General features: G+C 37.5%; 4 protein-coding genes and 1 long non-coding RNA gene across 21 annotated transcripts in view; 2 read left to right on the plus strand and 3 right to left on the minus strand.

Moving 5' to 3' along the window:
• The window catches only part of LOC128025737 (tumor necrosis factor receptor superfamily member 13B-like), a 3,954-nt gene extending 510 nt beyond the window's left edge, over positions 1 to 3,444 (plus strand). The window contains exons 2-5 of the mRNA XM_052612275.1: positions 1,274 to 1,408; positions 1,484 to 1,600; positions 2,197 to 2,448; positions 3,003 to 3,444. Of these exons, the coding sequence (XP_052468235.1) occupies positions 1,294 to 1,408; positions 1,484 to 1,600; positions 2,197 to 2,448; positions 3,003 to 3,232 (714 nt within the window). The 5' untranslated portion in view covers positions 1,274 to 1,293 and the 3' untranslated portion in view covers positions 3,233 to 3,444. The remainder of the gene's footprint in view (positions 1 to 1,273; positions 1,409 to 1,483; positions 1,601 to 2,196; positions 2,449 to 3,002) is intronic.
• Positions 3,445 to 4,494: 1,050 nt separating this feature from the next.
• Positions 4,495 to 25,880, minus strand: LOC128025719 (ubiquitin carboxyl-terminal hydrolase 22). Of its 2 annotated transcripts, none has more exons than XM_052612243.1 (12): positions 25,429 to 25,880; positions 20,831 to 20,963; positions 16,189 to 16,302; positions 15,805 to 15,906; positions 11,797 to 11,963; positions 11,566 to 11,713; positions 9,662 to 9,767; positions 8,592 to 8,877; positions 7,502 to 7,593; positions 7,359 to 7,421; positions 7,129 to 7,278; positions 4,495 to 5,935 (listed from the first exon to the last, which is right to left on the minus strand). In XM_052612243.1, the coding sequence occupies exons 1-12, from the start codon at positions 25,546 to 25,548 to the stop codon at positions 5,893 to 5,895; spliced, it is 1,524 nt and encodes a 507-aa protein (XP_052468203.1). In that variant the 5' UTR covers positions 25,549 to 25,880; the 3' UTR covers positions 4,495 to 5,892. The 2 variants fall into 2 exon arrangements, with proteins under 2 accessions (XP_052468203.1, XP_052468204.1); XM_052612244.1 differs by having other exon boundaries at positions 9,662 to 9,764; positions 25,429 to 25,878.
• A 590-nt stretch (positions 25,881 to 26,470) lies between these two features.
• Positions 26,471 to 33,055, minus strand: LOC128025724 (COP9 signalosome complex subunit 3). Its single transcript, XM_052612257.1, has 12 exons — positions 32,858 to 33,055; positions 32,287 to 32,416; positions 32,103 to 32,215; positions 31,975 to 32,024; positions 31,813 to 31,905; positions 30,869 to 31,048; positions 30,096 to 30,236; positions 29,841 to 30,014; positions 28,680 to 28,766; positions 28,468 to 28,581; positions 26,877 to 26,957; positions 26,471 to 26,792 (listed from the first exon to the last, which is right to left on the minus strand). The coding sequence occupies exons 1-12, from the start codon at positions 32,910 to 32,912 to the stop codon at positions 26,739 to 26,741; spliced, it is 1,272 nt and encodes a 423-aa protein (XP_052468217.1). The 5' UTR covers positions 32,913 to 33,055; the 3' UTR covers positions 26,471 to 26,738.
• Positions 33,056 to 59,205: 26,150 nt separating this feature from the next.
• The window catches only part of LOC128025704 (uncharacterized), a 27,904-nt gene continuing 15,020 nt past the window's right edge, over positions 59,206 to 72,089 (minus strand). For all 16 annotated transcript variants that reach the window (XM_052612212.1, XM_052612209.1, XM_052612211.1 and 13 more), the window contains 5 exons: positions 69,774 to 72,089; positions 69,541 to 69,582; positions 69,344 to 69,451; positions 66,410 to 66,523; positions 59,206 to 61,001 (listed from right to left, as the gene is read on the minus strand). The exon at positions 69,774 to 72,089 is cut by the window's right edge and continues 145 nt beyond it. In XM_052612212.1, the coding sequence (XP_052468172.1) occupies positions 60,787 to 61,001; positions 66,410 to 66,523; positions 69,344 to 69,451; positions 69,541 to 69,582; positions 69,774 to 72,089 (2,795 nt within the window). In that variant the 3' untranslated portion in view covers positions 59,206 to 60,786. The remainder of the gene's footprint in view (positions 61,002 to 66,409; positions 66,524 to 69,343; positions 69,452 to 69,540; positions 69,583 to 69,773) is intronic.
• Positions 64,851 to 66,397, plus strand: LOC128025745 (uncharacterized). The gene is made up of 3 exons (XR_008186211.1): positions 64,851 to 65,049; positions 65,184 to 65,296; positions 65,426 to 66,397. It is a non-coding gene; the product is annotated as an uncharacterized LOC128025745 (long non-coding RNA).

Here is a 72,089-nt window from a genome sequence, read left to right on the forward strand (position 1 = left end):
AAGTAGTTTTTATATGCAATATGAATATATGAAAATATAATAATAAATTTTATATATATATATATATATATATATATATATATATATAGAGAGAGAGAGAGAGAGAGAGAGAGAGAGAGATTTATATTATTTATTATATTGTGTTTATAAAAATAAACATAATTTGTCACTCCTTTTATATGCAATACTGATATGTAAAATAATATATATATATATATATATATATATATATAGCAACCAAATGACATGAAAATAATATTTTAAATATAATACAAATAAGTATAATCCATTTAATATAAAATTATTTATACTCCAAAAACAGATTTATAAACTTTAGCTTTAGCTGTAAATGTCAATCTTAATCTACATCTAACCAACTTCTGTAAATACTGTGAATGAGTCATTTTAAAATCATCTTATTTGTGTAATATCTGATCAGTCGTGAACATGAGAGATTACAAGACAAAGACGAGAAAAACTAATTACTAACTCTTTTGATGGTAGCATTAAAGAACTTTTTCTAATTGTGTTTCTCCAGTGTTTCAGTTCAATGAACAGTTAAATCAGGGATATAATGCTGAAACATTAAACTAGCCTTTAAAGGGGTCACACGATGTTGCTAAAAAGAACATTATTTTGTGTATTTGGTGTAATGCAATGTGTTTATGCATTATTATGTTTTATTATGTTTTATTATAGTTGCTCCTCTATATGCTCCACCTTTAGAAACTCATTGATTTTTACAAAGCTCATCGTTCTGAAAAGCGAGGTGTGCTCTGATTGGCCAGCTATCCAGTGAGTCGTGATTGGCTGAATGCCTCAAGCGTGTGACAGAAATGTTACGCCCCTCACCAGACTGCGATGCCCTGTTTTTAAAGATATCTCTTTGGATTTGAGACTTGTCAGATCTTCTTTATGCACCAAGAGCTCGTAACACTCCAAACAGAGAGGAAAAATTAAAATCACATCATATGACCTCTTTAAAAACTGGCCTCATTCTCTTCATTTTCAATTTGTTCAGCTTTATCCCAGTTTGCCTGTTAGTGACCCATGACACATTTATAACCAGGAACATGTTTACTATAACAATTTAAAACAACCAATGTGCTTTATTACAAATAAAACCACAGACAACAAAATAAAAACAATATTTAAAACTGTAGCAGAGTGCCATAAAAGCAGAGTGAAAAACTTAATGCAACATTTGATGACTTGATGAAGCCAGTCTAATCTAAATGTGTAACTACCCTCTGTGTGTGTGTGGTGTGTGCAGGTATTTTCGGGGTCTGAGCGATGGCACAGAGCTGTGTGGAGGGTCAGTACATGGACAGGCTCCTGCGAGAGTGTGTGTCCTGCAGCTTGATCTGTCACGACTCCAGCATCCTGAAGCGCTGCTCTGAGTTCTGTGGTGAGTTACGCGTCAGTCTCAGGTCACACGTGTGAAGAGCAGGGTCTGATGCAGGACTGTGGTGTTGTGTGGCAGTGGCCTGGAGATGTAAAGCCGTGTCCGGTCAGTTCTACGACACGCTGCTGAAGAAGTGTCTGAAGTGCTCGGAGCTGTGCGGCAGTCACCCGGCGGTCTGCGCAGATGCATGCAGGAGTGAGTCCGAGTCACCCACTGAATCACACTATAAGAGCTGTGCAAGCTGGTTTCTGCCTGAATTTTCTTTTTCAGAATTGCGAATTTAGGCTATATCTCTTAATTGCAAGTTGTAGGCTTAAATTCACAATTCTGAGTTCATGTCTTTCAATTCTGACTTTTATTTTCAGAGTTCTGAGTTTACGTCTCCCAATACCATTTTTCTTCATAATTTTAATTCATAAGTAAAAGTCAGAATTGTGGGATAAAAAGTTACTTTTTTAATAGTCTGTGGCGTAAACTAGCTTCGATTAAATACTAGCTGCAGTCTAATGAGTTTATAGCCTACCCCTGAACAAAATTAACCATCATTTTATTATAGTAAAAGTGGTGTATTCATTTGGTGTATTAATTAACATTTTGTATATCCACAGTTTAACTATAAATACCATGGTTCAACTGTAAGAGTAGCAAAACCATGGTTAATTTAAAGTTACTATGGTTTTATTTTTAGTAAAAATTTAATTAATTTTCATTAAAGATGGAAAATAACCTTCAAAATGTGTCTATTGTACAAATAAATCTGACTTTCTTGTCAATAAACTTGATGGCCGCAGGTGTGGTGTCCGTGACGCAGAGGCCTGATGTCGGCGGGTCTGCATTGCAGCTGGTGACCGGCAGAGGGCGCTCGGTGTCCGGATCAGCGCTGTACTCGGAGGCGCTGCTCTATTCGCTAATAGGCCTCTGCATCACTGCTCTGATGTTCACGCTGACCGCTGCTTTCCTGCTGCTGCTCAAGAGAGCCAAACACCAGCAGCAGCTGGACACCAAGAAACAGCAGCCCAACAAACACGGACAGTCATCCAAAGGTCAATAACAACACTATTTAGCTAAACTATCTGTGGGGCACCTCAATACACATCTATCTATCTATCTATCTATCTATCTATCTATCTATCTATCTATCTATCTATCTATCTATCTATCTATCTATCTATCTATCTATCTATCTATCTATCTATCTATCTATCTATCTATCTATCTATCTATCTATCAGTCTGTCTGTCTGTCTGCTTTTGCTTTTGACAAAATGAAGAATTATAATTATAATAATACAGAATTATAATTTAATGTCATTGTTAGGCTATATTTCTTCATTTGTAATATATTTTTTTTTTTACAAACAAGCATTTATCTCAAAACATTACTTACAATATAATTGTACTGTCATAATAAATGTGATTATCACATTCATTCATGTGTGCCACCACAACATATATATATAGGTTTTTGTTTTTATATATAATAAAAATATTTATGGATTGTTCTCTATGCCACACTATTTAGAACGACGTTTAACCCTTGTATCAAGATGTCACGTGTTATGCATAGACGTGCATTAGTGCTTGTTTGTGTATTTCAGACTCTCTGATGGCTCGCTCGGATGAAGTGTCTCAGGAGGGCAGTGTGACTCAGGAGCGACCGAGGGCCACAGAGACCTGCGTCTACTGCTTCACCGAGCACGAGCACGAGCATGCGCGCGCCACCAAGCATCACCATGACAACGGCGCGCTCCGCCCCCCGCTGCAGACGCACACCGACAGGACCGCGCCGTTCAGGATCATATGCTCACCGACACAAACAAGCATATGATGATGATAATGACGTCATTCCGCAAGCAGTCGTATGCAAATATAACTCCACTTTAGTTTGAATCTGGTTTGAATGACATGAAGTGAATGCTGTTTTCAGAAGAGCACAACACACTTTCAAGGCCTCATGATTCTGAGAGTAGCTTCCCCTTCCCTTACTTTGGAAATGCAATAATAGGTTAATAAATTAATCTTAAAAAAAAAAAAAAAAAACTTTTAAACCCAAATAGGAAATAAAACAGTTATCGAATAAGCATGTGTCCTATTAAACTCCTGAAAAAAAAAAAAAAAAAGTGGCGTCTCATATTTTAAAGCGGTCTGTGTAATTTGGTAAATAAATCAAATAAATTGTGTAAAATATTTACCAACATTTTATTTTAAGGTATCTTTGTTACACACGTTATATGACTTTACTATTATAATAACTAATAGCTAATTATGCATAATTACTTGCAAGTAACCCTAATCCTAACCCTAACCGTATAGTAAGTGCACATAGTTAATTAATATTACTCCTTAATTAAATGTATAACTACGCTGTAACAAGGACACCTTAAAATAAAGTGTAGCCTGATATGAGCAGTTTCGCGCTTTCTGGTTTCCACGGTAACGGTGACACCTCTGATTGGTGGAGAGCACCTGAGTATTAGAGTCATATACACTCCTGTATTATATATATATATATATATATATATATATATATATATATATATATATATATATATATATATATATATATACATATACACACACACACACACACACAGTGCTGGGGGGAAGTCAATTACATGTAATCTGTATTACATAATCAGCATTTCAGATTTTTTTCCCCCCGTCAAACCCTTAAATATTTAATTGAAGTCCCTCCGAGATTACGTTTTTTCATCATGCAATTTGCAAGTATCCTCCCCAGCACTGTTTTAATAAAGTGTTTTAATAGAAGTTCAGCTACTGAACATGAGTTTGAGGTTTTCATTGAACATCATCAGAGTTGTGTGCATCGTGAAAGGTTCATAATTAACTTTTCATTATAGAAGAAATGAAGATTTTATCTTCTGGAACCTTCTGTTTAAGGCAAGACACTACAACTGAATGATAATTACCTAAAGTATATCACCAATATATCTCCCAGCTGATTAATTACAGCGCATTAAGATATATATATGCACAAATGAAGCATTACCTACTTAAATATGCACAAAGTTGCAAACATTTCCAGACCAGAAATATAAATATTAGATCAATCCAGACTCACACTTCTGGTTTGATTTTGTTGATATATTAATTTTTATTTCTTTATTTTTCTTTTTTCGCGCCATAAATCAGAAAATACTGTCACCAGACGAACAGAAACACATTTTCACCATGTTCTTATGAATGAAATGTTGCATAAAACCAGGTGACTTTTATATAAACAAAACCCTCAGCAAATCTTAATGTGTGAAAGATAAAGATATGGACTGAAGTCTACAGCCTAAACCGATCCAACAAACACTTAAATGTGTGTTTTCCCCTCGATTCTCCATGAACTGGGCTTAAGGAAACAAAACCGATCACGATCTGCGTGAAAATCAATGGTTTAGTCTGTAGTGTCCTGCCTTTAAACAGGGGTCCAGCGGATTGACTTCCAAATAAAGATGACTTTAAAACAGAACTGAAGAGGCGCTGAGTGCAAAAACCAGAACAAAGGGTTCAGAGAATCATGAAGAGAGAGAGAAATCAATAATAAAGAGAAAAACGCACAGATAACAAAACCATCCGCACACATCTGAACGAGAGCCAATCACACGACACAGCGCTTGTTTCTTCATTGATTTGTTTTACATACATACATACTATACATAGATACATAATTAACATTTATAAAATCCTCCCCAAAGTCTTTTAGCATCCAGTTTAAACGGCATGCTAAGTTTGAGTACTGATTCAGTACACACACACACACACACACACACAGTTAACAACACAAACACACAGGTGCACACATACCTGCATGCGCGCTCACACACACACCCACACACACGGCTGAGGATAACACTGCAGAATCAAGCCATGGTGGAGACATGAAACATGACGAGCCTTCGCGAACAAACCAGCGACCGAAAGATTCACGACGTTCACATCGAAGCGCGTGAAGAGGGCGAACAGATGAGGGACACGTAAACTGAAACGATGACTTTATAAAAATAGATTTATAGATATTTGCGTGGGTGGCATTTCCAGGCCGAAGGAGAAGACGACAGGAATCAAAAGTGCTGGACGAGGACAGTATTTCCAAACTCAAAGCACAATAGAAGTCTAGAACATCTTTCCTTTGCATTCAGTACATCAATAATGCATATGTAGAAATAAAAAAGGAATATTTTCTCCCTCGTATACTTCTGGGATAATGCCAGTGAATGTGTTGTTGAAGAAAAGGTGAAAGCGATGCTGAGATGTCAGTCTGTCTGTAGTGAGAACTCTTTCTGTCAAGTATGCTCCGGTTGCTCAGTGCAGATTGGTTTAGCGCTGTCTTTTTTTCTGGGTGTTTTTTTTTTAATTGGCTGTTGTTCTTTTGCTTTTCTTCAGTGAAAAAGGCTCTGTTTGTGTAGATGGCAGCTCTCGTGAGGCTGGATATGATCCTCTCTTCACAGCTTGGACTCGGACGCTCCTGCATCGCCATTATTCATATTCAAGGAACTGTTTATGATAAAACAACAAGTACCTGCAAAAAGGAAAAAAAAAAAAACAATTTTTTTTTAGAAACCACAGATTTTTATTTTATTTTATAAATAATATTTATTATTATTAATAATATTTTAGAACTAATTTTTACATATGTTTTTTTTTTATATTTAATTTTAGTTACTATATGGTTATATATAGTCAATTTAGATTTAAAAAAAGATTCCAGTTTTAGTTTGAGTTATACAATTTCTTCAAATTAGAAATGTTGCATTGGTAAATTAAATAAAATAAGTTTACCATTTTTAAATAACTGACATTTTATTATTTTTAATTATTATTTTTTTGAAAGAACAGTAAAAAATAAATAAATAAAATTCATAATATTACAGCAGTTATTTTTACGTTTTTAGGTAATTTTATAGTTACTATTAATATTTGGAATACGTTTTTACTTTTATATTTTTTGTTTTTAATTTAATATTATTTTTAGTTACTATTTAGTTTATATATATATATATATATATATATATATATATATATATATATAGTCAATTTAGATTTAAAAAAATTTCATTCCATTCATTTTAGTTTGAGTTATTTTATGTAATTCAAATAAAATATAAATGAAAATGTTGCATTGGTAACTAGCTAAAATAAAATAAGTAAAAATAAATAAATAAATAATTGTATTATTATTTTTATTAATTTTTAAATAAAACAATAGTGAATAAATTTCGCAATTTTACAGAGCAGTTATTTTAATGTTTTTAGGTAATTTTATAGTCATTACTAATATTTGGAATAAATTTTCACTTATAATTTAGTTTTTTAATGTAATTAAATTTTAGCTTTTATATGGTTAAATATAGTCAATTTAGATTTACATTATTTTTATCCAGTTTTAGTTTTGAGTTATTTTATTTCTTCAAGTTAAAAAATAAAATAAGTTTAAATTGTATAAATTATTTATTTCAATTATTCTTTTTTTAAATGTACACACACACACACACACACACACACACTACATTTATTTGGACCCTTAAGTCAGTAAAGTAAACTTTTATAAAATTATATCGTAATTACGGAGTGCAATTTTGTTTATACATAGAACTAAGTATTATAATAATATAATAATTAATAATAAACTTTTTTTTTTTTTGTGCATGTGTCTCTGATTTGATCTTTTGCGTGTAATAACAATGCATTGAAACTCAAGAGTGTGCGACAGACCCCTCGCTGTCCAGGACATCTTTGATGCTGGCTTTAGTGATGATGGCATCATCACACTTAAACCACTGGTCCTTGTGCTGGCGGATGAACGTGGTGTAGTGACCGCTCTCCAGCGTGCCCTGATGATTGACCACCGCGAACAGAGAATACCTGCAGCAGCGCACACAGACGCACACGTCACGGGACACATGTTCGCTCACACATATTACATGCAGCGGTCATCCACTTACTTGTTGTCATTGTTTAGAGAGTCTACGGGCTGCAGGTACTGTCCGTTCATCCGGCTCTCTTTACTGAGAGAGAAACACAACAGACGTCAGGACACGCACTCACGGTCTTTACTGGAAGCTGACTGAACGCTGCTCGCTCGTACCTGGAGGCCATGAAGGGCGTCATGTCCAGCTCCAGAGGGAAGGACACATAGGTGGTGATCTTCCGCCGGAGCTTCGCCGAATGCTCGAACCGCTGCATGATCAAACACACAACTGTGAGAGAATGTCCTTCTGATCGACACGCAATCAGACGATCAACAGCTTTGACAACTATTCAGTGTTCGACAGATCCTGCTCAGAGATGCACCAATAAAAACACCGTCTAGACGGCAGAGAATCATGAGCCGATAGTCATAACCTGTACATGCATAATATATATTAAAAAACACTATAATTCAATGAGGTGTACTGAAATCGTTACATTTTACACTTGTCTGGATAAAACTGAATAATATGTTACTACAGTAGCGGAGATGATCAAAATAGTAACAATGTAAAGGAAACGTGTTAAAATTCAATTCTGGATTCAAAATGTATTACTATGTGCAATTTTGTTTGAAATACTAGACAGTAGTTTAGAATTGTAATATTTCTATACACTTCCCATTTTGGGTTATATTTAATAACAATATAAAAATACATTTTTTTTTCTTTGCAAATTTATATTATATGGTAATTAAATAATGTATCCAAATATTACAATTCTATATGTCCAAAAAAAAAGAGAAAAGAATATAATCATTCAAATGTTTTTCGTAACATTTAATAATTAAATATTAAAAAGTATCTAGCAACAATTAAATGATCAATAATACAGAATTATCACGTATCCCTACTTTAAAGTGGATCAGTGCACTCAGATATACAACACTGACCCCAGTCCATGCACACACACACACACACACACACACACACACACACACACACACACACACACACACCCACACACACTTATAGACAAACACACACGTGCTCACACACACAAATGCACGCTCTCCAATCCACTCTCACACACATGCTCACACACACAAATGCACGCTCCCATGCACTCACACACAAACACACAAATGCACGTTCTCACACACACACTCTCAAACACAAATGCACGCTCCCATGCACTCACACACAAACACACACACACACACACACAAATGCACGCTCTCTCACACACACGCATGCTCTCAGACTCACTTTGAGGTGGAAACACGCCACGATAGGAAGTCTCTTCATTGTCAGCTGCTTGGTGGACTCCTGGTAACTATGGCACCCGCTGCATTTGATCTTGGCGCTGCTTCCTAAGTGTTCGGGTCGAGTGAACCTGCGTAAGCAGTCTGTGAGCGTGGTGGCTCCGCTCGGGTGACCGTCCCCGTTCACCACACTGCCGTCGCTGCCCGGGCTGAGCGGCCAGAACGGGGTGGAGGACCCCGGCAGATCCAGGCTGATGTCCCAGAACGGGTCTATTGTGGTGGAAACCCCACTGCAGACAAGAAAACACCACAAATAATGTACAAAGAGCAGCGTTTCTATCTGTTTGTCAATTCTAGCACTGCACAGCCCCAAAAGAACACTTGATCTGAAAAAACCTTGAATGGGCGGAGTGCAGTACCTCTGTTAAACACAAGGGGGCGCTGATGAATGATCTGTGCATTTCAAACACTTGAGGTTGTTCAATAGCATTCTAACTGGGTTACATAGTTTTTTTGGCAAACTTTTTCAATACTCTGATTGGTGGTTATTTTTTCCCATATGAAGAAAACGAATAGGATATTTCTTCAGGAACCGACTTTTGCACATTGTACAGGAATAAAAGAGCCAAGCATCTCTCGACTTTTTTTTTTTTTTTTTTTTACAGTGTGCAAAATTAATACAACCCATTGCGATCAGATTTTATTTCTGACTTGAATTATGTTATTGAAATTGCACAAAAAAATTGAATTAATCAAATTATATATCAAATAAATTATTTCTATTTAATAAAAAGTATCAACATTTGAATCTCACTATTTGTACTGTTAAATAAAACTACTGTATTATTTTTTTAAAATATGCTAATTTTACAGTGTGATATTGCAATAGTAATATATATATATATTTTTTATAATTTTAATAAACAAAAATAATATATAATTTTTACATTTATCTATGGTCACTTATTACATAAATATAAAATTTAAGTAATATAACAGTATTTTTTCACATTTTTAATTTAGTAATAATAATAACAACAACATTATTCATGAAAATGACTGAGTGGCTCTTACTGGCAGACTTGGCAGGTGACGTCAGACTGCAGTCCTCCAGTGAAGATTTGGTCAATGATGCAGCTGCAGTGGTTTGGATTGTTGGCTTTTTTCCCATTGTCATCTCCTTAGTGGACATTGAAGCAACATATGAACACACACACACACACAGAGGGAGAGAAGGTCTGATTAGAAAGCAGATACAGCCCTCTCAGCTTCACACTGCAGGAGGAAGAGTGAGCTCCGTCTGATTCTCACACACCGTCTCTGACCCGGAGTCCAGTGAGCACAGCGCGGTCAGACGCTCTCACAATCAGAGGAGTCTACGACTGAACCGCTCTGATGTGGAAACCGCTGACAGACTGTCACCTCCCTACACTCTGACAGATGTTACTGAAAGAGTTTGTGGAAGTAGTCCGGAAACGTTTGAAATCATTTACAGCAGACTGAAATCAGGGCTGCAGATTCATCGAAATCAAACCGAAATTACGATACTGCTTAGTAAAATTATACATTCATGAAGGCTGTGGTGTTTTAATTAAACAAATTTAATTTGTAATGTCGATTTATAAACCAGATGAGCAAGATAAGCGTTAAGGATATATATATATATATATATATATATATATATATAGTAAATAAAAAAAAATAATTTTAGTTCTACTGTAAAATAAAATTACTATATACTTTTTCCTAAATTAAGTTTGTATTAGCATTAAATATATAAATAGCTATTTTTTTTGTTTTATCATATATTTGTATACTGTTAACAAAAACAGAGCATTTAAGAAATAATTTAATTTTACAGTGAAATATTACACAGATTTTTATATTTTAATTTACTACTATTAATGTTAAAATTTATTGTTTTTATTACTGGCAATACTGCTACATAAAAACTAAGTATTTAAGAAATATGCTAATTTTATTTAGCAGCGATTTACACATTTAATAATAATAATAATAATAATAATAATAATAATAATATTTATTGCTATTATTTGTCGTACCGCTACACACACAAAAAAAAAGGAGTATTAAATATACAAATTTTATTTTCCAAATATTTTAGTTAAATATTTTTATTTAGTAATAATTATAAGCATATTCAAAATAATAATAATAATAATAATATCTATTATTATCATTATTTTATGGTCATATTACTACATAAATCACAATTTGGGGCACATTTTAAAATCAAAATTTTCTTTGCAATTTTTAATCAGATATTTTTTGCCAAATCGTGCTGCCCCATGTTAAGGTAAATGTATCATTTTGTTGATGTTAAAATACTTTTACTATCAAAATAATGCTAGATCAGCCCTGCTGGCTCCACTAATAGCATGGTTTGGGGGCGGGGTTATCATCATTTGTGTCTGAAGAGTAATAAATCAGATGTTGATCATTATATTGGATTGGTGCATTGAAGCAACCAAATTTTCCAAAATGTAAATGTTAATGCATCAAAAACTAGAAAATCATTAATTGATATTGGATGATTTTTTTTTCTTTCATTCTATATTTAATGACAACTAAGAAAGTTTTTTACATATGACTCTTACATTTCTGCATCTGATGAACCCGAATCCTGCTCTTCTGTGCTATTGTTTATTGTGAAATTTAACTGGTCTCTACACTTTTGCCACCATAAGCTTCTTTGTTAAAATACAAAGTAACAAATGTCTATATACGAAAACAGTCACAGTTGCACTTTTTTGTGTCCTGGTCAGCTCAAGAACACGTGTGATGATCTGGCTCTTTTGCCTCAAGGCTGCCCATACTGGTTTACCAAGCCGACATCAAAGTTTGTTCACAAACTTTAGCCTCTAGTTGTTATTATTATTATTCACACCATGAAATGAGAAATATGCAGTTGGGTTGCTACTTGTACATGCATCGCAGCATCTGATTGGCTGCAGTACCTTTGCAGTGTCTGTGCAGCACATCAAGAGCAGCGATGAGGAACTCGTGAGCGTCCTGCTGCTCGTAGCCGGCGAGATGTCGTGCGTGAGTCCAGACCAGGTGCAGCAGCCGGAAGGGAATGTGAGGAGAGCGGTGACCCGAGTAGAACTACAGGACAGACGAATAGAGAGAAGGATGACATGCGTGACAGGAGGTGTGTGTGTGTGTGTGTGTGTGTGTTGAGCTCTCACCTCCTGAAAGAGCTGAGACATTTCACACACCAGGCAGGAGTTGGACTGCATCTCACACTTGTGTCTGTCGGACAGGAAGAAGTCCCTCAGCAGTGGAGTGTGTGTGAGAGCCTGAACGATGCAGTTCATAAAGCACGTGTTCCCAAGGTTTATCAAACCCCTCAGTCCTGGAAGAGACCAAACAGAAAGCACAAAATCAGGATAGACAGGAGTATTCACAAATGCTACTACTAATAAAATACTATAAAGAAAAAAAAAAACCAAGTAAAGGGTAAATTAATTAAAAAAAAAACTTATACACACAATTGCTGTCTGTATTATTTTTATTAATAAATTGATAAAATACTAAAAAGTACAAACTATAAAAAATGTATATATATATATATATATATATATATATATATATATATATATATATGCGTGTGTGTGTGTGTGTGAAAATACAACTTATTGTTAGCATCATAATCATGGCAATTAAGAAAAACTATAATGTGCATTATTATTAAATTTAAGTTATTTTTAGCTGTTATTTATAAATTACTCCTAATAATAAATATTTTGTTAATGTATATATTTATGTACATATTTAATAATCAACATTTTATTCGTGATTCAATGTTATAAATAATTTAACTCATGTACTTTGTATCGTTTAGTGTCATAACATTTTTATTCCAAATTTATTATTTATAAAGCATTATTATTCCGAACAATATTTTAATTTACTTTGTATTTATTGTTTGTCGATTTTAATTAGTATTTACACGGCATAAACATTGCATATTTGTTAATTATAATGTTTTAACAATAAAAAAAATATTAATTTACTTTGTATTCGTTTTTTATTAGCAATTTATTATTTTTGTAAATTATTATTAATAGCAACAAAAATACTTTGTATTTACAGTTTGCCCATATTAGTATTTTTTTGTATTATTGAGTTAAATATTTGTATTATTGTTATAAATAATTAATTAGCAATATACAAAAAAAGAATCTTCAAAAATAATAATATAAAAAAAAAAATTAAAAAAAAGAAAAAAAAAAAAAAGTGCACTCTCCTGGAGGTTACATTTAAACAAATTTGGGTAACATACATCACAAAACAATAAACAAAAAAATAAATAAATAAAACGAAAACAAAGGGTAGCAAGGATTTCTTGGCCTATCAGAAAATCTACTCTGCAGGCAAAGGTTGCAGGGACACAATAATATCGGTTTCCAGTCGAGCACTTCTACAATTTTTTTTTTTTAATTGATCAAAACAATGCATTTTCACAATGTAAATGTCCTTGTCTTAATCTGAAGTGCAGAACTCCTGAAGCTCGAGCACTGCCTTCCTCTCTGTCAGTCAGAGTCTCCTCCAGCTGAGCTAAAGTCCTCCCGCTCAAACAGTTTGACAGGTTTACAGGAGGCCCGCGAGGCCTGCGCTCTCACTGGGTGGCTAAACGTCTTCAGATCTGCCGCTCTCAGACATCTGCTCCCCTCGCTTCCCAGAGTTTAGTTCAAGCGAGGGTAGAGACAGAAAGACGACCAAAACAAGCAGCTAAGAGCGAGTCCGGCCTCATCCAGCACCTCCTGCAGCACTACACTCTTTAAAGTGCTAATATATAATTGATGCACATGAATGACTGAGTCATACACACGCCTGATCCTACACACACACACACACACACACATCATCACACACACACACATCATCACAAGTGACGCTGATTCTACGCTGGACACCATCAGAGCATTCGGATTCCAGACGCACCAAAAACAAATCAAATAACTAACGATAAATGAGATGTTTTTAGTCATTGCTATTGTAGGTAATTAATAAATGATGCTGTAGTGATTCCAGTTAAATTAATGATTTGTGTACTTTCGAGGAACATCTGATTTAATTTCAGACAGTCAGCCTTAACTATTCGTTATTAAAAAAAAAATAATAATAATAATATTTTAAATTAAACTTTTTTTTAATGATTTTAATGTTCACAGTAAAACAAAACAACAATGTGCATGATTCACTAAAAAGAGTCATTCATTCAGAAATCTGACTTCTGTGGGCATGCTCGTGTTGTCAAAAGACCCGGTACTTTGGTACCAAGTCGGTACTAAAAAAATTTGGCAAATTAAATTTGGGTGAAACTTGTTTACTGTTTTTCATAATTATATTACTTGTAGAAAAACTTTAAACACTATTGTAAATAAGTATAAAGAATGGCATTGGTTTTATTTTTAGTGATAAAAAGTGTGTTTTTTTTTTTATTAGCATATTTTCGTGTTTTGCTTTGGTACCGAAATTGGTACCTAGAACTGTGGATTTTAACAGGTATCGGTACAGAATACTGAAATTTTGGTACCGTGACAACACTAGGGCATGCTGTATATTTTTGATTCACAAAAAAAAAAATAAAAAAAAAAATAAAAAAAAAAAAAATCTCTGGTTCAAAAGAGTCATCTGCTTAAGAATCAGAGTATTCAGGTTGTGCTGTATGGTTCTAATTCACTAGGAATAATCCAGAAGCCATTTGTTCAGGAATCTGCTGAATTACACTGGTCGTGTGGTACGTTTTCGATTCACTATAAAGAACTGGCACTAAAGAGTCATTTGCTCAAGAATCTGACTACTCTGGTCACATTCTGTATGATTCACTATTGACCACCAGCGCAAAATAATAATTTGTTCAGGAACTGGTTAGATCACTCCAGCTGCATTGTATGCTTTCTATTTGCTTTAAAAGGTCATGTGCTTAAGAATTGGACTACTCTGGTTGTGCTGTATGGTTTTGATTCATTAGAACTCACTTAAGAGTCATTTGGATCATTTGAATCAGTTGGATCACACTAGTCAAGCAGCATGTTTTTATTCACAATAAAGAGCAAGTCACTCAAGAATCACTATTTTTTTTTTTTTGTAGGATTCACTGAAAAGAATCAGGTCAAAGCAGTCAATGGTTCAGAAAAAGCTTGGATCACTCTTGGTCACAATGCATGTAAAAGATTATTTTGTTTGGGAATCAGTTAGGAATCGTTTGGATCACACGGCTTAAGCTACAGGTTTTCATTCACCAAAAAAAGAAAGAAAAACACAAAAGAATAATTAGTTCAGAAACCAAATGGATAACACGATTGTGCTGTATGTTATCAATTGACTATAGAGAACTGTATGCAAAGCAATGCATGGTTTTGATTCACTATAAAGAACTGGCTCAAAAGAGTCATTTGCTCGAGAATCATTCAGTTACAGTATTTTTGTGTTGTTGTTTATTATAAAGTAAGTGGTTCTAAACAAGAACGACTCAGTTCCCAACACCAGTTTAGAACAGAAATCAACTGGTATCAAAAACGGACTTTGATTTCACTGTTAAACACTCACAGCTGACGTGTCCGTGTTTAATGAACGTGTTTTGACACTTACAGCCGACGCAGACTCAAGCTTTTGTGTCGCGATTCGTTGTCGTCGCACGCCTCCGGTTTACTCAAAGTGTAAGAGTCTGTAAAGCAGCAGCCACACGATCCATCTCATGCAATATTCCTCTGAATGCATCATGCATGGGCCAGATTATGTGCTGCATGATCAATGGAAGCTCCAGCTCTCGTAAGGCTAATCGCATTAGTGTGTTTCTCTGGGTGTGAGAGAGTCTGGCGTTTAGTGCCTACGCTGGGCCTGTGATGCAGACATTAACACTATTACTGCACCGCCAGACCTCTGACTGAGGAGAACCATTATTTCTCTAACGGCCAGCGTCCACTTCACTCCTTATTTGTGTGCACAGAGACTCTTATTCTCTCTCTCGGTCATGGCATGCACACACAAAAATGGATGAAGATGTTTAAAACCGATGCCATTTGTGGCTAAGAAACAAAGAGCAGTTTTGGCTCGGGTGCAGACTGCAGTCTCTAGATGCGTGAGTATGACAAAAACCGACGAGTTTCGGCTGTAATAATCCCGAGCTGTACTATTATTGAGCACTGTTTCAGAGAAATCGCTAGGAAAATCTTGCGAGTTCTTACCTATGGTGCAGTTGGCTGTAATCTTCCTTCGTTTGGGGTTGTGTCGCAGCAGCTCCAGCTCTCGTTTCGTAGGCTCCCACATCGAATATTTCTCCCCAATCCCTGATGTTTTAGATTACACTCACATTATAGTTCATATAAAGCAACATTCGCATACACGCAACACTTTTATTCAGCAAAAATGCATTGAAATGCATGATCCAAAAGTGATGGTTAGACATTTAATAATGCGACAAAGTATTTCCATTTCTAATAAATGCTGTGCTTTTGAACTTTCTATTCTTTCTATTCCACAGTTACAACATCTTCTAGATTCACGTGCCACAGGTGAAGATGAACTACATTATACATGGTGTGTGTGTGTGTGTTGGGGGGGGGGGATACCTTGCAATTTCCATGCTTTTCTTTGTTCTTCTTTGGCAATCTGCTCCATGTCTTTGTCGTATATGTAGTCTTGGCACACAAAGCAGTATATTCCACCGTACAAAAGGTCTATAGCTGAAAGAGAGAAGAACGACACAGGAACATATTAGAGGCCTTTTAGAGAAGTGTACGTTTTGCATCTTCCCGTATCCATCATGTAAATATGGATGATGGGAATAATAATTAGGGTGCAGCAAAGAAAACCTCCGTCGCTGCTTGTGCCAAAATATCGTGTCCTCTGTGAAATGTCATAGCGAATTATGAATTATTTTCCTGTGCTCGTTTACTTGCATCTTATTTCTCCAAGCCTGCAGTGCACATACCTGCTTTTCAGTTCCCATGGAAACCCGATGATGGTCTGTTTCACACAGATGCACTAAATGTTCGCAGGTGGACTTTTAGAGGCTTTCTGTGCACAGAGACTAGCGTCTGAATGTTAGCGGTTCTAGTAAAGGGACAGAAGTCTGTGCACGCTAGACCTACTGCAGGACGTTAACAATCAGCACAGGCATGTGGTAAATCTGCTCCTATTTGCTTTCAATGCATTTCGTTTTATCGTGCATGATTATGGTTTATTAGTGCAAGACAAAAAAATATATATTTTCATGACTTTGCATTAAAATGCTATTAATTGTAATGGGTAAATAATATTAGTCAATAATTTCATATAGTAATGATCACAAGACTTTGAAACTAGTGTAAAGCATTGCATTTTATTTATCGTTTAAGACAGTCGAAGTGAGCTCATGCATGATGGCTTTAAACTGTATTTAGATCAGATGAGCAGAAAAGAGAGAAGTTGCACAAGAAAACGAGGTGGGGTTGCATGATGCACACACACACACACACACACATCAGATGGTTAAACCAAAAGCATAGCAGGCCTTCAAGTAACCATGGGAACCAGCGCAGGAAAAAGAGGAAAGAACACCGAGATCTGACAAGTGTGAGCCGACGAAACAAGAGGATGAAAAACAAAAGCCATCTACATAAACCAGAGATGCACAAAACCAAGCCGGCTCATTCAGACTTAATTACTCCCCGTTCGTCTTTAGAGAATAAATCAGAGTTTTTCCTCCTCTGGAGCGGCACTCATTCACAGATATCCTCTGTGTGCAAGCTAACCTAATTAAATGTTCAATCAGACCCCGAGGGGAGCTCGACACACACGTGGGTGTTCAGACTGGAGGTGATGCTGCGGGGGCATTATGACACCTACAGCACGAGCAGCGATAAATCATCACCTGGAGTCAAACAAACCACAGTGGACCAGCGGCAAGAGACTTCATTTGTGGATCAAGAGATGCTTCAACAGGCGAGTAAGTCCAACAGCAGCACACTGTGAGTCAGCACGGCCGATCTGAGCTGCTCTATCGACTGCTCAAGCCATCTGTGACCAACACTGTCAACCGCATTACAGGAAAAAAAAAAAAAAAAAGACAGAATCTGGATATTTGTGTGTTGACACAATCAACAATTGTTAGTGTTGAAAGTCTGAAACGCTGCTGCTTTGAATCTTCGCCCGTTCAATTTTGTTGCATTCCTGAAGAGTTGCTGCGCATTAAACGTTTGCATGTTCACATGCACTAATCATTTAGAATGAATACAGTCCGACCCTGAAAGTTCTGTTTGAATGAACCCAAAAACTTGCAACCGGTTTGCAGATTAATCGAATGTTCCTCAAAAGCCTGATGTTCAGATTTGAGAATTTTCTTTTTTTTTTTTTAAATTTATCCTTATACAAATGCACGAAAACACATGATCTGAAGTCCAACTAGTGGGCAACATTTCAAAAATAAGATTTCCAACTATTGTATTTTTCGGACTATAAGTCGCACCTGAGTATAAGTCGCATAAGTCCAAAAATACGTCATGAGGAGGAAAAAAAACATAAGTCGCACTGGACTATAAGTCACATTTATTTGAAACCAAGAGAAAACATTACTGTCACTAGCTGCGAGAGCACCCTCTGGCGGCTGGAGACGGTAATGTTTTCTCTTGGTTAATTTCTCTCGGTTCATGTCAAATAAATTTTGAGAACTATGAAAAAAAGTGCGACTTATAGTCCGGAAAATACGGTATAACATTTGCTGATTGTGTCAAAAGAAGTTTCCAGCTTTTTTTTTCTCTATAAAAAAAAAAAAAAAAAAAAAAAGTTTCCTTTGAAAACCTGCATCATTATTTTCAACGCAAAAACGCATACTTTTTATTCTTCCACGCAAAAGTTCAGTGCGTAACGGTTCATTTTTTTTCGGAGACTTACAAATATGGGGTCAAACTGTGCGGCTCGTTTAGGAGAGGTGTGCTTGGACTTTTAGAAGCGATCGGGTGTACGATGTTCACACAGCGAGTGAAGAATCGGACAAAAAGTTCCCATAGACTTAACATTGGACCAAAATTTGTGACATCATATCCCCTCATCACAATTTTGTAGAGAAATGGGAGTGGGCTCATTTCACTCTACCCAGCAAGCAGCCAATGAATGGCCACTTTGTCAACTTCCTAGTAACAGCCTAGCAACCATTTACAGCACCTTAACAACCAACCCATAGACTTCCATTGAAAAAGGAGAGATTACGTACATCTGTGGCTCAGAACATCATAGAGCCAAGTAGGTGGCCTCTTTTGATTCAAAATGGCTAACAAGCTTTAATCATCACCATGGAAACGATTTAGCCACACCCTATCAACCATTTATAGCACCCTAACAACCATATTATAAAAATTAATGGGCCATTACTCTGAAACAGAACAACCTAGAGACATGGGAGTTGGCTCTTTTTACTGAGACATCCAAGAATGCTTTAAATATCCCCTCCGCAACAATCTAGCCATGCCCTAGCAACCACTGTCAAGCACCCTAGCAACCCAAACCAAAAAAAAGGGAATATCTTCAAATCTAAATTTTATAAAGGCGTTGGGGTTGGTTTACATTCATACTGACAAGCAGCCTTTGGAATATCTTCATTGGCAGCTGCCAAGCCACTCCCTAGCAACCACACAGAGTACCCTAGCAACCCTTTAGCAAGACCTATATCTCTGCATCCGAACATTGTAGAGACATGGCACTCGGCTCTTTTTACTAATGCTAGCAAAGACTTCCACTAGCTACATGCTAACAGCAATTACCTAAGTGTTAAAACATTGTAAAAGTCCTACCTAGTTGTTCAAACATTATTTTTTTTACAGCACATCAGATGTAACTGAAGTAATGCTCTCTAATTTTATATTTTGCATGTCTTTTGCTCGTATCATGGGCATTTATTCCGCTTTAATACACAAGAGGAAATCCCAAAGGATGTTAGACAGAGATATAGAGCGGCTGGCTCGAAGTAAATCTCTTCATGTGAATCTCAGATTTTGGGTTTTTCCAAATGAGTCCACTGAAAGGTGAGCGATGATCTCTACACCAACACTGGAAACAAATGCCTTAAGTCACACATTCACACGCGGAGTCAGGGACTATTATCCCCTCACATGCTATAATTACCCACATTCTCTTCTGTTTGCACTGACTATTTGTTTGTTGTCTGAGGGTTGCACCCTTCCTCATTAAAACAGAGGGGATAATTACATGCCAGAGATGCATTAAGGAGCTGGGAGCAATCCAAGACCCCATCCAAACATCCATGGCTGGATCTGTGCACTTCCTGCCTCTTGTTCGAGATGACGATCGGAGACGCTTGTGGAGCAACTATGAAATTGGGGTTTTGTACGGCTCTATGATTTCAATGCAGAAAACGTAATTGCACATTATTGCAGAATCCAGTCATTAAAATGGAATTTAAAGCATAAACATTCCATGTTTTAATTTTAACCGCAAACCTCTGTTGTGCAGCACTTTGTATACCAAACCAAACAAACAACAGAATTTAACATTTTAATTCGATTACATTTTACAAGAGTATTTGAACTGTTAATACTTGATGTCTTCATTTGATTACCACTGTCTTGTTATCATATATATATATATATATATATATATATATATATATATATATGCACACACACACACTTAAGGAGAGTTGTTAAAAAAAAAAAAAAAAAGGATGAACTTTTTATAAATTTAATTGATTAGACATGATTTTCTTTCAAATGTGATTCACAAAAATAAAAAAATACTGAAATAATAGAAATAATTTATGAAATAAAGTTAAATAGAATTTTTACAGCTTACTTGTATACAGAAATTTTTTAAACCATAAATCCAGAAATTTAAAGGTGACAAAATGTTTTTTTACATGAATCCAATTATTGACAACTTTTTTTTTAATTAAAAATAGTGTTGTAAAAAATATCAACTTTTTGAAGTTCAATTTGATTAGACATGCTTTGATTACTAATTAAACCATTAAGACTGAAGTAACATCAATGATTTGTGAAATAAATAAAAAAAATTCAGAGTTTACACACACACACACAAAAATATATACATTTAGTTTTCCAATTATATGTAAACTTCCTACAGAGCCGTGATGTCGTGAGTGTGTGTGCTTTATTAATCAGCTCTCTCCGAGTTATAACTGTGTGTTCTGCGCACGAGTCGAGCTCATGTGCTCGGTCTTCTGCTGCTGACGTCTGTCCGTGTCTGTGTGCATCTCACCTAGGTTGTGTCTCTTGCTCTTGGCGTGCTCGTGGATGTGTTTCTTGCTGAAGCAGCCGAAGAACACACAGTGGAGACAGGAGTGAAGTCGATTCAAATGAGCTCCACACAGGTGACATATACATGACTTCGCCTGGGCAGAAAAGAGAGAGAGACGCAGGCGTTTAGTTACAATACATCCACATTCAGACCAGTGCTAATAAGAGCGGTCATATGAATAAAAAAAAATGATATGCATGGATAAATCATTTATAATAAACAAAAAAAAAAACATTCAAATCAATTCTCATCCTACTTTTTATTTTTCATTTCAGAAGCTTTACTCGAATATGCATCACAGTAGAGAAGATATGCATATAATATTAATGCAAAAAATTAGTTTTAATTAGATTTAACCTAAAAAAAAAAAGACATCACTATCCCCAGTGCATGAGCTCAGAGGTCTTTCTTTAGTACTGTACTGCTGGTTTTAGATCCGGTGATTAACGCTTTTACCTCCAGACCCGCATCTCGCCCTTCTGCTATTCCCCGAAGACACAACAGAACAAGCACCACCAGAGCGAGTGAATGGAGATAAACGACAGGTGAGACGAGGACACAGACGCTTCCACTGATCCAGCTTTAATGTGTTCAGAGCCAGCATTTCATTTGCATTCAGAAGAGAAAGTATGAACAATCCTGTGAGCACCAGCGGTATTCAACACCAGACGATCTTATATAAAACAGATATTAAGAAGCGTTTGAGAATGGATTTATTATAGTTTGTTTGTTTTTTGTAAATAATGCAAAGTCTGGACAGAACTACTCATGCAGAAAAAAAAGCTGAAACATTTTCAAGGATGCATGAAAAGAAAATGTAGTATTTTTAAAATGCATTTTAGATCTAATTGTGAACAATGCATCTGTGCATGTTTATTTTATCTTTTTTTTTAATGGTAAAAAAATCAAATTTTTCATCAACAGTCAAACATGCACAGAAAAAAACTATGGAAAAGCGGTGCAATCAAATAAGAAACCCTGTAAAGAACTACTACTGTATATCTGATGCTCACACAGGACGTGTTTTTTGATGCACACACACATGCATGCATGCATTCAACTCTCCTGATCGTGCTCTACAGACGTCTTTTCTCCTGTGTCTGATCCTACAGTCCTACACCGTCAGCAGGTCTTCTCCGCTCGCTCCTGCTGCTGTTAACGCTCTAATGTTGAATGAGATGCATTGATCTGAGACGGGGCTGAAGCATCAGCTTCCTCCTACAAGATGCTCAGCAGGATCCACATTCATGAACCGCTCACACAGAGTCTATTTTTGCAGCATACATGTGTAACAGAAAACCCTTAAAATGGCAACGAGGCACCACATGCCTGCAGTTAGCTGCAAGGAAAAAAGTCAAATAAAAATATTGAAGTAAATCACAAATGGTTTGAAAATAATATTAAAAAGACTTAAACCTACAATTTCAGTCATGTAATTTATAATCAGCAATGGATAATTTAAGTTATCATTAAAAGTAATCTGCCCAGCATTGAATATTTAGATATTTAAAGACTTGAATTTCTATAATAAACCAAAAAAAAAACTAAAATAATATATATTTAGTAATTTATGAATAAACAAGTTTGATAACGGACATAGAAAATAATTAATATTTTTAAAGCATGAATAAATATACATATTCATAACTGTAAAGAAACTGAAGTGTTTAACTAAATAAATACGTTTGATATTATGCTGATTTGACTTGATTATAAAGCTGCGTGTGTAATACAACATGCAAATAAATAAACTAAAGTTCACACTACTGAAAAACATGTTTGGTTAAAGTTAGCAGTGTCTCCTCCTCATTTATTAGTCTGAAAGTCTTCTGCAGTTTGTGTTCTAGCCTTGAACGTAATCTTTAGCGTCTGTGGAACGAGGCGAGTCTCCTCCGCCACAGAGATACAAAAATATCAAACGTTCTTGATTCATATTCAAGTCGACAAAAGCGGTGTTCAAGCATTTGTAAGGCTATGAATTATGAGCCGATAAAACGGTAGCGGAGCACTGGAGACGTATTGCTCTGTTTTCCTGATTTAACATCCTCCAAGCCTCCAGAAACTGAGTCCTGCTGTCGAACGCTTCGGACGCTCAGAAGATCTGCTGAAGCTCTGCCGCTTTGAATTTGGCCTTTGAGTGGATTATAGATGAGAACTAGTGATCAATTATGCTAGAAGTAACACCATCCTCTTGAAAAACAAAACTTAATGCAATATGAACAAATTATCCTTCATGAAACTCTGTTGTCTTGAGCTGAATCGTGGCAGTGAGTCACGAGATCCTGAGCGAACCAGATGTAACTCCAGGCAACATGACGCCATTCTCTGTATTAATAACACCCGACTGACAAAGATTCATCCAAGAAATCATTGACACAAATCATTTTGTGAAGAATGTGTGTTCGACATATCAGACCTCGCTAGCATGCGAGACTGGGGATTCTTTCATAAGAACACATGATGAAACACACACATATGAAGCATGTCATCTGATTGGAAATACTCATAACACGCATTACAAGATAACTCTTGGGTTTTCGGAGGGAGACGGGTTGGGTGAGAACGGTTATTAAACTGATATTTGATGCCACACGAGAAGTGATGGAACAGTAACTCGTTTTCGATACAAGAATCGGTTCTTTCGGACACTTTGCTTTAAAGAAGCAATTCAAAACCAATCAATGGTCCTTTACGAATCAATGGCTCTTCACCATTTAATGGTTCTTTGTCCAATCACACAGCATCTGGCAATCTGGCACCTGCACGCACCAATTGGCTAAGTGCACAAGACGACGTCGATAAGCTCCGGCTTATTCGATTTTTAGTTATTAATAGCCTATATCAAAGACAAGAGAAAAGATCCTCTTTATATTATTGAATACCTCTGTGTGGAAATTCATCAGAGATGGCATGGAGATTCATTCTTTCTTCTGTATCAAGTGGTTTAGTGTCACAGGGATCTTCATTGAAACGTGCAACACTGTATATTTTATGAGTGTTTTTTTTTTTTTTTTTGACTTATTTATATGATCATAAGGTTTGTGGCTGTCAAACAAGGCGCTTCGAGATTTCTGCATTATGGACTCAATGCATGTTTTATTAACTCGAGTAGGTTTGCATTTATTAAAACATCGGTGTTTGTGTTTCACAGTATGTTTTTAACAATATTTATCCATTTTGTGAAAATGAGCATCTGTTGCATAAATCATTATATATTTTAGTGTCTATAAGCAGCGCATACAGTGTGATTCACAATACTACAACCTTGGATTTGAAGCAAAAAAACATTTAGAAAATCAGTCAGAAAGATACAAAGGTACAAGACCGTGAACTTGACGGCTTTAATGAAGCATAGAACTACAATAGCATAAAGAATTGGGAATAACTGTACTGAAAATGATGGATAAACATAAACCTATTCATTTAAAGATGTCAAGTATATAGAAAGGGCATATTCTTATATTTTTTGCCAAATATTATATATATATACGCACACAAATATTTAGTGCTTCATGGGAGTTGGTGGGCCTAAAGAGTTCTTTGTGGAGATATTCTGCTGAATCATGGGTAATGTAGTTGTATTGCTTGTTTCTGTTCTCTGATTGGTGGAGACTTTCTGCTGAATCATGGGTAATGTAGTTTTTTTCGCTGTTAAACCTGGTTATTTAGAAAATAAGTTTGAATTATGCTGGCTGATGGCTTCAACAAAAGTATATTTCATGGATTAGCAACCTCTTAGTTAAGAATAGGTCTGTCTTTAATAGTATATAGTGTTAAAATCAATTCCTCTGTGGAGAAAATGAATGGGATTTTTACTTCAGGAAGCAGACTCTTGCACTAATGTCATATGAGAAACTTTATGTTGAAGCCGAATCATCTCATAAATCAGTCATTTAGCTGAGAGGTTTGTCAACCTGGATGTACAGTTATATACACAACAGTTACAGAGCCGAGAAAACGGGTTCGGTTCAAATGAATCGGCGTCCGATTCAGTGCAGTTCGTGAATGAATTATTTTAATCGGTTCAAACGACTCACTGAAATGATCCGACTCAATCATTTCGCGAATCGATATCACAGACTCCATCATGGGTGTATAATAAAGTGCATATTAAAGTGGAGGTTAAGGCAGTGACCATAACTTCTTAGTCCGGCCACACAATGGACAGATTCCGTGATGAACTGTGAAACTGAAACCTCTATTCGTGTATTGGGCAATCACTGATTTTTAGGCCTGGCAAGTCTCGTTTCGCATCAGACAACGTCTGAGATCCAAGGAAAGTGTTGCACGCTCGAAATGACGAATTAAACTCCCTAAAGTAACCAAAAAACACTGATAGCGGAAAAGCATCCCACGTCCAGCCCTATGAAACCAATGCACGGAGTCAGCGCAGGCCAGCCGATGCATCCTCTGGTGCACACAGGGATGCACGCGCACTCACAGCCCTCGATGGAAATAAATGGCGTTAGCCTTGTGCATTACACACCCGTTTGTGTTTAGAGTGTTATGCGAGCTGGCATCGAGAAGCACGGGCCGATGCACTGATGCATGTTATTTACCTTGCGTTTCCTGGTTTCGGCAGAGCCGCTCCACACAAAGCACTGGTATATAACCCGCAGATTCTGCTTCCAGTTGTCCACTTTGAACGCGTTCACATGGGAGCACCCTGCCGGACTCATGACACAACCCTCATCCGAGTTCCTCTGTGTTTCAGAGATGAAATCAGCTCAACTGAAGTCACGAGGAGAATTATCCAGCGATTGTTCCGTTCTGCCAGGCGATGCGGCGAGCCACGACAGGGTCGCAGATGCGTGCCTTACACATGCGGAGAGAGTTTCCCAGCGCCCTCGCTGCATGAATATATCATCCCTGGCGAGAATTAAACACAAGGGCTTGTGGCTGCGCTGAACACACTTTGATATTATATTTTCCAAGTCGGCTGTTTTAATGGACGGCAAAGGAATTCAACGGAGCACCGTGGGCGACGCGAACCTTGCGATGTTGAACGCTGATTGGAAGGTGGCTTGCAGTGCGCGGCTGCGATTGGCCATCGCGCGTGTCATTTCCGTTAAACGCCCGCCCGCTTTCGAGAACTCCGACATCTGATTGGACGCCGCGAACGCTTGTCTTTGTTTAAAGGCTTGTTCGCCGCATGGGCGCCTGTGATTGGCTGCGGTCGCACCTTCTTTTCTTGTTGGTTATGTCATTGAAGTAAAAAACATGCCACATGCCTAGAGAGATGCTCTGTGGAAGCGTCTTGATTCTGAGTTTGAGTCATAAATCTGTTTTTAGAAAGCCTCCATTGTTTTGTTGATCACATATTAGAGTGAAACCTATGTGTGGAACATCTTAGGCCCATAAATAAATGAAAAACTTCAATTTTGCTTTAAGACATCAATTAATCATTTCTAAAAAAATACAAGATTGAAATTTAATAAGACAATATATTATGACCTTATGTGGTAGACAAGTGAATGTACAATATTATAAGATCAATAAACAAATGAATGGATAATTATTTCAGAAGTAAATAGTTTGTGTGTTTTTTAAGATTTTAAGGTGGTTTCTTCATGTGTTGCAATAAAGACAAGCATGCAAATATAATCTCAACAACTCTTTTGAACAAAGGAGTCCGGTCTCTTTATTTGTATGAACAGAAATGATGCAGTGGCACATCAACCAAGCACTGATAAATAAACACTGACAAAATTAGTTCTTGTGCAGTGACAGAACCAGAAAAAATAGTAATTCCACACATTTATGTCTTCCTCTGATACAGTCCGTATCCAAACTGATGTTGCTCTCATGAAGGGTTTGTGATGAGGAAGAGGAAGGGGACGTGAGTGAAGCAGCGATCCGCACGGAGGACTCAAGAGTAGCTCGACGTCTTGCTGCCGACGTCATCCTCCTGCATCCCCATACTCTGAAACACAAACACAGAGCCTGGTTATATAGAGATCACACTTATGAGTCTATACTTGGGTCTCATGCTGGTTTAAACTAGTACCTTCTGCACAAACTGGGGGTTTACGGTGATTTCTTGATCCATGGACTTAAGTTTTTCATCCAACTCTATACATTTCAGCATCTGCATCAGAGCCGAAGACATCAGACTCAAAAACCTTACATTAACTTATAGAGAGTCAAAACGCAGTCGTGCATAAACATTATATCACATTTAAGGTAGTGCAGAATCGCTAAGACTAAAACATGCAGTGTATTACATGTGTTCAAGTAGATTTTAAACACCAAACATTTTCAGCTAATTTAGAATACATATATATATATATATAAACACTATAAAATAGAAAATGAAGGTTATTTTTAATTGTAATAATATTTCACATTACTGTTTTTATATTAGTATTTTATTATATATTATAATACATGAAAATACAAACATAGCAACAGGAAACATTTTATATTGTAATCTCATATTACAGTTTTTATTGTGTTTATAATATATATGACAATTGTTTTATATTATAATAAAAAAGAAAAGTTATTTTAAATTGTAATACTATTTGACAACATTACTGTTTTACTGAATTTATAATAACATGTTATATGTTGTATAATTATAACATTATTTTATATTATAAATGAAAACAGAATTATCAGTATTTTTTATATTGTAATAATCTAATTTTATAATTGTTACAGTATTTATAATATGACAATTGTTTTATATTATAATAAAAATAAGTTATTTTAAATTGTACTAACATTTCACATCATTACTGTTTTTACTGTATGTATAATATTTATATATTGTGTAATTATATAACATTATTCTTATAAGAAATGAAAAGAGAAACAGCAATAGAAAACATTTTTATATAATAATCTCACATTTCAGTTTTTACTGTATTAATGTATAACAATAGTGTTATATTACAGTAAAAATAAGTTATTTTAAAGTGTAATATTTCACATTACTGTATTTATAATAGTATAATTATATAACTAATAGTAAAATTACAATAAATGTTTTTTATATTGTAATAATCTCATATTACTGTTTTAACCGTATTTAAAATATTAAAATTATTTTATTTTATAATAAAAAAGAAGAGTTATTTAAAATTGTAATATTATTTGGCAACATTACTGTTTTACTGTATGAATAATAATATTTTATATATTGTATAATTACTTATTTTTATAATACAATAAATTTAAACAGAAATATATCAATAGAAAACATTTTTATATTGTAATATTTTAATATTAGTTTTTACTGCATTTATAAAATATTACAATTGTTTTATATTATAGTTATTTTAAAATGTAATAATATTTCACATTACTGTATTTATAAGTGTTTTATATATTTTATAATTATATAACATTATAATAAATAAAATAAATGAAAATATAATTTTTTTTTTCGTCCACCGTTACTTTCCTAATCTTCAGAGTATTATTTGTTTTTTGCATTTTATAATATATTTATGTTTGCCATGTATGTTATTAATAATTCTCTTGAATGAAATGGTGATTAATAAGAGACATAACGAGGCTGTGAATATAAACTGCATGCTGCTCTCTCGTACATTAGCAGTGAATGAAGAAAGCACGGTTTGATGGTCACAAACCTCTTGGTCGATTCTGTGGAGCATCGCAGGGTTGTTGTATTTCTCAGGGTTGTCATGAAAACACACCATGCCATCTTTCTGGTTAATACTCGCATAGATCTCTCCATCCTCGATCTGGAGACGAAAGAGCACAGATTCCAGCGTTAACTAACCGTGCATGGTGAATAAATAAGAAGCATCTGGTGATTCGCAGGACGAGGCTGAGTTCGTACCATGTGTAGGACGTATTTCTCTGCTTCTTGAGCGCCGGAGAGCTGAACTCGACTCGCCATGTCTTGTAAAGATAACGTCAAGAACGTCTGTCGATCACAAGAACAGAGATTCCCGCTTGGGTCTAGTCGAACTCAACAAAAACTAAGGACTGTCCATGTAACACTTGGTGTATTTATTTATGAAAAAATATTGATGCAGTTTCTCATCGACTGCATGAAGCAGCCTATGAGAATCTGTGCCTTACATTTTTCAGAGTCATTTGCTTCCTTTCTGAATGAATCAGTTGAATGAATGATTCAGCCATTTGAATGAATCAGTTGAATGAATGAATCAGCCATTATAATGAATCAGTTGAATGATTGATTCACTCATTAAGACTGGTGACTCCTACTGGCATTTCTGATTCTATATACTGTAACAGATCAATTTCTGTAACATTTTACACACAATATTATCTATTTTGCTCAAAATGAAAAAAGTTGCAATCAAAAAAAGCCACAGCAGAACTGTTGTGAGTGATTCGTTACTGAATGAATCAGTGTTTTAAAAAAAAAGTCAAATCAAGTGAGTCTCCTTCATAAATGGAATCATCTGCTTTCTTTCTAAATGAATCAGTTGAATGAACGAATCAGCCATCTAAATGAATGATTCACTAATACTATGAATCTTATGAATTAAGACATGAATCAGTGTTTTTTTTATCAAATCGAGTGAGTCTCATTCATAAATGGAGTCATTTGCTATGTTTCTGAATGAATCAGCCGTCTGAATGAATCAGTTGAATGAATGAATCAGCCATTCAAATGAATCGGTTGAATGAATGAATCAGTTGAATGAATGATTCACTCATAAGGACTGGTTTTAGTTTCAGATTTCAATATATTTTGAATGTAAAAAAATGTTTTCAAAGCCATTAATCTCCGCATTATTTGTTACAAGAGATGTGCTTTTGAAAACAATGTTATGGCCACACAGTAGCTTTAAAACTTGTTGAATCAATGCTAAATCTACCAAATTTTGTATTTTCGCTTCAATGCTTTTCTCATTTAACACAATAATGAGTTCAGACGATCCTTTGGGGGGTCGTTCCACAGCATGAATTGATTCATTTGCACTGAATAACTAACAACACATTGCATCTGATCAGTGTGTGTTCAGACCTTGGTGAGCCTCTGGATGTTCTTCTTGTAGAGCGAGGACAGGCACTGTTTGACCAGGCCGCTGTTGTTGTCTCGTGTGAACGTCTCGCCGTGTCTGTTGACCACAGCGCGCAGCTCAGACGGGTTGTTGCTGGCGTAGACCTGAGCCAGCTCGTGGTAGGCATTACTGAGGGGCTTTACGTCACAGACACACACAGAGAAAACACGATGAGCTCACGAGGTCTTTACAGCCAATCCAGAGCCAGAGACACTCACCTTGATGAAGCGGCCCACGATCTGGGATGTGTATTTGGGGAGCGGCTGTACTTTGCCGTGAAGGATGAGGGAGACCAGGATGTACTTCTTGTATGATTCTAACATGATGTGACTGACAGCCATCGCTGGAGTGGTTATAGCCTGAGAACAGACACACATTATCAAATTAGACCTGAAAATGGAAAATATGCTGCGTGTGTACAATATATTCATAATGATTTTGATGTGCTCATTATTTTTCATTAAATTTCAATTGATTATGATTCATTAGTGCCATCGTTTAATGAGATTTACGCAAATCCGCATCAAATGTTTTAGGGTGTAGGTAAATACTATTGTTTATTAATGTGTATTTTTAATGCCCAAATAAAAAGTTTTTTTTACTATTTGTATTAAACATGTTTTAACATACTGAGATTTAACTGATGTTTAGATAAAAGATACTAAAAAAAAAAAAAAAAAGTAACAACCACCAAAAAAAAAAAAAAAAAAAACACTTTTAAACCATTTCAGAACAAATAATGATATTAAGTATCATAAAAAGAAACACTTTCATATTTCATATTTCATATTTGATGTGCTTTTGATTTTGCCATAAGGTTGGACTTTAAAAATGGCATAACAATGATTTAAATAATGAAAAATGTAAAAATAAAGCAGAATTTTGAACAGATGTTGAATATCACCAAAAGGCCAACATCTATAAAGATTTTCGCTATATTGTCCGAGCAATAACAGAGGCAGAATTATACTCTACACATAAAAATAAATACCTGTTCAAAGAAGTACAGCGCCCGTTCAAAGTTCTTCAGCCCCGTGTAGATCATGCCTCCGTAATAGTAAAAACACAGAAAGTGCTTTGCGTCGTACGCTCCGTTCTCCTTGCAGATATCCATCATGTCTAGCTCCAGGAACGGGACTGCGGGTTTGAAGCACTTCGCTAATAGACATAACTGTACACAAAGAGCCAAATCATTAGTTACACAATAAACACCAGGACGGTTTAACCCTCTGAGATTCATCACATCTCTGATCTTCACTGGTCAAATGGTTTTTGTACAAGCCTACATTTTTTTTTAATACATTAATAAAAATACAATTATTAGAAAAAAAAAAAATCTGATTATTTTCAGTTGATACAGTGTTATATATGACTGTGTATTCCATGTAGTTGCTCTGCAGTGAATGGGTGCCGTCAGAATGAGAGTCTGATAAAAACATCCCAATAATCCACAGCACTCCAGTCCATCAGTGAACATCTGGAGAAGACAAAACCTGAAACACATCCACCATTAAGATGATTTTAACTCAAACACATAGAGTCTATAATCCAGAATAACACTTCCTCCAGTGAAAAAGTGTTCTGGTCTGAATCAGGAGAGAAATCTGCACAGATCAAGCAGCGTTTAAACAGTCCTAAAACTGTTAATGCTGGATTTGTTTCATCTTGTGTCTTCTCCAGATGTTCACTGATGGACTGGAGTGCTGTGGATTATTGGGATATATTTATCAGACTCTCATTCTGACGGCACCCATTCACTGCAGAGCATCCATTGATGAGACACTGATGCAGTGCTACATTTCTACAAACCTGATGAAGAAACAAACTCATCTACATCAGTATTTTAGGTGAACGATTCCTTTACTTGCAACTTTTAATGACAAATAACAACTCAGTGAATCTGTAATGACATTCTCCAGCTGTTCTGAGACTCACCTGACACAGGTCTGCATGCACCGAGGTCAGCTGGTTTGTGTTCATCTGCATCTTGTCTATGGCCTGTTTAAGTATACTTATTCCACGTAAGGGCTGCGAAACAGAAGACAACTTAATATCAGTTTATAGATAAAACCTCTAAAACGATCAAGGAATACCTGCCTGTTTTCTTTCTACAAGAGCGTTTGTCATCTGGTGGCACAGACCAGCAACTGTAGGAGGAAAACACAGAAAATATTAGTACTAGTACGATGGAAATGATGTTTAAAACTGCTGACGTGCTTCCACACATGTGTCTGTGGCGTATCGGATGTGTTCTCCATTGCAGGTGCTTATGAAGAGCTGGACTTGGGAAAACAGGGTCTCGAAGTCAGGGATGTTCGGCATGGAGAACTTCACAAACCTGCAATACAATTAAAAGAAGCATCAGAAAATACCCTTGATCGAATAGGATTCAACGAATCGGAGACGTACAGAACGGCTAAAACCCCGAGGGAATGTTCCTGGATGTCCAGCGCTCCCAGAACAGTGTCCAGATGGGACAGATTCTTGGCCAGAAGCTCTCCACTTTTATTGATCAGCTCACACAGTTGAGTCATCTGACCTGAAAACACAGAAATATCAATGAAAACATGATTTTTCATCAGTTTAGTATAAATAGACATGCCATTAAGATCTCATATTTAGTTTTGGATGACGATAATCTGTCCTTCTTCTTGCAGATTGGCTCTACATGACTCAGAGTGATATTGTTATTATGGTATTTTATACCATTTTTATAAATGACTCCGCTAACTTGACCAGTCTAAGTTAGTCATTAACATTACGCTGGAATTAAAAGCAGTTAGAAGCCGTGTTATTATTCTGCAACGTATTTATTTTTTATTTCTGATTGGATGAATAGATTAGGACAAACGACTGCCATGTGCCGCTGTCTGAAATATAAACAACTAGCATGCTATCGCGCTAACGGCTTTTAGCATTCAGCTAGTTAGCTCGTGTTTTCGTTAGTCTGAATGTTGGAGAAGCGTGTAAAAGAGTGTACCTTGAGCGGAGAGTTGCCGCACGTTATTCACGAACTGCTCCAGAGCCGAAGCCATCGTTTTGCGCTTCTGTGACGATGTTTTTCATTCAAATGTCAGAAGCAAGCTTCCCTGTACAGAAGAGACGGGCCCTCAGCCGCCAACCGCATTCAAGTCTCGCGAGGTTTGAGTGACAGCTCAGTTTCCGCGAGGTTTCCGGCACGGGATCATTCCTGTAATATTTATTTAAATAAGAATCTCTCTTAAATAATCATTTAATGTATTATAGATTAATGCTTTATATAATTTCCATTATTTTAGAGGAGAGAAAAAAGCACAAGGTAACGCTTTCGGAGCTTGCTGAGAAATATGTGTGACATACTTATTTATGTAAAAAGGACACTGTAAAATAAACCGGAACCAATTTTTTTTACAAAGAATTAAATACACTGACTTCTTGAATGCTTGATGAATAGAATTAAAAATTCATTTAGATGTTTTGGGTGACATAAAATCTCAAATTTAAGTGTCATACAACTGTCCTGATATAATAATAATCAATATAAATTATTAATTAATAATTCAATAACTCAAAATCTCAGGTATTTCTTTAGACTTAAGAAAAAAATATATTTTAACATAACTGCTGCTCAATTTTGGCACAAAAAAAATTCACCACTCTGGCCACTAGAGGTCACTGTGAGCACATGTAGTTATTAGTTGATTTTTAACCTTGCAGGGTTTTTTTTTTTTTTTTTTTTTTTTTTATTCAGTGAAGACGTGTTTTGGTTTGTTTATTACCTTTTGTCTTGTCTAGTTAATAAACAAACAAACTACTGTTTAATTAAAGATAATATTTTAATCCAAAAAGAATGCATTAAATTGATCAAAAGTGCTAGTACAGACTACAGACATTTATAATGTTGCAAAAAATATATATTTCAAATAAATGCTGTTCTTTTGAACTTTCTATTCATCTGTGAATCTTGAAAAATAAAATGCATCACAGAAATTCCACAGAAATACTAAGTGCTTTCAACATTGATGATAATCAGAAATGTGTCTTGAGCAGTAAATCATCATATTTTCATGATTTCTGAAGATCATGTGACACTGAAGACTGGAGGAATGATGCTGAAAATACAGCGGAGCATCACAGAAATACATTAAACTTTAACACAGATTCACACAGAAAACGGTAGTTTTAAATTGCAATAAAATTGCATAATTTGTACTGTATTTTTGATCAAATAAACGCAGCGATGAGGAGACTTCTTTCAACAACAACAAAGAAAGCCTTCAGAAATCTTTCTAATATGAAGATTTGCTGCTCAGGGAACATTATTTATTATTATCAATGTTGAAAACCTTTAATATTTCTGTGGAAACTGTGATACATTTTATTTTTCGGGATTCACACATGAATAGAAAGTTCAAAAAACAACATTTTTTGAAATATAAATCTTTTGTAACATTATAAATGTCATTACTGTCACTTTTGATAAATTGAATGCATCCTTTTATTTCATTTTAAAAAGTCTTACTGATAAAAATGATACTTAATCCCAGTGACTGTATATGATTCTGAATCAGGATTAATCATTAATTTCTCAGAACAATCGAAACAGAATGGGATCTTAAAGATGATGTTTCAGACTAGCTCCAGAAAAGCTGATGAAAGGATTGCTCCTGATCATCACAGACATCTGGTCTCTCAAACACAGAGATGATGCTCTGACTCGTTCGTCTCATCCTGAAAGTCAACAGGAGATCATGAGATTGGCAAGTGCCACCAAACAGATTCATAAAAAAGGTAAGAAGAAAACACTTAGCAGATGGTTTTCATCATTTTATAAGCATATCTTCTCAAAGTTATGTGATATGGACATCAGGGTCAAACTCTAAATTTAGAGGGCTTTTTACAATGATTTATTTAGTTCTTCAGTTTAGAGTTAATCTTGATCTCGACAACTTTTAATGTCTTTGTTTGCAAGAATATTTTTTTATTTTTTTTATTATGTATTATGTTAAATGGTGTTTTAACAGTTATCAATAGAGCTTTAAAGACTATAGAATTTGAATAAAGAGCAAAAACCAGTTCAAACGGTTTAAAATTTGAAGAACATTAAAGAAATTAATTTTTTTTTGAAGTATACATGATTAAAAAGATTGTGTAAATGTTCTCCTAGTGATATATATATATAATTTCACTTGTAGTTTTATTTATTTTAGATAAACTAAATAAAAATGGAGATTTCTTTTCAGTTAAAGTTTATTTTATTTCAAGCGACAATTTTTTTTTTAAGTTTTATTTTTATTTATTTTAGTTAACTATTTAATAACTCTGGCCCTGGACCCCCAGAAGGCAATGCAAATTATTGTTTATACTAAAAACTATATTGCACAAAAACTTGAACCAAAGCTTAAGAATCGGATTAAGTAAAATAAAATATGAAGTATTGAGTCAGATGAAAAGATGTATGACTCTGTAATAAAACAAGTATTACTGGAAGATGTAAAGATCATGAAGCATGTAAACACACTGCTCTGTGCATCTTATTACAGGTCATTTCCAGAAGCAGGCATGAGGTGGCACTGCGTCCTACAGATGATTGAGGTGTGTGTCTGTAGTTCAGAAGCTTCTGTCACAGTTAGATGTGATTCCTCTGAGACATTCACAGCATTGAACACTATCACCAGAAGCATGCAGAAGAGCACAGTGAGGTGTTTTATACATTCAAGCCATCGTCCTCAGTGTCATACAGTCATCCTGAGGAGAAGAGAAGCCTCTGATCATTACATGATTACAACGAGACTGATGCTTTCACTTTCAGATTGTAAATCAGATTTGCACTTGCTTCACTTCTGAGCGAGTCTTTGTCAGGGTTAAACTGGTTCAACTCAACCAAACGTTAACATCATTAACTCTCAGCCCTCATTTAGGTTAACCTGTATACTAAAATAACTCAAACTAAACCTGAAATAGTAATTGAAAATTACATATATATTGAAAACTAACAGATTAAATTAAATTAAATTAAATTAAATTAAATTAAATTAAATTAAATTAAATTAAATTAAATTAAATTAAATTAAATTAAATTAAATTAATGCATTTAGTAATCCAATTTACAGTGCATTCAGGACATACAATTTTTACCTAACATTCACAATATATATATAATTATTAATAAAAAAGTATCATATTTTCTCAATGATACTAAAAAATGCTTGTCTTAAAAGTGTCACTTTAAATTGATAAATTAGACATTTAAATGTTTTTTTTTTCAATCCAGACTTTTTAATTCAGAATTCTGAGTTTATGTCTCACAATTCAATTATTTTTTAAAGAAGTAAATAAATAAATAAATAAATAATAATTGTGGCATTTTATCTTTTTATATATATATATATATATATATATATATATTTTTTTTTTTTTTCTCAGAACCATGAGATTATATATAAAGTCAGAATTTCAAATAATAAATAAATAAATCTTAATTATGAGATATAAACTCCTTTTTTATCTTATTTATTTGTTGTTGTCTTTTTTTTTACTTACTGTGGAAACAATTTTCTATAATTAACAGTCCATATAATATTACTTAATATTTTATATAACGGCATAATTTTGGCGTTGAGCAATAAATGTTTGCATATTTCCCTGGGATCTGTTTGGGGTGAATGGAGGACGTGAGGTCGTGACCTTTGACCTTATGCCTGCAGACTGTCAGTGAGTGGAGTTTCCCAGCCTACCTCTGTTCTCAATTGGGACAGTTAAACTGAGTATAAGAGCGGAACGAGCGTGTCTCTTTCTTGTATTATCATGTGATGCTCTTAATGCGGCACACAGAAGGAGAAAGATGAAGAAGAGCAGCGCTTTAACACTCGCTGAACTTTTTGGAAATGTTTCTCAGCTTGAGTTTGAGTCTCAAGTTTCTTCAAAGACACTTTCTTTCTTCTTTAGCAACAGCTTCACGTTTGCTTCCTGAAACAGAGAGAGAAAGTGCACGCATCGCAAGCAGAAATAAACCAACAGCATTCAATGCAACTGAATACATGCCAGATTTTGAAAAACAGCGACATTCACAAACCATTTTCATCTGAAATTGGAAACATTATTCAGATAAAACAGGGTGTTTTAAAAAGCATAATGGAGCAAAAATATCAAAAATATCAACAAAAAAAAAAAATAGTGTTATTTGCAGTGTCATCCAGAAATATTGAAAGTATATTTTATTTCACAGGTTGAGTAAGTTTATATATCATGCAAACTTTTTTTTAATTTAATTACATTTAAATTAATTTAAATTATTTTTCAAATAATAATAAAATAATTATTTTGAATATATATATATATATATATATATATATATATATATATATATATATATATATATATATATATATATATATATATATATATCAATTTTTTTTTTTTTTGAGAATCTGTGGTATGAGCAACAGTAATAGTGATTAGTAAATATCACTATAGATAGTTATTTTAGTAATAACAGGTAATAGCTATAGGTACTATCCCTGAACCTACCCTTAAAACTATCTTGACCCATGCAGTTACCTTACATCTCTTTTTCTGTAAGTGCACTGTCTTTCTCTTTTGGGCTTATTTGCGCTGGTATTTCTAATAATTCTCCAGTGTTGGAGCAGCATCTGATCCAGCTAAAGACAGAAACACTGAGAGTGAAACGAGAGAAAGAGAGAGAGAGAGAGAGAGAGAGAGAGAGAGGAGAGCGGAGGCCAAATGCGTCAGTTCTGTCAATCCCTGCAGGGTTATGAAATGAAGGAATCTGCGTAAGACACTTCACCGGATCGTCTGCTGTTTCACTGAGGGGAAGAAAATGAGCTTGTTTTTTCTCTCTATGCAAGTAAAATGTTTCTGAAAGAAGTCTCTTATGTTCCCCAGGGCCGCATTTATTTGATAAAAATGTAGTCTTCAGTTAAATATAAAATGCATCAGTTTCCACAGAAATAATAAATGTGTTCAACATTGCTAATAATCAGAAATGTTTCTTGAGCAGTAAATCATCATATTTTCATGATTTCTGAAGATCATGTGACACTGAAGACTGGAGGAATGATGCTGAAAATACAGCAGAGAATCACAGAAATAAATTACACTTTAACACAGATTCACACAGAAAACAGCTGATTTAGATTCTAATAATTTTTCACAATATTTCTGATTTTATTGTATTTTTAATCATATATATTCAGCCTTGGTGAGTAGGAGAGACTTGTCTCTGGCTCTGGAGTTTGCAGAAATAGCAGTTCATTGGCAAACTCCCAGTCCAGACCCGATTCCATGGATTTTTGTGAACATAATAAATCAACTTTAATTTGACTTTTGGCTCGGACAGAAGAAAAGTCTAATCTTTTGAGGGGAATCAGTTGTTTACTAGAAGAAAAGCCAGGAAGGAACAAGAAAAAAAAACGATCATGTTGTTACTTTCCAAGTGTTTCTTTTTCCCCTTCTGTTGATGTTCTGTGTTTGTCTGCTGTAGCCGACCAATCAGAGCGCTGCACTGGGCCACATGACAGCACTCAGTTTCCAGAGAGGAGCTTCTCTAGGATGCTGATAAGAGTATCACTATAATTGTATACCGAAAACCACACTAATTACTGACTCATATCCTCGGAAAGCCAGACAAACACTGCTGTAAGCTAAATATTTCAACGGATCCCGTGGGATTTGTTTGGGAACTCTAGGGTCAATATACTGACCCTTAAAGTTCCACATAAACCCAATCAGGTCCCATGTTTTTATTTCCTGAGAAACACAGTGACTCTGTGTATGTAACTGAGCAGGTTCTGAGAGGATCTTCCAGGAAATGGCATGCCAGTGTGCAAATACTGCAGAAATTCGAGCAGATAAACCATAAAATGCATAATAAATCATGATGTTAGACACACTTAGCCTGGATGGGAGGAAATACGACTGGCGAGACCTACGGTAAATACAAAATAACAGGACAGATGGTAAAAATCGATCCTCATTGGCTCGGCCGGAAAATAAGTCTCGATTGTGTCACCACAGCTTGTGTTTGTGAATTAGAATTTTTAAACTGAAACAAATAAAAAAAAAAATACTTCCTATATAATTTTATTATTAAATATTTTTTTTATGGAGTATATGATATTTTGATATTTTTAGTACATAATATTATATTACATGCTGTTGTATATTTATTTAATTTAATTCAAAGTTTTTTTAATGTAACAGTTCAATGTATTATATTTTTATATTATATTTATAATAGGTATAATATTTTATATTTCAAGTAATGAAAGTTTATTTTTTTATGGTTTAAGTTTTAGTTTTATATAATTGCCCTGCTTTGTATAATATGATTTGTTGTTGTTGTTGTTGTAACACAAAATTTTCAAAAACCAGCCGACTTTATTTATGTTAAATATGTATTATATATATATATGTTATGCCAGTTTCCAATTTTTATGTGTAATAAATCAATGATCTTCTATTGTTCCTTGTTGAAATCATACCAGTAACAAAATAAAAAGATAATTCTTCAGAGCAAGGTCAACAATACTGTGTGGCACATTTGGGGTCATTCTTGGAAAAAACATTTCATGTCAGATGATTTATGGAGAATATCATCATGATAAGAAAAAGGTGAATAAAGGAAACGAGACGAAAAGAGACACACTCAGGGTTTGGGTTTATATACTCTTTGACTGGTAGCCTGGTTGATGTATTGTCATGCTTATTATTCTACTAATCCTACATATATATGATGATATGTACTGTAATAGTAAAGGTCAGGTGTTTGTCAGGTGATGTTTGCCTTCACAAGCATCATTGATTATGATTTATAACACTTGCAAATTTCAAAAGCAGTTACATCCCTTTCCTGAAGGTGTGTTGTGACACTTTATGAAATGCTTTATTGCACGGCTGCAATGAGAAAAACACTTTAATTCAAACTTGAATTGAGTTCTTAGTATTACATCTGAAACTTGTTAGTAGCAATGAAAAATATGTACAGTATGGAAACTGATACTGTGCCTAGTAATGGTTACACTGTTTCTTCCTCCAGTGAAAAAGTGCATCTGCTGTTGTCTCTCATATATCTGTTTAGATCTGTTTAAACGCTGCTTGATCTGTGCAGATTTCTCTCCTGATTCAGACCAGAACACTTTTTCACTGGAGGAAGTGTTATTATGAATGGGGGACTCTCAGATTTAAAGTTAACTTGTTTCATCTTTTGTCTTCTCCAGATGTTCACTGATGGACTGTGGATTATTGTGATGTTTTTATCAGACTCTCATTCTGACGGCACCCATTCATGAGTACAGCAAATTTGAGTTTCTAGGTGAACTATTCCTTTAAGTAGTGGGATCTTTTTGGTGAGCCAGCACTAAAACAATAGGCACCTCATGCAAATAAATGTTTTTATCAGTAAGTGCAGCTGGTTCCTAGTGAATCCCCCCCTCATGTGTTTACAGGCTCTGTTGTCACGATTTTCAGATTTGTCTCACGCTGAAGGATGTCACAAACATGGAGTGGTACTTATGAAATATGGAGTGCACTTCTAATGCTGTAATTTGTTCATTGAGAGGCAATAAGGACATCAAGCACAGATTGCAAACTAATAAACTTTGATAAAAGAAGCAGTTGCTTTGTATAATGAGCTGTCGGTGTTTCTGATTGGACGAGGAGCACAGCTCCAGAAACTAGGCAGATGTTGGAGATGTAGAAGATCATGAATATGAAGGTGTGCAAGTTCTTATGTGTCTGTTGTGAATCTGTAGCACACGCACATGTTCAGATGGGATTGTTGTGTATTACCCCAATGGCATGTTTCTCTTCTGCACGGCGCGTGAAAACATCATAATTCATAACTCATGGTGTTATTTGATGTGGCGAGCAAGACGATTTGATCTGGGAGTAACAGCATGCTCACGTAATGTGGAAAATTTTCACTCTAGCTCTCCCTGACTACAGCATGAATTTTCACCTTTTCTGTAAAAAAAAAAAACAGGCCACAGTCCTCATGCACATGCATTCATGTGTCACTGCCAGCAGTGTGTGCAGGAGGCCTGTGACTGAAGCATAGCTGTTAAAAAAAAAAAAAATCATTGACTGGGTCTCACCCGATTGAATCTACCAGCCACAAGTTAAATGAACACATTGATTATGTTTTTAATGATGCATTAAGAAGTGTAAGTTCCCATTAGGTATTTTACAATATCACATTTATAATGTATTAAATTAAGTTTACAGAATGGATGTTTATTCTGTTCAGTTCAATTGTTAGTTGACATGGATGATGGATGGACAGATGATGGACGGATGGATGGATCATGGATTGATGGAGGAGTGTATGGATGGATGATGGATGATGGATGAATCATGGATAGATGGATGGTGGATGAATCGGTGGATGGATGGATGGATGGATGGAGGGGTGAATGGATGATGGATCGATGGATGATGAATGGAGGATAGATGATTGATGGATGGATGATGGATGGATGGATGGAGAGGTGGACAGTGGATGGATGAATGGATTAATGATGGATGGATTGATGATGGATAATAAAGGGTGGATGGATGAATGATGGATGGATAATGGAAGGTGAATGATGGATGACGGATGGATGATGGTAGGATAAATAATGAATAGATGGATTGATAATAGATGGATGAATGGATGAATGATTGATGGATGGATAATAGATAATAGATTGTGGATGATGGATGAATGGATGACAAATCTGAATTTTTTATATATTGATTTGAAAAACGTTTAGCATAAGGCTGCAACATAAAATCTGAAATAAAAGTTAGGGGTCTGAATACTTTTGCCAGACACTGCATATCGTGTTGAGTTTAGATGAGTTTAGATGACTGCTTGATTGTAGTTTCATACTGAAGACTCAAAAAGGAAAACCACGATGGGCTACCATTAAAACTTCATTAAAACAAAGAGAAAATTAACCTTTGTCATTCAGTCTAAGAGATGACCACAGCATCATCATTATCATGTGTTTGTACAGTGCAAACCCTGCTTGAGAGTGTGGTCAGAATGCACACACACACACACACACACACTAATGCAAACAGATCAGCTGTAATTGAGCTGAAGAGGATGATCTGGCCTTGAGTCATGTTTGTGATCAGAGCTGATTCTAATCACACCAGCTTTAATGCAAAAACACAAGCACACACCTGGAGCCACACAGCCAGGGCAAACGGATCGTTTTTATCAGTGCAGGAGTGAATCTAATCAAACGTACCTCTAAACAAATAACAACTCTGTTTAACAACACTCTTCTACTGACCCGTGAAACACAAACCCAGAAAATGCAATGAATGAGTCTGTCAAGCTTGGAGCGCACGCCCCCGGATTCACACATTATACTGAAGAACTTTCCACTGAGAATGAATGTTTGTTTACTTCATGAAAATTTGATTGTGAAAACATTATGCTATATTGAAGTTCTTGTGATAATAATAATAGTGTCTATCAGCAGTGGAACTTTCCAGAAGAACAGCATTAATTATGCAGAGCGGAAACTACCGAAGGCAAGATGTGAAGAAATAAAATCAATACATTAATGTTGTCTGCTGTGAAAGTCATAAACAAAAGCTGATGAGCTGCTGCTACGTGTGTGTTTGTGTGTGTGTGTGTGTGTGTGTCTCTCTCTCTGTGTGTGTGTGTGTGTGTGTCTTTCTGCATGTGTGTGTGTGTGTGTGTGTGTGTCTGTGTCTCTCTCTCTGTGTGTGTGTGTGTGTGTGTGTGTGTGTGTCTGTGTCTCTCTCTCTGTGTGTGTGTGTGTGTGTGTGTGTGTGTGTCTTTCTGTGCATGCGTGTGTGTGTGTGTGTCTCTCTGCATGTGTGTGTGTGTGTGTGTCTGTGTCTCTCTCTGTGTGTGTGTGTGTGTGTGTCTCTGTGCGTGCGTGTGTGTGTATGTGTGTGTCTCTGTGCATGCGTGTGTGTATGTGTCTGTGTCTCTCTCTCTCTCTGTGTGTGTGTGTCTTTCTGTGCATGCGTGTGTGTGTGTCTCTCTGCATGTGTGCGTGTTTGTGTGTGTGTGTCTGTGTCTCTCTGTGTGTGTGTGTGTGTGTCTGTGTGTGCATGCGTGTGTGTGTGTCTGTGTGTGCATGCGTGTGTGTGTGTGTGTGTGTTTGTCTCTGTGCGTGCGTGTGCGTGTGTCTCCGTGTCCTTGTCTGTATGTGTGTCTTTCTGTGTCTTTCTCTGTGTCTGTGTGTGTGTGTGTGTGTGTGTATGTGTGTGTGTGTGCGTGTGTGTGTGTGTGTGTGTCTGTGTGTGTGTGTCTGTGTGTGTGTGTGTGTGTGTGTGTGTGTGTGTATGTGTGTGTGTGTGTGTGTGTGTGTTTGTGTGTGTGTGTGTGTGTGTGTGTGTGTGTGTGTGTGTGTGTGTGTGTGTGTGTGTGTGTGTGTGTGTGTGTGTGTGTGTGTGTTTCTGACCAGATCTAACGCATGTGTGTTGAGCAGATTTCTCAGAGTGATGTCCCAGCAGAGGCATCACATGCGTGTTCATTCAGATGTGGGTTTGCCATGTTTATACAGATCCATCAAATGACAACAGATTATTGTAATGCCATGTGTCACTGCCAAAGGCATGGAACAAACGCAACTCTCCACAAACTTAACCACAGATGAGGGAGGAAATCCCTGCTGTGACTCATTCTCTGCGTCCCACACTCTGTTCTTAAAGCAGCTCATGAGTCCATACAGACACACTTATGATGGAGTCTGTCCATCCAGCATCACTGAGATCAGAGAACGGACGAAATCCTCCGGCCGTGCACTTGTCCTGCTGCCAAATGTATTCAGACACAGAAAATATCAGTATAAAGGCTCTGTACACAATCCCGAGGCTGACTGACATATCAATTCAAAAAGAGAGACGTTGCCTTAACATCTAGCTAAAATAAAATTACATTTTATATCAGTTAAAGTTTATTTTAATTCAAATAACCTTTTTTAAATGACTTTTGTTTTAGTTAAGTATAATACCCCTGGTGTGCAGTGTACAAATTATATCATATTTTTCATTTCCGAAAACAATCATGTGCAATACAATATTACAATATTACAATATCTAAAGTAATAATTGCATTAGTAACCACCAATAATGATGTAATTTCTCTGCCATGCTTGATCTGAATTTCTCATGCACACTGTTTGTGTCACGGAACCACCAGTAACACCTGCCACACCATCAGAGTCCGATCACCCGACTCCTCCCATCCGCTCATTATCACCTGATTATTGAAGTCACCGCACCTGCACCTGATCACCACTACCTCTTCATAAGCCCTCAGCTCCTGTCACTCTCTGTCTGGTCTCGTCAGAGAATCACCGACTCTACCTAAACCTTGTCAAGAATCATCTGAATAACCTGTCTGGTCTCAGTTCCCGTTCACGTAATTCCTGCTTCATTATCATTAAAACATCCACTTACCTGAATTACCTGTTGTCTCTCTCTTCTGTCCGTGACAGAAGACCAGACCAACAAGATGCAACATGGCGCTGAATTGGAAGAGAGCCCTCCACAAGTCTCTCTTCCCGAGTTGGCGCAAGCGGGCGATCCACCACGTTTTCACTCTCCTTCAATACCTGCCTCTCACAGTCCCATGGCCCGACCTGCAACATACACCGGCGAGGCAGAGTGTTGCAGCGGATTTCTACTGCAGTGTTCGCTCTACTTGAGATGCAGGTACATGCTTTCCCTACGGATCGTACTAAGATCGCCTATTTGATCTCCCTCCTCTCAGGTTCCGCCCTCCAATGGGCCCAGTCTATCTGGGAAGCGAATGGCCCCCTCACTCGTTCATGGGAAGCTTTTACCACCCATTTCAAGGAGGTCTTTGGCCTCAACACTGCCGCTCTCTCCATTCATGATCAGTTGTACCGCCTTCGTCAGGGAAAGATGACCACGAGTGAGTAGGCCTTACATTTCCGCACTCTAGCCGCCAACTGTGGATGGAATGAAACTGCGCTTATCACCTGCTTTCGTCATGGATTGAATCCTGCCATCCGCCATCAAGTGGCCGTTTATGATGATGTCGTCGGCTTAGAGAACCTTATCCAACGTACCATTCGCATCTCTCAACGTCTCGCCGCATGTGATCTGGATCAATCCGCTGTGCAACCTCTGCCTCCCACACCATCTACAGACCTTCCAGCACCAGAACCCATGCAAGTAGACTCCTACCATCTCACTGCAGTAGAACGTCAACGACGCATTCACAATGGTATCTGCCTCTACTGTGGTGCCGAAGGACATCTCTGCCTGCAGTGCCCAGTACGACCACCGCGCCCAGCGGTGAGTACAATCCAGATTCCTCCCATGATATCTCCCTTATCCCGTACCTCAGTCATGCTAGTGACCCGTTTTCACTCCGTTTTAGCGTATGCTCTCATTGACACCGGCTCCTCAGGGAACTTCATCTCCCACGAACTCCTCAAGAGGCTCAACCTCCCGAGGAGAAGGGTTACGAAGAAGTTAGAGATCCATACCATCTTGGGTAAACCGCTGGGCCGTGGTCAAATCTGTCATCAATCCCCCATTGTCTCACTCCGCATTGGATGTCTTCATCAAGAGGAGATTTCATTTCTGGTGCTGGAGGGGTCCACCGTGGATAACATCCTGGAACGCCCGTGGATGTCCGAACACTCGCCGCGAGTCAACTGGACCACAGGGGAAATTACGCAATGGGGTGAATCCTGCTCCTTATCCTGTCTACAACCCGTCATCAAGATCTGCAGTCGGAAACCTGTTCCGGATGAATCCCCTTCTTCCTCTCGTCTTCACCTTCACTCCACGTCGATCGAAAGTCCAGAATCCAACCACCTAACAGAGGTCCCCCTTGAGTACCGGGCGTTCCAGGATGTATTCAGCAAGCAACAAGCGACACAGCTACCACCCCATCAGCCATGGGACTGTACCATTGACCTGCTGCCTGGAGCCACCTTACCCAAGGGTCGGATCTACCCACTGTCCATCCCGGAGCAGAGGGCCATGGAGGAGTACATCAAGGAAGCCCTACAACAGCGGTTCATTCGACCATCTACTTCCCCTGCGGCGTCCAGCTTCTTCTTTGTGGGTAAGAAGGACGGAGGCTTGAGGCCGTGCATTGACTACCAGGCACTCAACGAACAAATGGTCAAATTCCGCTATCCCCTTCCTCTGGTACCGACTGCTCTGGAACAACTTCGCGGAGCCAAAATCTTCACCAAATTGGACCTCAGAAGTGCATATAATCTCGTACGCATCCGAAGAGGAGATGGGTGGAAGACAGCGTTCATTACTCCATCTGGCCACTATGAATATCTTGTTATGCCGTATGGGCTGTCCAACTCCCCATCTGTTTTCCAAGCCTTCATGAATGAAGTGTTCCGTGAGTTCCTGACCAAATTCGTGATCGTTTATATTGATGACATCTTAATCTTCTCCAAGAACCTATCTGAACACCACCACCATGTCTGTCAAGTCCTGCAAAAACTCTGAGATCATCAATTGTTCCTAAAGTTGGAGAAATGTGAGTTCCACTGTACCACGGTTCACTTCCTCGGCTACATCATCAGCCCACAGGGAATCCAAATGGACCAGAGGAAGGTGGACACCATCAAAGACTGGCCGCAACCTACCACCGTCAAGGACCTCCAGAGATTCCTAGGATTTGCAAACTTCCACCGTCGTTTCATCCATCAATACAGTATCATCAGTTCACCTCTCACCTCCCTCCTTAAGGATCGGCCCAAGTCTCTGTCCTGGAACCCAACGGCCATCCAAGCCTTCCAGAAACTGAAGAACGCCTTCTGTTCAGCTCCCATCCTGATCCATCCCAACCCAGACCTCCCCTTCGTGGTCGAAGTGGACGCCTCATCGACGGGAGTGGGAGCAATACTATCTCAACAGCAGGGGAAGCCTCCAGTACTCCATCCATGTGCCTTCTATTCCAAGAAACTGTCCCCGGCGGAGCGTAATTACGACATCGGTAATCGGGAACTACTGGCTATAAAGATGGCTTTCGAGGAATGGAGACACTGGCTAGAGGGAGCACACCATCAAGTTGAGGTCATTACGGACCACCGTAACCTCCAATATCTTCAGGAAGCCAAACGTCTAAATCCTTGTCAAGCCCGATGGGCCCTCTTCTTCACTCGTTTCAATTTTCGAGTAACCTATCGACCAGGAGACAAAAATCTCAAAGCAGATGCTCTCTCCAGTCTTCATGCACCTGAACCCGAATTATCACCTCCTGAAACTATACTCCCTCCAGCCGTCATTGTCAGTCCCATCGAATGGGCTATTGAAGATCGTATCCGGGAAGCCACCCGCTCCGAGCCAGCTCCGCCGGGAGGTCCTGAGGGAAAGACATACGTTCCATCATCACTACGCCTGTCCCTCATGGATTCAATTCACACGTCTCCGGGCTCTGGACATCCAGGCAGCCACCGAACCCTCTCACTCCTTCGCAACCGGTTTTGGTTGCCCTCCATCGCGCAGGATGTCGCTCAGTACGTTCGTGGGTGCTCAGTCTGTGCCATCTCCAATACCACACGACGACTCCCCGAAGGGAAGCTGAAACCACTTTCCATACCACATCGTCCCTGGTCCCATCTGGGCGTAGATTTCATGACTGATCTCCCACCTTCAGATTCTCACACCAGCATCCTAGTCGTGGTCGACCGCTTCTCCAAGGCATGTAAGCTCATCCCCTTAAAAGGTCTTCCCACTGCCTTTGAGACTGCCAACCTACTATTCCACCAAGTATTCCGTCACTTTGGTTTACCAGAAGACATTGTATCTGACAGAGGTCCCCAATTCATCTCCCGAGTCTGGCATGCTTTCTTCAGGTTACTTGGAGTCTCAGTCAGCCTATCTTCAGGGTACCATCCCCAATCCAACGGTCAGACTGAGCGCAAGATTCAAGAGATTGGAAGATACCTACGAACCTACTGCCACCAGAACCAAGGAAGCTGGAGCCGCTACCTCCCATGGGCCGAGTATGCACAGAATTCACTACGCCAAGACACCACCGGTCTAACACCATTTCAATGCATACTCGGGTACCAGCCTCCTCTCTTCCCCTGGTCGGGGGAGCCGTCAGGAGTCCCAGCGGTCAACACCTGGTTCGAAGCGAGTGAGAGGGTATGGGACTCAGCACACGTCCATCTCCAACGGGCAGTGCGAAGACACCAGAGCCAGGCCAACACCAAGAGGAGAGATACACCCCAGTACCAACCAGGTCAAAAGGTCTGGCTCTCCACCAGAGACCTCTGTCTTCGCCTACCCTGTCGTAAGCTGAGTCCCCGATACATAGGTCCCTTCACTATCGAGAGGCAGGTCAACGAGGTCACCTATCGTCTTCACCTTCCCTCACACTACCGGATCGCACCATCATTTCATGTCTCACTGTTGAAACCCTTCACTGACCCTCTTGTTTCTCCTTCCCCAGGACCTGATGGTGTGGACGTACCCCCTCCTCCAGAAATTGCTGTAGAAGAGTCAATTCAACGTGTGCAGGATATCCTGGATTCCCGTCGGCGGGGCCGTCGCCTAGAATATCTAGTAGACTGGGAAGGATATGGCCCCGAAGAACGTTCTTGGGTCCCTAGGGACGACATCCTGGACCCATCCCTCCTCACCCAGTTCCACAACTCCCATCCTAACCGCCCTGCGCCGAGAGGTCGAGGCCGACCCCGTCGACGAGTAGCGCGGGCGTCAGGAGCCGCCCGTAGAGGGGGTGGTACTGTCACGGAACCACCAGTAACACCTGCCACACCATCAGAGTCCGATCACCCGACTCCTCCCATCCGCTCATTATCACCTGATTATTGAAGTCACCGCACCTGCACCTGATCACCACTACCTCTTCATAAGCCCTCAGCTCCTGTCACTCTCTGTCTGGTCTCGTCAGAGAATCACCGACTCTACCTAAACCTTGTCAAGAATCATCTGAATAACCCGTCTGGTCTCAGTTCCCGTTCACGTAATTCCTGCTTCCTTATCATTAAAACATCCACTTTCCTGAATTACCTGTTGTCTCTCTCTTCTGTCCATGACAGTTTGGTAGTGTTTCTTTTTTTAAGAGCCACGCCCACATCTCAACCTCCAATCAACAGCTGATGCACACAACCAAGTCCCGCCCTGCATATTTTCTGCTCATTCATTGGTTACTTAAAGTAGCCTGACCATATTTCTTATTTGCTCAGATGTTCTGGAACCAGACTGGAGCTTGTGTAAATCCTAGTTACCAGGGGATGAAGATCCCAGCAGAAACAGAGAAACACATACAGACATCATTAGCATAGATGCTGGTCCAACAAACTAAAATTAGTTTAACACAAGCTAATGAATAAGAATGCACATTTGATCAGATACAACTACACTCACAATTTAAGAGATACATTATTCGAATGCTTGGTGAAAGAGATGTGTTTTTAGTTCATTCCAGAGTTTGGGAGCCAAATGTGAGAAAGCTCTACCTCCTTTAGTGGACTTTGCTATCCTAGGAACGACCAAAAGTCCAGTGTTTTGTGACCTTAGGGAGCGTGATGGGTTGTAGCGTGGTAGAAGGCTAGTTAGGTACGCAGGAGATAAACCATTTAGGGCCTTATAGGTAAGTAATGATCATTTGTAACTGATACGGAACTTAATAGGTAGCCAGTGCAGAGACTGTAAAATTGGGGTAATATGATCATATTTTCTTGACCTGGTAAGGACTCTAGCTGCTGCATTTTGGACGACCTGTAGCTTGTTTATTGAAGAAGCAGGACAACCACCTAGAAGTGCATTACAATAGTCCAGTCTAGAGGTCATGAATGCATGAACTAGCTTTTCTGCATCAGAAACAGATAACATGTTTCGTAGCTTGGCAATGTTTCTAAGATGGAAGAATGCTGTTTTTGTAACATTGGAAATATGGTTTTCAAAAGACAAATTGCTGTCTAATATAACACCCAGATTTCTGACTGTAGAGGAAGTAACAGTACATCCGTCTAGTTGCAGATTGTAATCTACAAGATTCTGTGTAGTGTTTTTTGGTCCAATAATATCTTTGTCTTATCCGAATTTAATTGGAGAAAATTATTTGTCATCCAATCTTTTACATTTTTAACACACTCTGTTAGCTTAGATAATTGAGAAGTTTCATCTGGTCTCGTTGAGATATATAGCTGAGTATCATCAGCACAACAGTGGAAACTAATCCTGTATTTTCTAATAATATTACCAAGGGGCAACATGTATATTGAAAATAGAAGGGGACCTAGGACGGATCCTTGTGGCACTGCATATTTTACTGATGATAAATGAGATGACTCCCCATTTAAATAAACAAAATGGTAGCGATCGGACAGGTCGGATCTAAACCATCTTAGAGCCTGCCCTTGAATACCTGTATAGTTTTGTAATCGATCTATGAGTATGTCATGATCTATGGTGTCGAACGCAGCACTAAGATCAAGTAAGACTAGAAATGAGATGCAGCCTTGATCTGACGCAAGGAGCAGGTCATTTGTAATTTTAACAAGTGCAGTTTCTGTGCTATGGTGGGGCCTAAAACCTGACTGAAATTCTTCATACAGATCATTTTTATGCAGGAAGGTGCTCAAATGAGCAGACACAACTTTTTCTACAATTTTAGACATAAATGGAAGATTTGAAATAGGCCTATAATTTGCCAGTACACTAGGATCTAGTTTTGGTTTCTTAATAAGAGGCTTGATAACCGCCAGCTTGAATGGTTTTGGGACGTGTCCTAAAGTTAACGACGAGTTAATGATATTGAGAAGCGGTTCTTCGGCTACAGGTAACAGCTCTTTCAGTAATTTAGTGGGTACAGGATCTAATAAACATGTTGTTGGTTTAGATACAGTGATAAGTTTATTTAGCTCTTCCTGTCCTATGGTTGTAAAGCACTGCAGTTTATCTTTGGGTGCGATGGATGAAACTGAAGTGTTAGACGCTGTAGAATCTACATTCGCTATTGTATTTCTAATGTTATCTATTTTATCAGTGAAGAAATTCATAAAGTCATTACTATTTAACGTTGGTGGAACATTTGAATCAGGTGGCGTCTGGTAATTTGTTAACTTAGCCACTGTGCTAAATAAAAACCTTGGATTGTTTTGGTTATTTTCAATGAGTTTGTGTATATGCTCTGCCCTAGCAGTTTTTAGAGCCTGTCTATAGCTGGACACTGTTTTTCCATGCAATTCTAAAAACTTCTAAGTTAGTTTTTCTCCATTTGCGTTCAAGACTACGAGTTTCTCTCTTGAGAGAGTGAGTATTACTGTTATACCATGGTACAGTACGTTTTTCTCTAACTTTTTTCAATTTGATCGGGGCAACAGCTTCTAATGTATTAGAGAAAATAGTGCCCATGTTGTCAGTAATTTCGTCTAATTCATGTGTATTTTTGGGTACAATTAGCAGTTGAGATAGATCAGGCAGGTTATTTGCGAATCTTTCTTTGGTGGCTGGAACAATAGTTCTGCCCAGACGGTATCGCTGAGACATATAGTTAATATCAGTTATACGCAGCATGCACGATACAAGGAAATGGTCTGTAATATCATCACTTTGAGATACAATATCTATAGCAGTAAGATCGATTCCATGCGATATAATTAAATCTAGTGTATGATTAAAACGATGAGTGGGCCCGGTGACATTTTGCTTGACTCCAAAGGAGTTTATTAGGTCAGTAAACGCAAGTCCTAATGCATCATTTGTATTATCAACGTGAATATTAAAATCTCCCATGATTAGCGCCTTATCAACTGTAACTAGAAGGTTTTACATCAACTCAACATCATATCAAGTTTTTGAGCTCAGATTGATTTGCATACTCAATTTAAATTGTGAAGTGTTTGTTTCGAAGCTTGTTTCGCAGAACATGTTTCTGTAAACCTCTAACCCTGGGATGATGATTAATGTTGCCACAAATAAACAGCTTTGATCTGATTCACTGCTTGTTACTTGTAAAGGTCTAACCTTGTGCTGCATTTCTTGCTTTATTTATAAAGTACTCTGACGTGTCTCTGTCCACACACATGATTCTTTGGCCTCATCACATCATCATAAAAGCAGAAAGACTCTAAAAATAATCCCTTAATCAATTGGAAACCAGTGCTGATAACTCAATTTTAATATCAAACTCTATCAATGATTCTATGTGAAACCAGATACACTGAAACAAGTGAAATAACTGTGTCAATAATTTAGATATTTATGTAGGTAAATAAACAAACATACAAACAGGTTTTTCAAAGAAATGAAACATTCATTAAAACAAAAAGTTTCAGTTTTATCTTAAGTGAAGATAAAATAAAATCACTTAGTGTGAATATTTTCGTCAGTGGAAAAATTATATTTTAAAATAAATTTTAAGTCAATTTTTTATATGTATATAAACCATATTTATAATTTGATTAAAAAAAGTTATTAGTAGTGTTATTTAAAAATGAAACCATACAAAAACTTTCTTTCCATGAAATAAAACAAACTTTAACTGGGATAAAATAAAATATAAAAACTGTATTTTTATTAAAATCTGTTAAAAAGTTTCTGACTGTTGCCAACGGCCTAAAATATATTACAGTAACATTAATTCAGAAGGCTCATCACTCCGGACACAATTCAGTTAATGCATACACACAAAAACTCATCACATGAAGCTAATATCTGAACAACATGTATTCATATACTACAACAACAACAAGTTCTTGTGCATTTGTAAAGCACGGTCATTTTATAAAATAGTTTGATTGTAGTTGATATTTATGAAGCATGAGTAACGCTTAAAAGAGAAAAAATTACAGGGGAGAAAAGTAAAGTGAAAGAAGTCTGTTACAACTGAATGAAACTGGAATACACTAAAATAGAGTAACATATGATTTGATTAGGATGCATGTAACTAATTAAAACATGCTCTGATTAACAAGATGAATAATTTCCAAAAGTGAATGAAATGAATTCAATTGTATATATATATGTGTGTGTGTGTGTGTGTGTGTCTCATCAATGGATGCTCTGCAGTGAATGGGTGCCGTCAGAATGAGAGTCTGATAAAAAACATCACAATAATCCATTTCTCACTGATGGACTGGAGTGCTGTGGATTATTGTGCTGTTTTTATCAGACTCTCATTCTGACGGCACCCATTCACTGCAGAGCATCCATTGATGAGACACTGATGCAGTGCTACATTTCTCCAGATCTGATCCAATGAAGAAGCAAACTGGTCACAGATGGTCTGTTTTTGATGCAAACACTGCACTAAGATAATAAATGGATGTCAGAATAAATAATCAAATAATGTGTGATATGACCCTGTCAGATGTTCTCATTATCCACATCTGATGCACTCACAGATCACCAGACAGACAGCACAGGATTGAATTACAGCATGTGTTCCCATTGAGAGCTGATCACAGCTATTATCAGACGGTTCCTGCTGGTAACAGAGATGTGATTCACAGAGGGTTGTGCTCTAAATAAATTTAATGTATTTTACTGCTCAGATTTTACACTGGTCAGAAGTGTGCTTAATTGTATTTAATGCACACTTGTGTTGCACACCAATTCTTAAAAATATAAAAAAATTTGTCTTTACTATAATAAAGTAGATTGGATTGGAAAATACACAAAGTTTTAGTTAAATATTTTAAAACTGTTACGTAAAGAACTATTCAAGACCCTCGATCAAATTAGGAATCGTGGCTGAAATTCAATTCATATTAAAATATTATTAGATTTACATGAAAAGTTAATCTTTTCGATAATAAAAATGCAAAACCGATGCATTTTGTCTGGTGCTTTCAGACGTTGTGAAGTATATTTCATTGCGTGCCTCATTTATTAATGTTCTCAATTAGCTTCCCGCTCCTTTGCTGATCCATCTTCCTTCACAAACTCTTATGTAACACTGTTCAGAAGTGTTTCCTTCGATCGCCATCTCCACGTGGAGGCTCCAGAAACATGTGTCAGAGGAACAGGAAGGCTGGACTGATTGAATTAGATGGTATCACAAATAAATTGGATTATTTCATGCTATATTTGTATTTGTTTGTCTAGTCGTGTTGCATCGGTAGGATGTTATTAAGCTATAAATATCATGCAAAACTAAACATAGGGCTACTATGCATTATTAAATGATCAATGGTTGGACACACGGTGCACAGATCAGCCTCGCCACCATCTGAATGAATCCTCAAGGCAGATGACATCATGTTTTTAAAGGGATAGTTTAACCCCAAATGAAAATTAGCTGGAAATGTGATCATCCCAGATGTAGATGAGTTTGTGTTTTCATCAGGTTTGTAGAAATGTAGCACTGCATCAGTGTCTCATCAATGGATGCTCTGCAGTGAATGGGTGCCGTCAGAATGAGAGTCTGATAAAAACATCCCAATAATCCACAGCACTCCAGTCCATCAGTGAACATCTGGAGAAGACAAAACCTGAAACACATCCAGCATTAAGATGATTTGAACTCACACACATAGAGTCTGTTTCCTCCAGTTCAATGGTGAAGACTGGAGGAGGGTTTGAGGACACGGGGACGCCGCACGTGAGTCACACGCCACACACCTCTCTCTGTTCTTTACGAGGTCGTGAAACTGATAACCTGTGACAATCTGAACCATCACAGAAAATGAAAAAGAGAGGTAAAGAATGACTAGAATCAGAGAAGACCAGCAGCATGCAGCCGTGCGACTGTTCACTAGATTTATTTTTATTAGCTACTTCCTTCCTTTAGCTGTTATCAGGGATAAATATTCATGTAAAAATTATTACTACCTTTGACATTCATTTACTTAAACTGTTTTTATGTTTCTTAAAAGACTTTTTATTCTTTTCTTATGTGACTTAACAATTTAAGAAATGATACACTTTACATATGGATCTCTGAACAGTTTACACAGAAATGTGCTCATGCTTCGAGTCAAGTGGGTTTAAACAAAAACTGTTTCTGCACAAGTTTTCATCATAAGAAGAGGGCATCATATGCAGATACACACACACACACACACTCGAAGCCTGGAAAAATAGCAAACTTTTTCACACACGTCATGGAGAAGCGAAAGGAGAGTCTGAATACAATCAGACAGTGTGTGTGTGTGTGTGTGTGTGTGTGTGTGTGTGTCCCCTCTGGCACAACACAGATCCAGTTTATTGACTCTTAACGGAAATTAGGGAGAAACCTCTGGAATCGGGCTTGGGCGAGTGTGTGTGTGTGTTTATGTAACTGATAGTAATTACTCAGCTAAAGAAACGAAAGAAAGCCAGTCAGCAGTGTGTGTTGAGCTCAGGACTGTGTGCTTTAACCAGATAAACATATAATCAACTTCAGCAGACTGTTCGATCAGTATTTGTGCTGGTGATCATCACGGCTGGTCACCACACGTTTAGAGGAAAAGGTATACACATGCTGTCACTGGAGCGGTACACTTTTGTAACTAAAGAGTCCATATAAGTATCTAAAAGGTAAAAAAGTGTAGGTACCGACCCAGTGATTACTTTTGTACCTTTTTTTCTAAGAGTGCAGATAAAGAGCATCCATTAAAGTTAATCGGGACAAAAAAAAATTGCTTTTTGAAAATGAATGTTATAAAAATAAATATTTAACACTGAATAAAATAAATGCAAAATATTAGAGCAGTAAATCATCATATTTTCATGATTTCTGAAGATCATGTGACACTGAAGACTGGAGGAATGATGCTGAAAATACAGCGGAGCATCACAGAAATAAATTACACTTTAACACAGATTCACACAGAAAACAGATGTTTTACATTAGAATAATATTTCACCGTTTTTCTGTATTTTTGATCAAAATAAATGCAGCCTTGCTGAGCAGAAGAGTGTACATACTTGATATACTAAAATAACAAAATAAAACTGAAATAAAAGTTAACATAGAGACATATAAAAAAATAATAAAAATGACAATAAACACACAACATAATTTATATTTTATATTTTATTTTTTGCTAAAATTAAAATGTTAAATATGCAATCTAAAACTAATCAAAAATATTCACTATAAAATTATATATATATATATATATATATATATATATATATATATATATATATATATATATATATATATATATATATGTGTGTGTGTGTGTGTGTTGCAATTATTCAAATGAATATTTGTAGAGATAACTTAAATATCCAACTTACCAAAACTAAAATTAACCAAGTGTATAATTTTAAGTCAAGCACAAACACTTTTATTTTAAGTTGAAACAACACTTGTTTACTTATTATAATGTTGAATTATAAGTTGTGATAATGACAGCAATCCATTTTTTTACAGTGTGAAAAAATACTACTAATAATTCTTAATAAAAACTAATAGTGATACTAAACTAACACCCCAATGAAATCTATGCATATCTCAAATATCAGTCAAGAAATCCGTGAAAATATCCATGAAGATCCACCCAGAGTCATCACTGAAACACATGCTGGTCTGAGCTGGATCTTAAAGAGGACAGCAGGAAAGTTTGGTGCCCAGACGAGACCAGTACGTGCCAAACCAGAGGAAAACCTGGCTTTGGAGAGTATATAACAGGCCAGAAGCAGTTAAATCTGAACTGTAAGACTGATTATTTCAAGCTCTCTTACGTTACTGATGTGATCAGACTGAATCAATACTGTATAAAGCACCTTCATGACACAAACGTCTTTATTCAGTGGAACCTTTATGTTTTTTTTTTATGTATTTCTCCAGTGTATATGTGGAATATTCCTCACATGAAGCCACTACAGTGTTTTTGTGACAGCAGATCAAGAAACTAAGAGTGGCTCGTATCTTTAGTGATGCAGTGAATGAACAGCACTTACTAATCAAAAATTAAGTTTTGATATATTTATGGTAAGAAAATTCCTGAAATGTCTTACTTAAAATTCCCCAGCGTTTACTAAAAACAACAAACTTTTTAACCTTGTCGAAGTTAGCTCTGATAACGGTGCATGTCTCTTTAAATGCTAATGAGCTGCTGCTAACTCCGCCCCTCTCTCTTTAAACTCCCTCTTCTGCAGGCTGGTCAAAGATTGACAGGTGTCATTAATGGTCACTAAAGTGGTCACCAAGTTTAGCTGACCTGTCACCAGCTAGTCTCTGATTAAGTCCGTCCACAGTTTTCTTGGAGCTAGCGTCAGGAAGCGGATGCTGCAGACCACTCAAGTGTGAAACAGCACAGACAGAACCTTTCCTGAGAATAAAAGAACAGTCAACAACTTGTTTTCCCCTCCTTTCTGTCACGTCCTGATCTAGAATCATTATCAGGATCATTAACTTTTTGGCCACGAGTTTCTAACACATTACACATATTGTGTTGCATAACAGTCATCTTCCAATAAACAGATTCTTTCCTGGAGGTTTCCTAATGAAACACTCCAGGAGATCTGTCTAGAACAGAGCTTAAAGTCTCTCCCTCCGAACGAAAGATCAGCATGATGTGATGTAATCTAGGTGTGAACACTACGACCTGTATACTCACCTTTAATGTGACATAAATAACACTTTGTGAAGATATCCATCTCTATAATAAATGTAATAAATGAAAAAAGTCACAAAACTTGAAAAACGAATAATTACAGTTTATAGAAATAAAACATTTCAAGCATGTTATTTTATCATTAAGACTATAATATATTATTATTATATTATTTTCTGTTCTCATTTTGAATTCTGTAAAACAAAAAAAAGTGTAATTTTTTCGTGTCTGTTTTAAAAGATTTAGTTTTTACCTTTTTAGTTGAAGTGGTTTGTCTTTTTTAAATAGTTTAAAAAAACTTTTACTTATTTTTTGTGTCATTTTATTAGTTTTTAATTCCTATTTTAATAAAAAGTTTTAGTTTTTATCGTGTGTAATTTCATTTTTAATAGTTTATAATACCTAAAGTTTTAGTTTTTCATTTTGTTGTATTTGTTGTTTTTTTTCAGGATCTATATAGTTTTATTTTTTAAAGTTTTAATTTGGTTGTGTGTAACTTGATCATTTGAATTCGTTTTTAATGTCTACGGTATATATATATATAGCTTTTTAAAAGTTTTAGTTTTTGAGTGTTATTTCATTATTTTTAGCTTTTTAATGTCTATTAAAAAAGCTTTAGTTTTTCATTTTGTCGTGTGTCATTTTTATTAGTCTTTTAAAGTCTCTAAAGTTTTTTTTAAAGTTTCAGTTTTAAATTTTGTAATTTTCATTAATTATGTTTTCCCCCAAAAGTGCAGACCTTGTCTGTGTAGAGAATAAACATATATTTAAACTTTATATAGCAGAGATTTATAACTAATATGTGGCCGTGCCATGAAGCCTAAACTCCTACACGTCTGTAAAACTGATCTTTAAACTTTAAACAGGGTTGCAACTCAAATAATAATAAAAGACATAGACATAAATGCTTTTATAAAATTATTAGCTTCCTTTCTGCTTTTGCATTCTCAAAAAATAGCCACATTCACTTATTTTCTTTTCTTTTCTTTCTTTCTTTCTTTCTTTCTTTCTTTCTTTCTTTCTTTCTTTCTTTCTTTCTTTCTTTCTCTCACAACAGCACACTTAAACAATGAAGTACATGGCTTCATCATCTCAGTGGCATCACAAGCAAACAGATGCAAGTATTGATTGTGCTTTTCTCCAGTATGGATCAGACAGAATATTGCAATGAGGAAGCATGTTATGCAAACAATGTGCTTCCATCAAAACATCCTGTTAATGACAAGCCCTTGTGTGCACAGTGTGAGGATAACGGAGGAGGCCTGTCACTAATGAATAATAACTGATGATGAACCACGGGCTCCGAGCGTCAGATCAGAACAATCACGCTGTTCTAGCAGTCAGAGACGAACACACACCACAACACCTTACTGTGAGCTGACAGGATGTACACACACACACACACACACACACACACACACACAGACACACATTCTTGCGCAGGCCCACTCATGGGGCCCACCAGTTTTTTTATGCGTTGTGGGATCCACCCTTTCCAGTGGTCCTACACTGCTATAAAAACAACATTAGATCTAAAAAAAAATCTCAATCATTAATATCACTTCAATTTGATAAATTTCTAAAGTTTTGTCGAAAAAGGTATTTGGCCCCTTGTGGGGAACGTTTCTAGGATTGCCGACTTGAGAGGTCCGCCCACATACACACATATATACCAAGTTTTTATATGTTAATGGGGCCCAAGGTCACTATCTGCAGCTGCTGACAACAGCCTTTATTATTACTCCCAGTTCCCTTATTTTGGACTAAAATAGTTATTTTTGTAATGAGTAACTATGTATATATGTGAAACATTCCATCTGCCTTTACAGATTACAAGACATACGGCTTCAAAGACAGTTTTATAACAAAACTGAAATGACCAATTTTATTGTAATGACAAAGTTTATGCCACACAGTTGTCAGTCAATAAACTTTTTATGAAATGATTAAAACAAATTATTAATTTAATGTCTAGGTTTGTACAATCTGCACTCAATGTTTGAACAACATCAGCCTGAACTTTTATGTAAACCCAACAGTTTCTCTTATATAGGCATTGAAATTATATGTTATATTGGACTGCATCCATAATGTCATGTTAACACAAGTTGTTCTTTCCAGTGAAGCCTCAAATTTTGAAATAATGATACAGAGATATTTAAAGAAATGAAAAATCCTTTGAAATATTTAACATATGCCCCACACACTTTCAGTGTTTAGGCCCTAAAATAAATAAATGCATTAAAATAAATAAGAATATATCAATATCCATCCAACATCCACACATCCAACATCCATCCATATATCCAACATCTGTTCAACATCCATCCATCCAACATCTACCCTACATCTATCCAACATCCATCCAGCCATCATCTACCCTACATCCATCCTACATCCATCCTACATCCATCCAACATCCATCCAGCATCCATCCATCCAACATCTACCTTACATCCATCCAACATCCATCCAGCCATCATCTACCCTACATCCATCCTACATCCATCCAACATCCATCCATCCAACATCTACCTTACATCCATCCAACATCCATCCAGCCATCATCTACCCTACATCCATCCAACATCCATCCATCCATCCAACATCTACCCTACATCCATCCATCCATCCAACATCTACCCTACATCCATCCATCCATCATCTACCCTACATTCATCCGACATTCATCCATCCAACATCCATCATCTATCCTACATCCACCCAGCTCTCGAACATCCATCCAACATCCATCCATCCATCCATCCATCCATATGTCCAACATCTATTCAAGATCCATCCATATATCCAACATCCATCCATCAAGCCATCATCTACCCTACATCCATCCATCCAACATCTACCCTACATCCATCCAGCCATCATCTACCCTACATCCATCCATCCAACATCCATCCATCCATCATCTACCCTACATCCATCCAACATCCATCCATCAAACATCTACCCTACATCCATCCAACATCCATCCATCCATCATCTACCCTACATCCATCCAACATCCATCCATCCAACATCTACCCTACATTCATCCAACATCCATCCAGCCATCATCTACCCTACATCCATCCAACATTCATCCATCATCTATCCTACATCCACCCAGCTCTCGAACTTCCATCCAACATCCATCCATCCATCAAACATCTATTCAATATCCATCCAACATCCATCCTACATCCATCAAATAAAAAATTAAATTAAATAAGAACTGTATATTGTATAACTGTATATTTGTAGGCCACTGGACAGCCATAAAACCTGAGCAAACCCCTACAACAACAACAACAACAACAACAACGTTACAACAGAACACAACCAAATACAAAACATTTTAAGATCCTACCTCTAATGTTTTGGTTTTACCTCAGTTCCATTAGGTACACTAGACTTTTCTTCTCAGGGCTGTAATGCGATTTTTAACATAATATTTAACTGCTTTCCAGTCCCTGTTTCTGAGAGCTTGAGGTTCTGCAGTAATACAGCGCTGACACTCTTCTTTACCAGGAACTTGATTCATTACAATAAATCTCCTCAAATGTGTGTCCACTGCAGCACACTCGTCTGGGGTCCAGCTTCTTTTGACGGCCGTTTGTTTTCCTATGTAGGCAAAAAAAAAACAAAAAAAAACATTGTAGGTTTTCTTTTATGAATAAATTTTAATCTTACTTAACCCCGTAAGACCCACTGTTTCAGTATTACAACATTTGTGGTTACTCCCCAAAACCCCTTTTATCTTTTTTTTTATTGTTTGTTTGTTTATACAACCACATCAATATGATCTGTGGGTCCTACATTTTATTACCACCATGTAATTGGATCCAGGATTTGTATACAAAGCCCACCCTTAAGTCAAGAAGTGGCACATCTTACAACTTTCTGATGAAGCAACATCCCTTTGATTTACTGGACTGGATTCATCTTCAAGTAAGTAAAATGCTTGGAATATTTTTTTCTGTTTATTACAGTGTCTATAACAAGGACATATACAGTAAATGTTGAAAATATACCCTACATTTTGTTTGGAGTTTGTTTTATAAATGTTGCAATATTACAATGTTGGATGAGAGTGGCAGTCATAATTGCCCTGTATTTAAGAGGAACATCTTGAGGGGAACTTAAATGAAAATATTCACAACAAATTATACATGATTTAAGCTTTATACCCTTTAGCTTTATATCGGATTACATATTCTATACTGTATTAGAGACTAAAGTTGAAAGATTTATTTCCATATCTAAACATTATAATTTGCTATCACATTCTGCATGACTTTCTAACAAAAAAATTCTGTTTGTGCAAATCTGCCCTTTCTTAGTCTACTGATAAACAAAATGTTCTTATCAATTTATATTCAAAGTGCTTATTATCATTAGGCCTATAACCTTTATTTAACCAGGTCTTTTGCAAGAGACACCTGGCCACACCTGGCCAATCCTCCAAGTTGTGCGGGATGCTCCTGGTGCTTTGTTCTGGCACAGGTGTAAATGTTCATCACTGTTAGATTTTGTTGTAAACTGGATGCTGAATGCATTCCTGTAAGGATTACAATCACAGTCTACTATAGGTGAGCCATTAGGTATAGTGTGACCGGTGAGATGTGTGAATAGGCTGCTTCAGTCCAAAGTGTGAACACATCATAATGAGGCATGTGTGCTATTTGTTTATAGAATGTACATTTGTCTCAAATTTTATCTTTTCATTTCAGAATGCCACCAGCAAGGAGAAATCCTCGGTACAATGTGCACAATGTTAATGGCCATCATCCAAAAAGGAGAAAGTGATGTGGACATCGATTTTGACGACACTGATGCAAGTGATGAAGAATCAGATATTGATGTCTCATGTGGACAAAGAAAACCAAGAACCTACCGATTGTCCAGCTAATGTGAATATTGAGCCCGGGCAATCAAAGAAATACATCAAGCCATATGACAGACGTCACTGATTTCTCTGGTCAAGCTCTCACAGATGATGTCACCTCCCTCCACACACCACTGCAATACTTCCAAAAGTTTGTGTCAGAAGATTTGGTTCAAGCTCTGGCAACAAATACGAATGAGTACAGCATTCAAAATGACGAAAGATCAGTCAACACTAATACAAAAGAAATACAGGCAGCATTGGGTATGTACCTGAGGATGGAACATTACATTTTGTAAACAATTTAACCATGCCAGAGACTGAAAAGAGGGACAAACTCTGGAAACTCAGACCACGGCTTGATTCACTCAGAGAAAACTGCCTGCAGGTGGTACCAGAAGAGCACATTCCATGGACAAGATGATGATACCCTTCAACGGGAAGTTCAGCAGCATCAAGAAGTATATGCAAGGTAATCTACGCTCATGAGGCTTTAAAGTATGGGTGAAAGCTGGAGTCTCAGGGTGTCAGGTGATGACAGGTGAATTTTCAGGTGATGTTGTAATGAAGCTTGCCTCCACATTTCCAAAGGGTCAACACAACAAGATCTAGGCAGACAATTACTTCACCTCCGTTCCACTGGTAGTGAAGCTCCTTGAGCAAGGAATCCATTATGTGGGAAAGGCCAGGCAAGTGCATCTACCCATCTAACTGTAACATTTACATGTGAAGAGCTTGAAGAAGAAGGGCAGAGGAAGCTTTGACCACAGAGTGGAGGGGAAACAACATCTGTGCAGTAAAAATGGTACAACAACAGGGCGGTGACACTTGTGTCATCCTTCGCTGGACCAGAACCTGTTCAGGAGATTCAACACTGGGACAAAGCCGCCAAAACCTACATTGACGTTAGAAAGGCTTCCATTGTGGGCATCTACAATAAATACATGGGAGGTGTGGATTTGTTGGACTCATTTACAGCAAAACACAAGTATGCACTGAAATCCTGGCGGTGGTACATGTACAGTATTGTTCAAAATAATAGCAGTACAATGTGACTAACCAGAATAATCAAGGTTTTTCGTATATTTTTTTATTGCTACGTGGCAAACAAGTTACCAGTAGGTTCAGTAGATTCTCAGAAAACAAATGAGACCCAGCATTCATGATATGCACGCTCTTAAGGCTGTGCAATTGGGCAATTAGTTGAATTAGTTGAAAGGGGTGTGTTCAAAAAAATAGCAGTGTGGCATTCAATCACTGAGGTCATCAATTTTGTGAAGAAACAGGTGTGAATCAGGTGGCCCCTATTTAAGGATGAAGCCAACACTTGTTGAACATGCATTTGAAAGCTGAGGAAAATGGGTCGTTCAAGACATTGTTCAGAAGAACAGCGTACTTTGATTAAAAAGTTGATTAGAGAGGGGAAAACCTATAAAGAGGTGCAAAAAATGATAGGCTGTTCAGCTAAAATGATCTCCAATGCCTTAAAATGGAGAGCAAAACCAGAGAGACGTGGAAGAAAACGGAAGACAACCATCAAAATGGATAGAAGAATAACCAGAATGGCAAAGGCTCAGCCAATGATCACCTCCAGGATGATCAAAGACAGTCTGGAGTTACCTGTAAGTACTGTGACAGTTAGAAGACGTCTGTGTGAAGCTAATCTATTTTCAAGAATCCCCCGCAAAGTCCCTCTGTTAAAAAAAAGGCATGTGCAGAAGAGGTTACAATTTGCCAAAGAACACATCAACTGGCCTAAAGAGAAATGGAGGAACATTTTGTGGACTGATGAGAGTAAAATTTTTCTTTTTGGGTCCAAGGGCCACAGGCAGTTTGTGAGACGACCCCCAAACTCTGAATTCAAGCCACAGTACACAGTGAAGACAGTGAAGCATGGAGGTGCAAGCATCATGATATGGGCATGTTTCTCCTACTATGGTGTTGGGCCTATTTATCGCATACCAGGGATCATGGATCAGTTTGCATATGTTAAAATACTTGAAGAGGTCATGTTGCCCTATGCTGAAGAGGACATGCCCTTGAAATGGTTGTTTCAACAAGACAATGACCCAAAACACACTAGTAAACGGGCAAAGTCTTGGTTCCAAACCAACAAAATTAATGTTATGGAGTGGCCAGCCCAATCTCCAGACCTTAATCCAATTGAGAACTTGTGGGGTGATATCAAAAATGCTGTTTCTGAAGCAAAACCAAGAAATGTGAATGAATTGTGGAATGTTGTTAAAGAATCATGGAGTGGAATAACAGCTGAGAGGTGCCACAAGTTTGTTGACTCCATGCCACACAGATGTCAAGCAGTTTTAAAAAACTGTGGTCATACAACTAAATATTAGTTTAGTGATTCACAGGATTGCTAAAAAAATGTTTGTACAAAATAGTTTTGAGTTTGTACAGTCAAAGGTAGACACTGCTATTTTTTTGAACACACCCCTCTCAACTAATTGCCCAATTGCACAGCCTTAAGAGCGTGCATATCATGAATGCTGGGTCTTGTTTGTTTTCTGAGAATCTACTGAACCTACTGGTAACTTGTTTGCCACATAGCAATAAAAAATATACTAAAAACCTTGATTATTCTGGTTAGTCACATTGTACTGCTATTATTTTGAACAATACTGTACATCTTCTGGCACACAATCACCCTTGCTGTAGTCAACGCCTGGCTCCTCTACAAGCAGCACAGCCTATGCTCTCAGAATGCCAAAGAAGGAGATACTGAACATGAGAAAGTTTGAAGCACAGCTGGCTTCCTCTCTCATTACGGTAATGATCTATTTGTGCCATTTACCTTGCTTGTGATAAATCAGACTGGTATTTGAGATGTACAGAAATTGATACATTTGTTCTTTATATTCTAATCTGGTGGACACAACACTGAAAATACCTCTGTTTTTCAGAGGACAGGAACCATTTCTGGGATTACCACTATAAGTAAAGGTGGACTTCACGCTGAGCACACAGATTTCAGTGGAGAGTGAGAGAACACTGCAGACATTGCACTGTTAACAATGTAAATAAATAAAGTTCTTATTTGATGGAATAAACAACTCTTCATAATAACATGACTGAGATTATAATTCATTTTATACACCGGTTTGGTAAAAAAAAAAAAAAAGCAAATTAATCCTTAATTATGCAGCTTGATGGGCACCTCTTCGGACCTGACGTGCTACCCAGCTACGCAAACGCAGCTAAGTGGATGTACTCTCTTGTGATTGGCCAGAGTGATCACGAGTCTACGGATGTTTGGGTCACATTGCTGAAAGAGTGCATGAATCGGTGGAAAAACCCCAGCCCCCCTGTGCTGCCAGCTTCTCCAAGCCCCGTGCTCCCTCTTTTGCCAAAACCACCCTGAGAACGACCAACAACTGGCTGAAGGAAGAGCTGCAACAGGTTAACGAAAGGCAGAAAGCAACGAAGGAGTGCCTGCTCAGATGCATTCTGTTTAGTTTTGCTTTTTAACTTTATAGTTAACTGTTTTGATTGCATTCTTTTTTCTTTGCGTGTTGTATTTATTAAACTGAGTGGTTTGCAGTGGCTCATTGTACTTCTGACGGCATTACATTATAATTCTGTAAAAGAAACTGCAACAGGATGCTTTTACCCTAAACTCGAGTATAAACACAGACTCTCTCACTTAAAGCAATTTTATTCTTTCTTGCATTTCACAAAATAATAATAATAAAAACAATAATAATGATAATATTTTCTATTTATAAGGCACTTTTAAAAGGTCATTGAATAAAGTCAGCTGCATGTGGAGGTTTGAGTTTTTCAACTGGTCTCTGTACACATCTGTTGTTGGAGGAAATGCAAGCATTTTTCCCTGAGTAACTCCATAAAGTGTTAAAGATTTTTTTTTTTTTTTTTTACATACAACAGACTTCTTATTGATATAAAGGTGATGATGCCAGTCTTTCCCCAACCCTAAAACCTGCGACAATGCAGGCTCACAAGGTCTCTTCCTGCAACAGCTTCTTTCAAGCCACTGTCAGGCTTGTGGCACCAGACAATAAGGAGGGACAGACATATTTCAAGTGTTGAGTCAAGGAAGCAAAGTAAAAGCCCTTAAAAATAAATGAGCAGCTCTGGCCCAAAAGAGAGTGCAAGCCCCAAAGCTTACCTCTCTTTTTTGCAGACACACTTCGGTTTTGGACTTGTGATGTGGAGGAACATTCTTGCAGGGATGACATGCTGACCTCATCTTCTGACCCCTCTTCTCTTGGCATACTGACATCTGGACAAAGAAATAACTTTATTGTAGTATACACTAGGGCTGAAAGATATGGACAAAATTTAATATCTCGAATTATCCTGCCAGATATCTCGATACAATACGATATGACTACGTGTTATTTTGCTAAGCACGACCTGCACAACACGTCACTCTGGTTTACATCGTCTTTTCTGAAACCAAAATACTTCCAAATTATGGAAGATGACTTATGTTTTGGAACCAAGTCATATTCTGCACTGCCACCGGCCGCATTATCTCCCGCACTCATTTTCTTTCTTTCTAATTTATCCGCCGTCTCTGTACAGTGTGCATAGACGTTGGAACAGGGGAACTCTTATTTTTTGAAAATTACTCATTTTCACAGATTCTGCAAAGGGTGCCCAAACTTTTGAGCCCCACTGTGTGTGTGTGTATATATATATATATATATATATAGAATCTGAATTAAAATGTGTTTGATTTAAGCCTACATTTCAAAAATTGTTGTTTTTAAGCCTTTCGCACATATGATCACACAGGTGTAATCAGTCTAGGCTGGTTCCTGGAGCGTACGATCAAGTGCATCACATAACCAACTGAGACAGGCGCGCTCAGAGCTGTCATATATCACAACTTTTCAGTGTTTTCAACCACATACTGTTTATTTTCGGTTTCAAACATATAAATTCACATAAGTACTAAAAAAACAATACATTTAGAGTTTTTAAAATACACACTGATGTCTATGGAAGAGGTAATAATAATCCTTTCCATTATAATTGGACACGTTTTATTCATATCAGAGACACATTGTGTAAGTAACTTCAGTGTTTACATATTCTATTCCCAGTTCACCAGACACTTACTTTTAGGTATTTCAGGAGAAGTGGATGAATTCACGTGTTGTAAACATAGAGGTTGTAAATCAAACAGATCCGATTCTCTGAACTGCGTCTGCGGCACAAACTAACACGGCGGTGCCCATCGCGCATACAGCTCAACTAACGCAATTGTAATAAAGGTGTTTAAACAACAATATACTTCCACTTGCATGTATTTGACCATCGGAATATCAGATATTTCATGCCATAGCTAACACATTTGTGAATATTCTGAATAAAAAAAGAAAAAATGACAAAAGCATATCATCATTCATTCAGCGCTGTTTTTGCTGCAGTGTGTCATGTGACAAGCAATGTCGCGTCACCATGGAAACGCCGCCCCCCCTCTCACAATATAGTTCCCACGTCCCTAGTGTGTGCGCGCTGACTTTAGCGCTGCAGTCAAGGGCACACGTAAAACTGATGTTTGTTGTGACTGCCAGAGTTGTATGCACACAGTGAGTGTGGAGAGGGGAAATCTATATCGTCTATATCGTTGCTTTTTTCGATAGTAATATCTTGAAAGCTCATATCTAGATATAGGTACGATAACGATATATCGTTTAGCCCTAGTATACACTACATGAAATATGTAATAGCCGTCAGTACAGTGGTTGTTTTATTTTATAAAATAATTTAGTATATTCAATTCAATTTTCAATTCAGTTTATTTATATGGCGCCGATTCACAACAGATGCCATCTCAAGGCACTTAACAAGAAGTCAGTATATGGGATTTGTGTCTCTTAAAGAGAGACACAGTTTATTTCATCCCGTCTCCTATCGTCCTAAATTCTTTTCAAGTGACTAGTGATGTGAAAATATTAGTTGTCATGTTAGCCCAGGGATGGGCAACTCCAGTCCTCAAGGGCCACTATTCTGCAGGTCTGAGATGTTTTGCTGCTTCAACACACCTGATTCAAATTAAATAGATCAAACAGCTTGTTGCCAAGCTCTGCGCAATGAATCAGGTGTGCTGCAGCAGGGAAACATCTAAGACCTAAAGGATAGTGGCCCTCAAGCAGTATATTTCCTCATATAGTGTATGGACAACAGACTGTCCCACGCAGTCCACTATTGCTGAAGTAGCTGTGCGGCGAAAAGATTGTATGTTGGACAATATAAGATAAACTGATTTCATCAGGCAGAAAGCAACTGTTTTTACTGACTTTACAAATAGCATTAACGTTTAGGTTAGTGTGCCCTCACCTACTGTTTATAGGTTGCTCCAATCTCACAGAGCAGACTTCACGCAGGGATTGCACGGCTACTCAAACATATTTCCTCCTCAACTGTGTACGAGTACACAGTTACAGCGAGTCGAGTATGAGTACACAGATGAGGAGGAAACATGTCAAAAAGACAAGGCTGTACGAGTTTATTTGATGTCATCTAACCCAATGGCATATGCGTTTGAGCCAGTGATGAGGAGGAGGGTTGAGACCTGTTTTTGCAGAAGTTGAGGGAGCTGCAGCGGCTCCGGACGGAGTTGACAGTGAGGAGAGGGTCGGCAACCCTTTGCAGTGCAAGTGTGGTCACTGCTCAGCAATGCGGACAACCGTGGAGTCTGTTTGCTGCCATGAAGCAGACCAAGTCTGCAGACCTTATCGCGCACATTCCAGATGTTCTGTAGTGACAGGGACGTGTTGGAGTAGCTGTGCTATCCCTGTATGAAGTCCGTGCCGAGAGATTAGAGCAACCTATAAGCAACAGGTGGGTTCATGCTAACCTCAAAGTTAATGTTACTTGTAATTTCAGGCAGTACTGACGCAGTGTTCAGTTTTAAAACTGGGGTTGTGTTTGACTGATTGTGCAGCCTCTGCATCGGACAGGTCTCCTGACAGAGTTGCAGGAGAAAGAGGTGGGTGGGACAAAGGAGGGAGGTGGAGTTGTTGATTTTCAAATTTTTGCAATGTGCTGTGTGAAATGCATGAAAGGTAAGAATTGCGTTCAAGCTCACCGGTGGCAGACACTCCCTGGTTTTGACTTTGTGATGTGGAGGTACATTCTTGCGTGGATGACATGCTGACCTCATCATCTGACCCATCTTCTCCTAGCATACTGACATCTGGAGAGGGAAATAACTTAAGAATACAATACACAAAATATCTAAAACGGATCAATTAGAATCAATTTAGGAACATTGTATACACATACCTTCAATGTCCTCTGCTAAAGGTCCCTCCATGTCAATGGTCTCTAAAATGATAATTGATAAAAAAAAAAATGAGTTTGGAAACTATGGGCAATCTGCAAGAGTATACAACAGTAGTATTATATCTCATCCCGTCACCATTACTGCCCTATGTTTTACATGGTAAATAGTTGTTTTCTGAATGTGGAAGACTAAATGTCATATATTGTGCCTTCAAGAATATAAAGTTAATTACCATTTACATCGACTTGTATTTCATCGAGGCTCTTTCCTTTGTAATCTCCTAGGCGTCCTTGTTCCATTGCCAGAAGGACTTTACTTACTTTGGCTAATTGTAGGGTGCTTTCTGGGAGCCTGTAGTGTTTCCTGTGAACAGCGATATTATGACCAAGGAAGTCTGCCAACTGGTCGAGCTCGGTGGTTTTAAGGTTCAGAACAGTAGACAGGGTAGCAATATGTTTCCTCAGTTGAATTGATGTTAGCGCTTGAGGATTTTTTATGTCTGCACATTCACTGACAAATTGCCTCAAGCAGTCACAAGCCCTGAGGTAATGGTCAGATTGTGGCAATGCAAACAGATATTCATTGTCCTTCAGCACCCCACATTCTTCTCTGCTCTCAGTAAGAGCATCAAGTGATTCTCTCATTGATGGGGTTAGAAGAACAGGAACCTTCCTTCCTCTTTTTCCAACAATTGCTATTCGCACAAAATGCCTGCAGAGCTTCTGCTCAAGCGCTGTGAGGGCCAAATTTACATCTCCCTGTTCCTCTGATGTGTCCTTCGATAAGTATGCAGACAGGCGCATTCGGGACACTTCACCTGCTCTCCGCCGATTAAAAAGCATAACTTGAGTCAGCGTTACTTTTGCAAGTTCCTTCCAATTTGTGGATGAACGATGTTCTTTTAAATCTTTGAGATGTTGCTGCAGTTTTTCTTCTAGATAGCAATGTAGCCTTTGGATATCTTGTGTAAGAGGTAAAAGTTGCGGTGCATTCCATTTGGCCCGGTTAAGCTGGGTTAATGCCTGGCCTGCAATATCAAACCTCCAACTCTCTAAATACAACTGTGCAAACTCCTCAGCATCTTTAATGGTTTCTTTATCTTTCTTTTTCAGTCCTTCAGACTTGATAAACATAGCCAACGAATGCAGGCTGTGCCCTACCTTGCGTGCAAGAGAGGGACATTGGTATATGCCAGTTTCCTCACTGAATCCAGATAGGTTCTTTGCAGCTCTGACAACCTGGGAGTACTGTTCAGGTTTGATGAGTTCTTGAATGGTCTTCACATGTGTGATTTTTTTAGCTTCCAATAAAAGCCTGCCAAGTTCTCTCAGTTTTTGGCGTATATACTGGTGTTGACTGACTATCTTCTCATTCTTTTTGAACAACCTGAAACCATAATTGAGGATGCAGTTGTCTCCTTTAATTGCAACTGCAATCTTGTCCTGAATCATTACACTCAAGAACTTCCAATACGCGTCTGTATATTCCGATGGAGAAGGTTCAGCGAAAGCACACAATGCCTGAACTCTATTTTTACCTGGTTTAGTACTTTCGGGTTTGAAGCTGCAGACCTTGAAATGCCGCCACATCGCTCTTCTTGAGAACAGCCCATAGCAGTGAATGCAATGTGCAAATTTATGTCCCTCTGATTTTTTTCCTGGTTGTTTACATGGGATTAGTTTTCCTTTTTGTGTTTCCAAAACATGACTGTTGTGCTCGAAATTTCCCTTATTTCGTATGTAGTCCAATTGTAGTTTTCTTTCCTTTGAGTTTTTGGGAAAACTGAATGCTTTCGCAACATCCAATTCATCTTGGTGTTTACGCCACAAGTGTCTTGACATTTTCTGGACAAACTTCCTGCAATAAAAGCAGAAATGTTTCTTGTTATAGCTTCTGGATCCATCATCTTTCTTTAAAGTTGGACTGACAATGATATACTGCTCTTCTTCCAGGGGCACTGAAACGTTGTTTTCAGAATATGTTGCGATTTCCTTTTCATTCCCATCAACTCTGCTATTTGGAAATCTTTGTGTGGGATCATGACATCTTTCCAAAAGTCTTCTCTGGCTAAAGTCAAATTGGCTATGACTAGAGGATCTACTTCCACTTTCCCTGGGCTTAGACTTGCTCTGTCTGGAGGACTTGCTTCCACTCTCTCTGGAGGATCTACTTCCACTTTCCCTGGGCTTAGACTTGCTCTGTCTGGAGGACTCGCTTCCACTCTCTCGGGAGGATCTACTTCCACTTTCCCTGGGCTTAGACTTGCTCTGTCTGGAGGACTCGCTTCCACTCTCTCTGGAGGATCTACTTCCACTTTCCCTGGGCTTAGACTTGCTCTGTCTGGAGGACTCGCTTCCACTCTCTCGGGAGGATCTACTTCCACTTTCCCTGGGCTTAGACTTGCTCTGTCTGGAGGACTCGCTTCTACTCTCTCGGGAGGATCTACTTCCACTTTCCCTGGGCTTAGACTTGCTCTGTCTGGAGGACTCGCTTCCACTCTCTCTGGAAGATCTACTTCTCTCTCTGGGCTTAAACTTGCTCTGACTGG

The sequence above is a fragment of the Carassius gibelio genome, chromosome A12 (assembly GCF_023724105.1).
Source record: "Carassius gibelio isolate Cgi1373 ecotype wild population from Czech Republic chromosome A12, carGib1.2-hapl.c, whole genome shotgun sequence".
Taxonomy (NCBI): domain Eukaryota; kingdom Metazoa; phylum Chordata; class Actinopteri; order Cypriniformes; family Cyprinidae; genus Carassius; species Carassius gibelio.

What these genes read in the sequence shown, in the direction of transcription:
- LOC128025719 (XM_052612243.1), bottom strand. Translation starts at nt 25,548, where the DNA reads ATGAGTCCGGCAGGGTGCTCCCATGTGAACGCGTTCAAAGTGGACAAC. An exon ending in GTCACCTGCCAAGTCTGCCA is followed by an intron (nt 8,878 to 9,661) that starts GTAAGAGCCACT and finishes TCTTGTCTGCAG; the next exon opens with TGGGGTTTCCACCACAATAG. An exon ending in ACGCCCTTCATGGCCTCCAG is followed by an intron (nt 7,422 to 7,501) that starts GTACGAGCGAGC and finishes TTTCTCTCTCAG; the next exon opens with TAAAGAGAGCCGGATGAACG.
- LOC128025724 (XM_052612257.1), bottom strand. Translation starts at nt 32,912, where the DNA reads ATGGCTTCGGCTCTGGAGCAGTTCGTGAATAACGTGCGGCAACTCTCC. An exon ending in CTCTTGTAGAAAGAAAACAG is followed by an intron (nt 31,906 to 31,974) that starts GCAGGTATTCCT and finishes TCTGTTTCGCAG; the next exon opens with CCCTTACGTGGAATAAGTAT. An exon ending in TCGTGGGCCGCTTCATCAAG is followed by an intron (nt 30,015 to 30,095) that starts GTGAGTGTCTCT and finishes TGTGACGTAAAG; the next exon opens with CCCCTCAGTAATGCCTACCA.